Source organism: Macaca mulatta, chromosome 3, assembly GCF_049350105.2.
Source record: "Macaca mulatta isolate MMU2019108-1 chromosome 3, T2T-MMU8v2.0, whole genome shotgun sequence".
Lineage (NCBI taxonomy): Eukaryota > Metazoa > Chordata > Mammalia > Primates > Cercopithecidae > Macaca > Macaca mulatta.
This window is the reverse complement of record NC_133408.1, coordinates 133,458,035-133,530,123: the sequence shown is the minus strand read 5'-3', so window position 1 is coordinate 133,530,123 and position 72,089 is coordinate 133,458,035.

The window sequence follows — 72,089 nt, the reverse complement described above, 5'->3', positions numbered from 1 at the left end:
ACTGCTAAAGATAGGACATGAATAACAGAAGTGTCAGACATTGCCCATTAATTTCAAAATTCACTAAATTTAAGAAAAAGGACTGCCGGAAACAATTGATTCAGAATGACACAAAACAATGAGAATCATACATTCATGAGTTATTATAGGTTCTTATAGAAGAGCAGTATTAAAAGTACAGATAAAAAATGCTTTTTATTATCCCTCATCAAAAAAAGAAAACCAAAAAGCAAACAAATTGTAGAAAAGACACTTAGGATATCTAACTGGAGTAAGTGTTGGTGATTTGAAGGTTGACCAGAGTTTTATAAATGAAGTATCAAAAATGTAATTAAGTTTTACAAAGATAGGACAACGTCTAAAGTTCATACTTTTGAAATAAATGATCATGACAAATTTCTCCTTTACTAGTTATACTTGTATTTGTATATATTTCATATTTTAAGGGTAAGATTTTTTAGACATTTTAGAGAACACAAAATAGAATAGAGAAAGGTAAAAATATAATTTTGGGATTAAAATATTTTTTTTCTCTCTATGAAGAACAGCATTCTTTTAATATATTTATTTAGTTCTTCATTTCTAGAATAACTTCTGGTTCATTCAAGAAAATAAACTCTGTTTTGCATAGCTGTATATGGTATCACTTTTTAGTGATTTTTGCTAAATATGCCCCCAAATTTTTAATAGAGCAATATGGTGATAAGTGTTTATTTGTACTTCTTATTTTATTTTCTTAACCTATTATTTAAATGATTAATTATTCACATTTTCCTGTGATTGTTCTTAATTTATACAAGTAGTTTTTCATATCATGTAACAATTTTCCTTTTAAGAAATGTCTCTTAAATACTTAACAACTTACTTAAGGAAAAATAAACACCTTTATATTTTGTAGGAAGGAGGTACAGTGGTTCCAATGTAAACAATGGCAATAGTGAATCATGAAACATTAACTTGTCATCACCAAGAACTGGTAGTCACTTTAAATCACCCCATGCAATGATGATGTTCACAAATTTGCTTGACTACCTTGATCGATATTAAGTATTTAACTAGACCTAAAATCTACAAGTACAGGGGGTTATGAGGAAAACATTTCATTTGAAGATATATTGATTACATGGCACTGGATTTCACTGAATAATGGGAATAGTGATTATAGGCTTGCCTGTGGAGCCCCGTTGTCATTAGCATGGGTGTGTGAAGGAAACTATTTCCTACTGTTACTCTCACATCAGCCTACTCCTGGGCTTTAGAGGGATTTTGAGATCAAATTTTCAAGACTGCTGTTTCCATTGTTAATCTCTTATTGTCTACACTGCATAGAAAACATATCATTATAATCGTGCTATGTAGTTTAAACTTTATAATAACTCTACAGAGTATATTATACTGGAACCACTGGTTTACAGAGAAGAAACAAAAGTTCAAGGAGATTAGGTAGCTTGTCCAGTGTCACAGAGTTAGTAATAATGACAGAAAAATAAGAAACAGAAAACAAGAAAGGAATTAACTGATTTGTAGCTAGAACATCTTATACAGAGTGGTCTAAATATTCTAAATATTTTGACCAAGGAGGTGAATTTTTTCAGATTATTTTGACAAATAAAGGACTATCGCTGGAGCTGTGATATTGTCAATCCCATTCCAACTCTATGACTAATAATGGAAAAGAGATGTTTCTAAAGAAATCTGGAGGCTATAAGAGAAATGGATGATCCATGAAAGAGTTGTGTTCACTCACGGTAGCTAGTAAACGATAATGATTACATTTCAACTTAAATCTATCTGTCTGAGTCATAATATATATGTGTCTACTATGTAGACTAGATATACCAAGTGAATGAGAAAGTATGTACAGCCTCTGGACTAAGTATTTTAGAATTTCTTAAAGAAATTTAAGAAATTCACGTAACCAGTCACAAGTATACCGTTACTGTCATAAACATACAAAAGCAGTTAGATAATAAAGAAATCATAACAAAATTATTCAGATTTTATTATCCATTTGGAAACATCCCTTCACTGTATACAATATTAAATATATCTAGAGATGACAAAATAATTTGCAATGTATATTAGGAAAAAATGAATAAAAAACTAGAAATTCTGAATTCCACAAGTCCTGACACCATATGTAACTTCATTAAAGGATGCATAATTTAGGCTGTGTCATCTTTCTTCTATATGAAAATGTTAATATAAAATATAAAATATCACTTCAAATTTAATAGAGCAGATGCAAGCTTTCTTACTATTTTCTACCTATGCACAGCAATCAAAGTGCCAAAATTGGAATAGAGATAATAGGGGGTGTTAAATGAACATCAATCATATGTCAGTGGTTTTGAATGCCTTATAACCAGGCAGTCATGTATTTCATTAGCTATTCTGGCATTCACTGCTTTATCTAAGGGAGGTTTTGGAACTCAAGAAGCAGGCAGAATCAACCTAAAAAAAAGTTTAGGGGAAAGAATTTATAATAGATTTCATTACATATTCAAAGGAAGCCATGTCTAGAGAAGAATAAATATACATTCAATTATTAAGTAGCACTTAAAATCAGAGACAATGATTATTATTTAGAGAGAAATGTCTCATAATTGATTTACTTGAGAGAAAAGGATATGAAAGTAATGTAGACTTTTTTTTTGTTTTACTGTATGTTCCACATATTATTGGTTATCAAGGTGGGTGAATAAAATATAATGTGATTATTGCATTTTCATCATTGCTCAAGAAAAAAAATAAAAAAGAGAATAGCCAACACCGAACAGAAAGGTAAATAAAATAGGTTGTACTCATGTTATAAAATACTGTGTAGCCCTTTTAAATTCTAAATTAAAGCTATACCAATTGGGAGAGTAGAGCTGCATGAAAAAGCAAGATATAGTAGAGTATGTATTATATGATCCTACTATGTTAAGCAAACAAAATGATGAAAATCACCCCCAAAACTCTGAAAAAAGTATTGTATGTGTTTGTGTACCAGTGTGTGTACATAAAATAGTATCATAATGAAACATACCCATAAATGCATAAAGCTGTTTAAGATGAATTACTTTCTAGTGCTAAAGCAAGATAAGCTAATATAAATAAAACAAGAGATGGAGGCTAAGAAAAATGCTCACAAAATCAGAAAAGAAAAATAAATACTGCTGATATCAGAAATGAATGAAGGGAAAAAAATGTAGTCCTGTAGAAAAATAACACTATAATATTAAGTGAAAAAGCAAGATAAAACTCTGAATATACTAAATTAGTTGCTTTATTAAAATATATTTAAATGAACATGCATACAGAAATGTTGTTTTAGAAAATAGCATTTAATGTATAACATGCATATAATACATTGGTAAAATAGTGATGATCTTTTGGTAACAATAATATATTGATGTGTGAATATTTATTTTCTGACATGCAAAGTATTTGCTTGTATAAATATGCATTTATAATGTAAACTTAAAATTTTCACAGGTTTTAAAAATCAGGTTAAAATACACAAGATAAATTTAAAGCTGCTCAAGAAAGACAATATACTAAGTCATGAAAATAAAGAGGACTTTTGTATCAGAGAATCTTAAATTTACATCTCACACCTGGCTGCGTGAATGTGGGCAAGAATTTTCACTTCCTTAAGCTGTAGTATCTACTTCTATATGGTATATTTTTTTAAAAAAAATCACTTAAATTGCCACAAAGATTAAACTAGATCACTTATGTGAAAGTATTTGCATTTATATTTATAAAATATAATAATAATTCTAAACAGCAAAAAGGAAGCAAAAGCAATTCCAAGACCCAGATGAAAGACAATGAAAATACGGAGAAATGTAAGTACTAAAACAAGATTCAATAGCAAAATAGAAATATTTTGTTTTAAAAACTTCCATTTTAAAAATCAGTAGATGAATTAAATAATGGAATTTGTATTATTGAGACCTGAGTTTGTGGCCCAAATGATCAAATGAAAGAAACGTTTGGTACACACAATAAAAATACGAAGAGTTGCACATGTAAGTCAGTGTCCTGTAGGACTGACACAGAAAAGGTGACAAACAATTCCTACAAGGAGCAAATGAAGGACAGGAAAGGATTTAAAAATGTAAAAATAATATCTCCATGAACTAAGAACTTGGATTTGAATAATGGAAGAGTCCCAACATTTTAGACAAAATAGGACAAAAAACACATCTAGATATATGATACATGTCGAATATTCCAAATCTGAAAATTTGAAATTCTAAATGCTTCCAAATGCAACACTTTTTGGGCACCTATATGACACTCAAAGGAAATGCTCATAGGAACATCCAATTTGAAGTTTTGAATTTGGGATGCTCAACTGGTATAATGTGATAATTCCAAAATCTAAAATCTGAAATACTTCTGCTGGTCTCAAGCATTTCAGATCAGTGGTATTCAACCTGTGTAATGATTCCTAAATTTCTGTATAAAAATAAATATTGCAAGTTTTTATTCCAATTTTTTTCTTCCAAAAGGAAAAGAATGAAACTGAACTCATACTTCCCATTTATAATATTAGACGTTAAAGACAATGGAATAATATGTTCAGACAACTACTAAGAGAAAAAAACGACTGAGAATTCTACACTTAGTCATGGGATTACTTCCTTGTCATGAAAAGAATATGTGGAAGCTAAAAAATTTTGACCTTATAGAAGTAGAGAATAGAGTAGTGGTTACTTCAGACTGGGGAAGGCAGAGGGGAATGAGGGACAGGGAGAAGTTGGTAAAAGGACACAAAATTACAGGTAGATAGGAGGAATAAATTCTACTCTTCTATAGCACTGTAGTGTCTATAAATAACAATAATTATTGTATATTTAAAAATAACTAGAAGGGAGGATTTTGAATTTCCCTAACACAAATAAATAATAAATGTTTATGGTGATGGTTATGCTAATTACCCTGATTTGATTGTTGCACACTGTGTGTATGAAAATATCGTTCTGTATATCATAAATATGCCCAATTATTATGTGTTAATTTTTAAAAGGAATGTATTGATTCACAGCATGTAAACCACTAGAGAAAGATGCATGAGTCTTAGCAAACATTTAGATATATTACTTAAACAAAAAATGAACAGAGACTTTAGACTTCAGAAGATAACAAGGACAGATAACAGTGGTTAGTAATACACAGCTTAATCTAAATCAGTGACTAATGACTTAGCTGAATTGGGATTCTTGAGATAAATGGGGCATATTGTGTAGGGAATTATTATATTAGAGCCAAAGTGAAGTACTAAATTGTCTCAGATAAACTTAGTAGCTGGATAAAATAAAGTCAGGTAAGTGTGGTAGAAGTATTTTAAATATTATGCTTATAGCAAATGAAAAGAAACAGTAGGTGAATTGTGTACATTGACTAGGTGAAATAATCAGTGCTTTGTTTTCAAATAATAGTAAGGAAAATGTTTTTGGTTATCAGTGTTAGAAAAAGATACATAATTAACTGTAGGTAGAGGATCTAACATAACTTACAATTTAATAAGAGAAATAAGTAATGACTGATAACCTCATCAATTAATAAGGATATAGGGGTCAAAAGGATGGAACAAATAGAAAGCTTACAAAATAGTGACTAAAAATGGATAATATAAAATCATATACATCTGTTTTTATAGTATAGTTCAATGGACTGAGAGAGATGCCAACCTTAAATAATGAGAGTCAGAATATATGATTCATTATAGAGTTTATTTGAGCCCAATGCTGGGAATAACCATCTGGGAAATACAGACTTTAGAGAAATGGGGTAAGTGCTCCAAAGTTAAAAATTAAGGTGTTACTTATATGAGAAAAAAATGAACAGATTTACAACATTTTCTATATGCCGGTTTATACATTACAAATGTTTTATTAGTTTTTTTTTTTCAAAGCTTGTTTTTTTTTTCTCTTTACAGCTGTTTATATTTCTTTACTAATTTAAAAGTGTATTTAACATTCTATTGTAAGATGATATGATAGTTATGAAGTCTTCCTGTGAGAAAGATAAGAGAGAAATTAATCTATAATGAAGATCAACAAGAAAGAGTAAAGGGGTCTTCACTGTGTTCTTTAGTCATTTGCAATATTTTACAAAACAATATAAGTAAGGAAGAAGACTAATGTATAATCAGAGAAACAAAGGTTCCTTCTGCCTAGGTTACAGTGGTTTGTCCTGTGACTCAGGTTTCATAATCACATTCCTTAAAGACTTTAAATACTTAAAGTTCCAACAGCTTGGATTTTGAATTATTTATATTCACAAGAAAAAATGGTGGTCAGAGAGAGAGAGGGAGAGAAAAAGAATTTCAATTTGCATTAAAAGGACTATTAAGAAATGTATTTCTTCATAAGAACCATAAATAGGAAAGTGATGAGGAAAGGTTAAAAGTAAATTAATATATGGAAGGCGAAACAATACCCAGCAAAGAGCAACAACTGGGTGAAGTGATCATGTTATTATCTAACAGCATGATCTTAAAATTAGAGGCATTATGAGGGGAAAAATATATCATTAGAAAATTAATTTATGAAGATGTTATGGCAGTCAGAGCTGTAACTACACCAAATAACAAAGAGTTAAAAGTATTTAGTTTGAAAAGGCAAAAGAAACTAAGTAAAATCAGAATAAAAATTTGATTTTGAAATAACTTTTTTGAATTATATAGGCCTATTACACGAAAATATGGAAAAACTGAGTGATTAAATAAAAATGAACCTGTTATACACATTCTAAAAATAGAGAATAAAAACATACTTTATGGAATGTCCTTGAAATATTTCCAAAAACTAATTTATCAGTTGGTCACACACAAACACAAAGAACCTGGCTAAATTTAAAGTGCACGGGCTTTGCAAGCTATAACTTGTGTTCACAAGCCAAAAGTATTGGGAGCAAAAGAAAATACTTTTTAAAAGTTCTTAACTTCATAAAAATTAAACAACATGAACCTAATAGTGCTTGAATTAAAGATAATGACAAACCTGTCATAAACTTTAACAACTTACTAAAAAACAAAGACTAAAACATAGAAAAGAGGGGACAAGATGGCTAACTAGAAGCAGCTGCTGTTGGTGGCTTCCACTGAGAAGAATGAAAATGGTGAATGGATCCTGCACCTTCAGCTGAAGTATCCAGGTTTTCTTATTGAGAATTACTAGGCAGTTGGCACAACCTACAGAGAGTGAGGAAAAGAAGGATAGAACAATGGCCCACCTGAATGTCGCACAGGGCAAGGGGAGCATCCACCCCCAGCTAAGGGAAGCAGTGAGTAATAGTGCTACCTTACCCAGGAAACCTCACTGTTTTCACAGTTCTGTACAACCCATGGATCAGGACATACCCTTATAAGCCCATGTTTGGGGTCCAAGCATAGAGCTATAGAGACAGTCAGCAGCCACTTGTGTTGCAGCCAGTGGCAGCAGGCTGGAGACTGCCTAAATGGATTGAGTTATTGGGGGAGTGGTGGCTGTGATCACTGTGGCTCCAGTCTGCCATTTGCCCCTGCCAGTGCCAGGAGACCAGAGAGTTTGGACTGGGAAGATTTTCCTATGGCGCAACGCAGTGGCTGTGGCAGATCTTGGCCAGACTGCTTCTTTAGGTGGGACCAGGATCCATTTCCCCCCACTAAGCAAAGCCACCCTGCAGGAATTTTAGCAACTCCATTCATGGTTTTATGGACAGAACTCTGATCTCTCTGGGACAGAGCCCCTGAGGGAAGGGCTGCTGTGATCTCCATGGCTCAGTAGACTTAGTCTTTCCTGCTTGCTGGCTCTGAAGAGGCCAGCCAGTCCAGGCAAGGGGGATTCCTCCCAACACAGTGCACCCACACCTCCAAAAGGCAGTCAGTTCTTCATTAAGTGGGTCCCTGATTCTATCACTCTTGACTATGTGGGATTCCCCTATAGGAGTCATCAGCCACCTTATACAAGAGCATTCCCACCAGCAGCAGGTCAATATCCCTCTGGGATGGAGCTCCTAGAGTAAGGAACAAGCAGCCATCTTTGCTGTTTTTCAGCCTCTGCTGGTAATACCAAGTGTGGGAGGGACACAGGCAAATACGGTCTGGAGTGGACCCCCAGCAAACCGCAGCAGCCCTATGGAAGAGGGGCCTGCTAAAAGAAAAACAAACAAACCAAAAGCAAAGCAACAGTAACATCAACAAAAAAGATCCCACAAAAATCCCATCCAAAGGTCAGCATACTCAAAAATTGAAGGTAGATAAGCTCACAAAGAGGAGAAGGAAACAATGCAAGAAAACACTGAAAGCTCAAAAAGCCAGAGAGCCTCTTGTACTCCTAATGATTGTAACACATCTCCAGCAAGAGCACAGAATTGGGTTGAGAGTGAGATGGATAAACCGACAGAAAGAGGCTTCAGAAGTTGGGTAATAATGAATTTCACTGAGCTAAAGGACTACCTTCTAACCCAATGCAAAGAAACTAAGAAACATAATAAAACATTACAAGAGCAGTTAACCAGAATAACCAGTTTAGAGAATATAAATAATCCAAAGGAGCCAAAACACACAACAGGATAACTTAGCAATGCAACCACAAGTATCAATAGCCAAATAGACCAAGTGGAGAAAAGAATCTCAGAGATTGAAGACTATCTTGCTGAAATAAGATATGCAGGCAAGCTTAGAGAAAAAATAATAAAAAGGAATGAACAAAACCTCCAATATCTATGGGATTTTGTCAAAACACCGAACCTATGATTGATTGGGGTACCTGAAAGAGACAAGGAGAACAGAACCAAGTTGAAAAACATACTTCAGGATATTATCTAGGATAATTTCTCCAACTTAACAAGACAGGCCAATATTCAAATTTAGGAATCCAGAGAACACCAGTAAAATACTCCATGAGAAGATAATCCCTAACACACATAATCATCAGGTTCTCCAAGGTCGAAACGCAAGAAAAAACGCAAGGGCAACTGGAAAGAAAGGTCAAGTCACCTACAAAGTAAAACCCATCAGACTAACATCAGCCCACTTAGTGGAAACACTACAAGCCAGAAGATATTGGGGGTCAATATTCAATATTATTAAAGAAAATAATTTCCAACCCAGAATTTCAGATCTGGTGAAACTATGTGAGAAACATTAGCGAAGGGGAAATAAAATCCTTATCAGACAAGCAAATGCTGTGGGAATTTATCACCACAAAGCCTGCCTTGCAAGAGCTCCTGAAAGAAGCACTAAATATAGAAAGGAAAAACCATTACTAGCCAGTACAAAAACACACTGAAGTATACAGACCAATAACACTATGAAGCAACTACATTAACAAGTCTGCAAAATAACCAGTTAACATCATGATGACAGGATCAAATTAACATATAACAATATTAACCTTAAATGTAAAATTACATAACCTTAAATGTAAATGGGCTAATTAAATTAATGACCCAAATAAAAGACACAGAGGGGCAAGCTGGATAGAGTCAAATTCATTGGTGTGCTGTATTCAAAAACCCATTTTGTGTACACACATAGGCTCAAAAAAGAAAAGATGAAGTAAAGTTTACCAAGCAAATGGAAAGCAGAAGAAAAGCAGAGGTTGAAATCCTAATTTCTGACAAAACATAATTTAAACCAATAAAGATCAAAAAAGACAAAGAAGGGCACTACATCAGGATAAAAGGTTTAATTCATCAAGAAGAGCTAACTATCCTAGATATATATGCATCCAATACCAGAAAACCCAGATTCATTAAACAAGTTCTTAGAGTCCTACAAAGAGACTTGGACTCTCACACAATAATAGTGAAAGACTTTGTCACTCCACTGTCAATATTAGACAAATCATCAAGGCAGATAATCAGCAAAGATATTCAGAACTTGAATTCAGCTCTGGATCAAGTGGACGTGACAGATAGCTACAAAACTCTCCACCCAAAAACAACAACAAAATATACATTTTTATTGCCACCACATGGCACTTACTTTAAAATTGATCACATAATTGGAAGTAAAACACGCCTCAGCAAATTCGAAAGAACTGAAATCATAACAGTCTCTCAGACTACAGTGTAATCAAATTAGAACTCAAGATTTAAAAATTCACTCAAAACTACACAACTACATAGACATTGAACATCCTGCTCCTGAATGACTCCTGGGTAAATAATAAAATTCAGACAGAAATCAAGAAGTTATTTGAAACTAGTGAGAACAAACAGACAAAGTGTCAGAACCTCTGGGATGCAGCTAAAGCAGTGTTAAGAGGGAAATGTATAGCACTAAATGCCCACATCAAACAAGTAGAAAGACCTTAAATCTACACTCTAACATCACAACTTAAAGAACTAGAGAACTAAGAGCAAACAAACCTCCAGGCTAACAGAAGACAAGAAATAACCAAGATGAGAGTGGAACTGAAGGAGATGGAGACACAAAAACACTTCAGAAAATCAATGAATTCATTTTTTTTGAAAAAATTAATAAAATAGATAGACCACTAGCTAGACTATTAAAGAAGAAAAGAAAGAAGAATCAAATAGATACAATAAAACGTAATAAAGGCTCTATTACAAGTAACCCCACAAAAATACAAACAACCGTTAGAGAATAATATAAACACCTCTATGCAAATAGAGTAGAACATCTAGAAGAAATGGATAAATTCCTGGACAGGTACACTCTTTCAAGATTGAACCAGGAAGCACCTGAATCCCTGACTAGACAAATAACAAGTACTGAAATTGTGGTAGTAATAAATGGCCTACCGACTGAAAAAAAAAAAAAAAGAAAAAAAAAAAAAGGACCAGATAAATTTAGAGCTGAATTCCACTGAATGTACAAAGAGCTTGGACCATTTCGTCTGAAATTATTCCAAACAATTTAAAAGGGGGGACTCCTCCCTAACTCATTCTATGAGGTCAGCATTATCCTAATACCAAAACTTGGCAGAGATACAGAAAAAAAAAAAAAAAAAAAAAAAAAAAAAAAAATTCAGGCCAATATCCCTGATTAACATAAATGCAAAAATCCTCAGTAAAATACTGGCAAGCCAAATCCAGCAGCACATCAGAAAGCTTATACATCACCATCAAATAATCTTAATCCCTAAGATGCAAGGGTGGTTCAACATATTCAAATCAATAAGTGTAATTCATCACATAAACAAAACTAAACACAAAAACCACAAATGATTATCTCAATAGACACAGAAAAGGCTTTAGAAAAAATTCAACATTCGTTCATGTTAAAAACTCTCAATAAAGTAGGTACTAAAGGAACATACCTCAAAATAATTAGAGCCATTTATGAAAAATTCACAGTCAATATCATACTGAATGGGTAAAAGCTGGAATCATTCCCCATAAAAACTGGCACAAGACAAGAATGCCCTCCCACCACTCCTATTCAACATAGTATTTGAAGTTCTGGCCAGGGCAATCAGCCAAGAGAAAGAAATAAAGGGTATTCAAATAGGAAAAGAGGAAGTCAAATTTTCCAGCTTTGCAGATGACATGATCCTATTTCTAGAAAACTCCACCATCTCTGTGCGATAGCTTCCTAAGCTGATAAGCAACTTCAGCAAAATCTCAGGATACAAAATCAGTGTTCAAAAATCACAAGCATTCCTATGAACCAACAACAGACAAGCACAGAGCCAAATCATGAGTGAACTATTATTCACAATTGCTAAAAAAATATAAAATAAGATATCTAGGAATAGAGCTAACAGGGGAAGTGAAGGAACTCTTCACAGAGAACTATAAACCACTGCTCAAGGAAAAGAGACATGACACAAACAAATGGAAAAACATTCCATGGCTCATGGATAGGAAGAATCAATATCATAAAAATGGCCATACTGCTCAAAGTATTTTATAAATTTAATGCTATAGTCATTAAACTACCATTGATATTCTTCAAATAACTAGAAAAGGAAAATTATTTTTAGTTTCATAATGAAGCAAAAAAGAGCCTATATTCCCAAAAGAATATTAAGCAAAAAAAAAACAAAGCTGAAAGCATCACACTACCTAATTTCTAACTATACCACAATGCTACAGTAACCAAACAGCATGGTAGAAAAATAGGCACATAGAAAAATGGGACAGAATAGAGAACTCAGAAGTAGGACTTCACATCTACAGCCATCTGATCCTCGACAAATCTGACAAAAACAAACAATGGGGAAAGATTCCCTGTTTAATAAATGGTGCTGGGAGAACTGGTTAGCTATATGCGGAAAATTGAAACTTGACCAATTTTTTACACATTATATGAAAAATAACGCAAGATAAATTAAAGACTCAAATATGAAGCATAAAACTGTAAAAACTGTAGAAGAAAATCTGGGCAATACCATTCAGGACATAGGCATAGGCAAAGATTTCATCATTAAGACATCAAAAGCAATTTCAACAAAAGCAAAAGTTAACAGATGAGATCTAATTAAACTAAGAAGCTTCAGCACAGCAAATGAAACTACCTTCAGAGGGAACAGACAACCTCCAGAATAGGAGAAAACTTTTGCAATCTATCCATAAGACACATGTTTAATACCCAGAATCTACAAGGAACCTTAACAAATTTACATGAAAAAAAACAACTCCATTAAAAAGTGGGCAAAGGACACGAACAGACATTTCTCAAAAGAAGACATCTATGCAGATAACAAAGATATGAAAAAAAGCTCAACATCTCTGGTCATTAGAGAAATACAAATCAAAACCCCAGTGTGATACCATATCACACCAGTCAGAATGACGATTATTAAAAAACATGAAACAACAGGTGCTGGAGAGAGGTTGTGGAGAAATAGGAATGTTTTTACACTGTGGTGAGAATGTAAATTAGTTCAACCATTGTGAAAGACAGTGTGGTGATTCCTCAAAGACCTAGAACCAGAAATACCATTTGACCAAGCAATCCCATTACTGGGTATATACCCAAAGGAATATAAATGATTCTATTATAAAGATATGTGCACACATATATTAATTACAGTACTATTCACAATAGCAAAGACATGGTATCAACCCAAATGCCCATCAGTGATAGACTATATTAAGAAAATGTGGCACATATATACCATGGAATATTACACAGCCATAAAAAGGAATGAGATCATGTCCTTTTCAGAGACATGGATGGAGTTGGAAGCCACTATACACAGCAAACTAACACAGCAACAGAAAACCAAACAATGCATGTTCTCACTTATAAATGAGAGGTGAACAATGAGGACACATAGACACATGGAGGAGAACAACACCTACTGGAGATTGTTGGGGGTGTGGGAAAAAGGAGGGAGGGCATCGGGAAAAATAGGTAATGTATTTTGGGCATAATACCTAGGATAGGTGCAGCAAATCACCATGGTAACCATTTACCTACGTAACAAACCTGCACATTCTGCACGTGTCCTGGAACTTAAAATAAAATAAAAAGAAATAGTAAAATTAAAAGAAATAGTAAAAGTCTTAGAATATCAACATAAGCAAAAAAAGAGAAATATGAAATGGAAGTATTTTTATAATAGAAAATATAGGACAAAATGTGATCATTACACACAAAAGAGGATAGATAAATGATAGATATAATAATAATTCTAATACAATAATTAGATAATCTTAAGATACTAGAATATTTTAAGTATTCAGAATAAACCTAATGTTTTAATAAGGTTAGTAATTAGATAAACATTGCTGAAATTTTCAAATGAGAAATGAGGAGAATAAAAAAATAGTTGTGAGGAAAGAATAACCATAGATACTGAAACTTTTTTAAAAACCATATGAGATTATTATAGGAAATTATATGAATTCAGAAGATGGATTATTAAGCTACTGAAGGAGGTACCAGAGAAAGATAAAACCAACATAAAGAAATAATAAAAATACCCCAGGATTATGGAGGAAATAGTCTCTGGAGAAATAGAGATTATAAAGACAAAAAAAAAATCACAACTTTGGGAAATAAAATACATACTTAAAGAAATACAAAATACACTAAAAGGTTTCAGCAATAGACTAGAACAAGTAGAAGAAAAAACTTTAGAGCTCAAAGACACAGCTTTGGAATTAACACAATCTGACAAAGACAAAGAAAAAAGAATTTAAAATGTGAGCAAAGCCTCCAAGAAATTTGGTATTATGTAAAATGACCACACATAAAAATAATTGCTGTTCCTGAGGAAGAAGACAAATCTGAAAGTTTGAAAATCTTATTTGAGGGAATCATTGAGGAAAACTTCCCTGGTCTTGCTAAAGATCTAGACATTCAAATAAAAGAAGCCCAAAGAACACCTGGGAAATTCATTGCAAAGAGATCATCAAGTTATCTAAATTAAGACAAAGAGAAGAATTTTAAGAGCAGTGAGGCAAAAACATCAGGTAAACCATAAGGGATACCCTACCAGATTAACAGCAGATTTCTCAGCAGAACCCCTACAACCCAGAAGGGATTGGGGTCTTATCTTTAGCCTTTTTAAACAAAACAATTATCATCCAGGAATTTTGTATTCAGTGAAACTAAACTTCATAGATGAAGGAGAGATAAAATATTTTTCAGACAAACAAATGCTTAGTAAATTCCCCACTACCAAGGCTGCACTACAAGAAATGCTAAAAGGAGCTCTAAATCTTGAAACAAACCCCAAAATACACCTCCTAAAAGCATAAGTCTCACAGAGCCTATAAAAAAGTAACACATACACAAAAAAAGAAGGTATTCAGGCAACAACTAGCATGATGAATAGAATAGTACCTCACATTTCTATACTGACGTTAAATGGAAATGGTCTAAATGCTCCACTTAAAAGATACAAAATAGGAGAATGGATAAAAATCCACAAAGTAAGTATCTGATGTCTTCAAGAGAATCACCTGAACTTAAAGTAAAAAGGTAGAAAAAATATATTCTATGCAAATGAACACCAAAAGTGAGCAGAAATAGCTATTCTTATATCAGACAAAACAGACTTTAAAGCAACAACAGTTAAAAAAGACAAAAAGAGACATTATACAATGATTAAAGGATTAGTCCAACAGGAAAATATCACAATCCAAAATATATATGTACCTCACACAGGAGCTCCCAAATGTAGAAAACAATTACTATTGACCTAAGAAAAGAGATAGATGGCAAATCAATAATAGTGGGGGACTTCAATACTCCACTGACAGCACTAGACAGGTCATCAAGATAGAAAGTCAACAAAGAAATAAAGTACTTAAACTATACCCTAGAACAAATGGACTTAACAGATGTTTACAGAACATTCTACCCCACAACTGCAGAATAGACATTCTATTCATCAGCACATGGAACATTCTCCAAGAGAGACAATATGCTAGGCCACAAAACAAGTCTTAATAAATTTAAGAAAATCAAAATTATATCAAGTACTCTCTCAGACCACTGTGGATCAAAATTGGAAATCCACTCCAAAAGGAACCCTGAAAACCATGCAATTATGTAGAGATTAAATAATCTGCTCCGGAATGATCATTGGGTGAACAATAAAATCAAGATGGAAATTTAAAATTTTTTTGAACTGAATGATAATAGTGATATAACCAATAAAATCCTCTGGGATACAGCAAAAGCAGTGCTAAGAGTAAAGTTAACAGCATTAAATGCCTAAAACAAAAAGTCTGAAAGAGCACAAATGGACAATCTAAGATCACACTTCAAGGACCTAGGGAAACAAAAACAAACGAAACCTGAATACAACAGAAGAAAAGAAATAACGAATATCAGAGCAGAATTAAATGACAAAGCAAACAAAAACATAAAGTGGGAAAAGGACACCCTATTTAACAAATGGTTCTAGGATAATTGGCAAGCCACATTTGAAAGAATAAAACTGAATCCTCATCTCTCACCTTATATAAAAATCAACTCAAGATGGATTAAAGACTTACATCTAAGAAATGAAACCATAAAAGTTCTAGAAAATAACATTGAAAAAAAGCCATTCCAGACATTGGCTTAGGCAAAGACTTTATGACCGAGAACCCAAAATGAAATGCAACAAAAACAAAGGTAAATAGAAGAGACTTAATTAAACTAAAAAGATTCTTCACAACAAAAGAAACAATCAGCATATTAAACAGACAACTCACCAAGTGGGAAAAAAGTCTTTGCAAATAATGCATCTGACAAATGACTAATATCTAGAATCTATAAGGAACTAAAACAAATCAGAAAGAAAAAATAATAATCCCATCAAAAAATGAGCCCAGGGCATGAATAGACTATTCTCAAAAGAATATATACAAATGGCCAACAAACTTATGAAAAAAATGCTCAATATCACTAATGATCAAGGAAAGCAAATCAAAACCACAATGAAATACAACCTTATTCCTGCAAGAATGGCCATGATCAAAAAATAAGAATATAATAGATGTTGGTGTGGAGGTGGTGAAAAGGGAACACTTTTACACTGTTGATAGGAATGTAAACTAGTACAACCACTATGGAAAACAGTGTGGATATTCCTTAAACAATTAAAAGTAGATCTACAATTTGATCCAGCAATCACACTGTTAAATATCTACCCAGAAGAAAATAAGTCATACGAAAAAGATACTTGAGCAGGTATGTTTATAGCAGCACAATTTGCAATTGTGAAAATATGGAACCAGTCCAAATGCCCATCAATCAACAAGTAGATTAAGAAAACATTGTATAACTTGGAATATATAATACTACTCAGTCATAAAAAGGAATGAAATAATGGCATAATGGCATTCACAGCAACCTGTATGGAATTGGAGAATATTTTTCTAAGTGACGTAACTCAGAAATGGAAAACCAAACATTGTACGTTCTCATTCATAAGTGAGAGTTAAGCTATGAGGATGGAAAGGCATAGTAATTATACAGTGGACTTTGGGGATCCAGTGGAAAAGGTGGGAGGGGATTGGGGGATAAAAGACTACACACTGGGTACAGTGTACACTGCTTGGGTGAAGTGTGCACCAAAATCTCAGAAATCACAACTAAAGAAGTTATTCATGTAATCAAAAACCACCTGTTTCTCAAAAACCTATTGAAATAAAAATAAATTTTACAAAAAGACCAAAAAATGAGTAAATTATGAATCATTGTAATTTACAGCCATTGGCTTTCAAAGTGTGAGGTCTCTGGAGGAGGAAAAAGCAAAGCTAAGTGGCCCTGTGGTAAAATGATTAAAAATACACGTTCTTTATTTTTAGGCATAAATTATAGATGATAATCTTAAGCAGTTGGGCCCCTAAAAGATGATTGGGTCATGAGGGTTTTGCTCTCATTAGTGGATTAATCCATTTATGGATTAATAACTTAATGAAATATCACGGGAGTGGGTTACTTAACATGAGACTGGGATTATAAAAGCCAGTTGTCCGTATGCATGTCTCACATTGTGATGCCTTTTGTCACATTATAACACAGCATGAGGCCCTCACCAATAGCTGGTCAGATATGGCCACTCAATCTTGAACTTTGCAGACTCCAGAACTATAAGAAATAAAACATTTTTCTTATAAATTACCCAGTCTCAGGTATTCTGTTATAGCAACAGAAAACGGACTAAGAAGGATATATATGTACACACACACACACACACACACATATATATATAAAATAAATATTTATGCTATGATTTGTACTAGTACTGTATAGGAGACTGGGATATATACTAGGATAAATTTTATATTTATCGTTCATATTATATATATATGCATGTACTAGGATATATGTAGAACACATAGTATCCTAATTATATACTATATAGTATATACTATGTATACTATATATAGGTCATACCATATATATACTACATATGATATACTACATATTAGACATATGTCTTAGTGTATGCATATACATAATAAACATACATATATTCATACAATTAAAATTTTAGTATTTGTGTGTGTGTATCATGCTATCATGTAATTGTAATATGCTAAAACTTTAAGCAAGAAATAGTCTAGTTGTTTCATCATTAAAAACTTTATGAGGCAATGCTAATCTTAAATAATGCTATATGTCCTCTTAGTCTTTTTTTTTTTTTTTTTTTTTGAGACGGAGTCTCGCTCTATCGCCCTGGCTGGAGTGCAGTGGCTGGATCTCAGCTCACTGCAAGCTCTGCCTCCCGAGTTCACGCCATTCTCCTGCCTCAGCCTCCTGAGTAGCTGGGACTACAGGCGCCCGCCACCTCTCCCCGCTAGTTTTTTGTATTTTTTTTTAGTAGAGACGGGGTTTCACCGTGTTAGCCAGGATGGTCTCGATCTCCTGACCTCGTGATCCGCCCGTCTCAGCCTCCCAAAGTGCTGGAATTACAGGCTTCCGTTTGTCGTCTTAGTCTTAATGGTGAGGAAATGATGACACATGTCAACTGTGCATGTGGTGTATTACATCCTAGGTATAATGTAACAGGAACAATTCTATTGTTAAGGATTCTTTATTATGAAGGCATTAACTCTTACATGGTATGGTAAAATTATATGAAAAGCTGTTTATGTGAGTATGTCTTTCTTTGGCTATAATCTATTAAAAAGTCAGAAGGGGCTGGGCACAGTGTTCATGCCTGTAATTCTAGCACTTTGGGAGGTCGAGGTGGGTGGATCACGAGGTCAGGAGATCGAGATCATCCTGACCAATATGGTGAAACCTCATCTCTGCTAAAAATACAAAAATTAGCCGGGCGTGGTGGCCTGTGCCTGTAATCCCAGCTATGTGGGTGGCTGAGGCAGGAGAATCACTTGAACCAGGGAGTCAGAGGTTGTAGTGAGCCGAGATTGTGCCACTGCACTCCAGCCTGGCAACAGAGCCAGCCTCCGTCTCAAAAAAAAAAAAGTCAGAAGGAACATCGTGCTCTGCTGCCAATCATTGCCGACTAAGTACTTGTGAAAATATTTGATAAATGGGGAGAGAAACAATGTTACTAAAACAGAAGATTCCTATTTTATTTGGATTATTTATTGCTTTGTTTAAACTAGTTTTCAAAGGCAATATTTTTGAACTTAGACACCTACTACTGGGCTGTTTAATTCATAGACAAAGTGTCTGTAACATCTAAACTATCATACGACTAGTTATGTTTATAACTGCAGTTGATCCTTGAACAACATGAGTTAGAATTGCACAGGTCCACTTATGTTCAGGGGATCGATCATACAGTATTCAAGGAATGCAAAATGAGCATATATGAAAGCTCTACTTTTCATATGCATCAGTTCCACGGGACCCACTGAAGGGCCTGAATATGTGAGGATTTTCACATATGTGCAGTTGGGGGACTGGTCCCGGAAGGAATCTCTTGCATATAGCTAGAGACAACTATAAACTGTATGACTCAAATTTCCTGAATACTAATGTATTCATTGATGTGACAACCTCAACTATTCAGAATGCTTCTAGGAATGTGGAAATCGGTATTGAAATCAGGAAGTCTATGTGCTAAAAAACATCTCAGACATCATCTCCAAACCAAGTTTAATTTTGAACAAGATTCTTGCAAGTTTGGCAAGATGGCTTTTCAGCTCACAAAAGCTCACATGTAGTAAATAATAGAGACAGACTGGGAAGAACTTGGGAACTGCTGGTGGCAGATGTAGAGATCAAGAACATGTTCTTGAGTAGATGAGTGGAGACGTATGATGACAATGAGACAGTTCTGCTCTTTAGAATCTCACCTAGACAAGCACAGCTTGCCTGACTGTGACTGAAAACAAAATCGAAAAAATCAAATTATACAGAAAAGATCATTCGGTGGGAAGGCAAAAAGATTAATATTTTAAAACATATTTCAAAGAGTTTACTTGTCCTTGAAATCTTTGTTCCATTGCTGTTCATTATTAATAATTGATTTTTTTAAGTATATCCAACTTCATCAAGAGAAGACTAACTTATATTCATCCACTATTTTAAGCATATGTAAAGGACATAGTATGCTTGGGAAATCTCTAAATGTCATTTGAAAATATAAAGATAAGCTCTTAAAAATTAAGCATAACTCAGCTGGATTGTTATCTCATGTGGAAGCTTATTCTGTATGTCAGTTAGGATCTTCATGAAAACTTAAAGTTAGTTTGGCAAATTCAAAGCTATAGAAAATAGGTAATAGACGTTCTTATGAATGTAATACTGTATGTCTAGTGATTTCAGAAATAGCATCATGCAAGACAAATAAGCAAGCTATGTTGTGTCTTGTAATTATGAGATACAGTTCTTAAGATTTAGCAAGTAGACTTAAATACCTCACATAAAGTAGCTCTGCCAGCATCTCTGAATATATGAAAAATAGTTAACATTTACCTAGTTGATCATTGCACATCACTAGCTACTCTTGGCACTTTAAGCTGTTATGGTAGCAAAGAAAAGCAGATAATAGGTAAAAACCATGCTTTCATTAATACATTTAGGATTTTAGGCTAATTAAAATTAATATTTAAGATATTTCTGCAAAAGAGCAAGAGCACATAGACACAGCTTTGAAATAGTTGTGTTTTGAAAAAAGTTTTATAAAACGTTAAAATATGACCATAGAAATCATGGAGCACATTCAAGCAACTATTCCTTCATTTGCTAATAAGGTGATTTTCCATAGCAAATATTAAAATAAAATAATTTAGTTACATTCAGATTAGTTCTGTGTAGTTTTATGTCTGTGTCCATTGCTCACTGGTCTAATTTAAGACTACAAATCACATACACACAAAAAAATCTCAATGTAGATGCTCCTGTCTGTCTTTCAAAATGCTTCTATGCATATAGTCTCATTTTTTCCCCACAACTCTAGCAAAGGTGTTATTTACATTATAAGCATTTCTCATCAAAAAGGGAAAGGGAACAGATACTTGCATGACAAGAGGAATACTGATGAGAATTTTATCATTTATTTAGTACTTATTATGCTTTTCATACACTAATTTAATTCACATTATCACTTTATAAAATAAGCATGCCATTAGAATAATCATTTAGCAGATTAGATTTTTAATAAATGATTTTGCCTAAAGTCACGCAGCTACTAAATGAGGAAGCCACGATTTGAAGACAGGTTTTCTGTCTGATGCATCAACTGCTCTAAGCTTTCGATTTAAATATATTATCACATGTGACCACAGTTTATTACCCTTGCTTTACAAATGAGTACATTGATATTCAAAGCATGTCAATGAATTGTTCTCTGATTTAAAACCCAGCCTTCTGATTTTGAAAGTTGTGCTCTATGGTAAATGCATGGATAATTAAAATATGTTTTGTTTTTTTTTTTTTTTTTTGAGACAGGGTCTTATTCTGTCACACAGGCTGGAATGAAGTGGCACAATCATGGCTCACTGCAGCCTTGACTTCTCTGGCACAGGCGAGTATTCCACCTCACCCTCTGGAGTAGCTGGGACTACCATACCCAGTTAGGTTTTATATTTTTTGTAGAGACATGGTTTTGTCATGTTGCCCAGTCTGGGCTTGAATTCCTGGGCTCAAGCTATCTGCCCATCTCGGCCTTTCAAAGTCCTGAAATTATAGGCGTGAGTCACCATGCTCAGCCCAAAATGTATTTGAGGTAGGTTTGCTTTTTTTGCAGCTCACAGCAATAAGTTTTCTTTACATGTATCATCAAGAACACGTGCCAATTGTATGATTTTTATAAAATAATCGTTATATCAATTTTTTTTTTACTGGAGCATGCTACACCTTAGGAGGAGTTGGAGATAGGTTGGAACTATAGGAGTTGGAGACAGTTGGGGAGAGATAGGTTAATTTTTGTACAAATATTATGCAAATATTGCAACAATAATTTTTACATAAAATCAAAATTTTCTACTTATTATCTACAGATGTCATATGAGCACATATTAGTGAAATAATAAATTGGTCATGCAATTTGTACACAGTTATTATAATATTTTGATGAATATCCTTTTTTCTGCCTTTATGTTCTTCATTATAACAATAAAGAAAACCAATTTAGGAATTACACTATTATGTTACTAGGGGATGCAATCTTTTCTCCAAACTGAAACTAGCTCTAATGTTAGTTGTGCTACTATATTTTGATATTTTAATGAGGGTCAGGGCCCGTTTGAGTTTCAAGTGAGTTGCAAATGACATGACAATCATTCTTTGAACCAAAGGCTGCTTATTTATTTATCTTTGTTTATTTATTTGTTTTTATTTTTGCAAGAAATGTATGTTTTATATACATCAACTTGATTTCAGCATAATTTCAAATTATTACAAAATTTCTAGTATGGCTAGTTCTTTCTTTCTGTCTCAGTATGTAAGAAAAAATGAATATCAAAACAGTTGTTCAAAATTTCTCTTGTGTCTTTCGAAAAAAATTATCTTACTCTTTCATATGTTTGGTTTCAAATACATAATTTTTATAAATTATAAAATTTTGAAAGAGCAGAAGTTACATGTCCGTAGCTCAATGAAAATAATAGCAATATCTGCTCAAGATCTGCTGAGCCTTGCCTGTAGTTTTATCTGTAGTTTTCTAGTGATGCATATTCTGCATTATTTCACATAGCTTAAAATAACAATTAGGACAAATAACTAATGCATGCGGGGCTTGAAACCTAGATGACAGGTTGATAGGTTCAGCAAACCACCATGACACATATACCTGTGCAACAAACCTGCACGTTCTGCACATGTATCCCAGAACTTAAAGTAAAATTTTAAAAAGTTAAAAATTAAAAAAAAATACCAATTAGATCTAAAAAGACACATAGCTTTACTACAGGTATATGTCAGTGATATTGCAGGTTTGGTTCCAGATCATCACAATAAAGTGAGTCACGTCAATTTTCTGTTTTCCCAGTCCATAAAAAAGTCGTATGGACACTATACTGTAGTCTGTTAAGTGTGTAATATTTTTTATGTCTAAAAAATGTACTTTAATTAAAGCTTAATTTAAAAACAGCTTACTGCTAAAAAATACTGGCACTATCATCTAAGCCTTCAGTGAGTCATAATCATTTTGCAGGTGGAGAGTCTTGCCTCCATGTTGAAGGCTGCTAACTTATCAGGGTGGTGGTTGCTGAAGGGTGGGATGGCTATGGCAATTTCTGGAAATAGAAGAAAAATGAAATTTGCCGCATTGATTGACTCTTCCTTTCACAAAAGATTGCTGTGTGGCGTGCAATGCTTTTTGATAACATTTTACCCCCAGTAAATATTTCTTTCAAAATTGGAGTCAGTCCACTCAAACGCTATAGCTGCTTGACCAACTAAGTTGATGTAATATTCTAAATCCTCTGTTGTCATTTTAACAATATTCACAGTATCTTCACCAGGAGTAGATTACATCTCAAGAAACTGCTTCCTTTGTTTATATAGGAACAACTCCTCAACCACTCAAGTTTTACGATGAGATTGCAGCACTTCCGTCACATCTTCAGGCTCTACTTCTAATTTTAGTTCTCTTGCTACTTCTGCTCTAATGGCAGAAAATGAAGTAGTGTGATAGACCAGTAGGGAGTTCATTGTGAGGTTCATGTTCTTTTCTCATATTTTTCTTTAATTTAACCTACTTTGCTCCTTGAATCATAGAAGAGCATTTAAATCATTATTTCTTCCTTCAGTAAGAGTGATTTTACAGCTAGATTTGAACAACTCCATGTTTACCTCTGAGGGGTACCTGGAAGCCAGGTTGTGACTGAATGGGCTAAATAATGATTTAAAATGTGCAATTTAATATTTCAAGCTTCTCTGGCAGCACCTAGGGCTAGCTTGTTTATTTATGTCCTATTATTGGTACAAAAGTTTAATTCACCTATCCTGGCTGTGTGACCAGTAGGTCATATAAAACCATGATAGAAACATTTGCATGAGCGCCCCTGAAATTAAGATTCTTGTGGTAGGCCAAATAATGCCTCCTCTAAACATATCCATGCCATAATTATTGGAACCTGTTAATGTCATTTTATATGAAAAAAACAAACAAACAAACAAAAAAAACAAAGAAAAACAACTTGCAGATGTGATTATGTTAAAGATCTTGAGATGGGGACATTATCCTGCATTATTCAGATAAGCCCCAAAGGGAGTCACATGTATCCCTATAAGAGTGAGGATGAGAAAGATCTGATGCACACGAAAGAAGAAAAAGCAATGTCCTCAGGAAGGCGGAGAGTGGTGTGAGGCAGTCACAGGTCAAGGAATGCCAGCAGCCACCAGGAGTCACCAGGAGCTGCAAAAGGAAAGAAACAGGTTCTCTGCTAGAGCCTTCAGAGAGAGCATATCTTTGCTAGAAGTGTGATTTTGGGCTCAGTGATGCTGAGTTTGGAATTTTAGCCTCCAGAACTATGACAGAGCGCATTTCTGTTGTTTCAAGCCCTCAGGGCAGTGGTAATTTGTTACAGAAGCCACATAAAACTAATACAATTCCTCACACACATCTTGGTGGTTCATGATCTGGAAACAAATGTTAATTCTGTATGACTACGAAATGATCTAGGAGAGCTGAGCCGGGCAGTATGTTGGGCGCTGTTCCTGGCCTGTGCTGTCTTTCTATTTCATGCTAAACCTTTGCCCTTGTTAGAGACTTCCTGAGTATGCTCTGTGGAAGCTTGAGAATGTTTTTAATAATCTGGACTGTGTAACTTTTGCAGTTAATGTTATGAAGACTTTTGCAATAATTCCTGATTTGTAATTTTAAAAATGAGTAAGGCTTTATTTGAGAGATAGAAAAATGAGAAAAGTGAGAAATCATTGTTGCCAGAATAGCTTCCGTGGGGTGAAGTCACAAAAACACTGCAAGCATTGATGAGACAAAATTGTATCAATGCCACTTGCAGTTGGTAGATCCAGGTTTAGAAGAAGTGCTAAATCTAAAACAATAAAAATTCTAATAAAGAGGAAGTCTTAGCTGCTTTTGTCTCTTTTAGCAGAAATAAAAGTCAATGAGAAACAATTCAAAAATGGTAGAACCATAAACTTATGGCTGGTGATTGAGTTTGTAAATCAAAGGGGTATATTTATTCCGAGAAGGAAGTCAGGCAGATACCTGTTTTGATCAAAAAGATTCATGTCAGGCTAATAATGAATGAAACGGTTGTACAGGTTGTAGGGGGAAAAGTTAATAGTTAATAGATTCATGATTCTGAACCCCTATTGAAATAAATTTTGCACATGGAAATATCTGCCACACCACAGCCATGTTGACCGGAGCCCTCAGGAAAAGCCAAGACACCTACCCAGCACAACTGCTGGGGTTTTGGGCTAGAAAGTAATCTGACACTCTTTGTAAGGCAGTTATTGGCCTCTGATTGGGCATTTGTTGGATGTTATTCTAAGGAAAATTATAAAATTAGTTTGAGATCTGAAATGTCCATTGTTTATGGTTTTCTGTAAAATCTGCATTCCAACAGGGAAGAATATGTGCAGGAGAGATTCCTTATTGAACAAAATAATATGTCCAGAATATAGATCAGGGGAGCCACTGGAAGTGCCCATCATCCACATGAGCAGGTGACCACTATGCCTTCAGCCCTATATTGGCTTTCCTGAGGAGTTTTCTAACCCCATTGCTGAAAGAGTTTCACTCTGTAATCAGTTATAATCAGATGATGCCAAGCATGCATCAAAGTTTAAGGATAGCTGCTCAAGAGTGAAGAGCAAGCACTCAACCTGGAAACTAGCTGCATTGCAGTGCATTAATTCCTGCAATTTAACAGATGAAGAAAAAGATAAACCTGATGAATGGGCATAATTAAATGGGTAATGCTTATGACATTAAATAAACTAGACAATAACAATATTAATGTGGTATTATGACTTTTTATTGATTCTTGGGCATTAGCCAATGGAAATAGACCTTTGGTTGACTGGAAGACAAAAGGAGTTCCAGATGGTATACTATCTTATAGAAGTCTTTATGGACTTGGAAGGGGAAAATCCAAGTGAGGCTAGACTAGGGCAGACCTTACTCTAGGATGTGGTCCTTATTCCTAAGACGGAACTTTTCTGTTTTAGGTGGATACTGGGATCTTAAAGAAGTGTTAATAGAGCCTTTCTATACTGCTTGGGCTGAAACTTTACATCCCCTAAAACTCTTTGACCTCTACTATCTTGGTCCTACTCTCAATATAATATTAGGCATATTCTCTAAGAATCATGTAGATTTTCCCTATGGATGTGAAGCTCATCTCTCAATCTTAAACAAGTACTATTGCTTTAAAAACACTATTTCAGTATTTTTGATGGCCTTCCTAGTTCTTCTGTGTAGAAGCTGGCACTAGATATATAACCTGCCCTAGAGCAGAAGTCTCTTTAAGCTGAATTTAGCTTTTCAAATGATATTCTCTGTAGTTCTGGTGTGAAAATTTTTTAAACTTGCTATTCCTTCCACTTGCTTGACTTATTGTTACTTCTTTTTCTCACATATCTCACAAGTATTTTCTTGAAAACTCTCCTAATTTTAAACGTATAACTACTGTTTTCACTTCTAAGATACACTATATCCTCATAGTTTCTTATTGTTAACAACTATATATTTGCAAATCTATAAACTTAATATATCCCTAGTTTGAAATCAGGAAGAGAAACACACTGTATTTATAGCCTAGAACTAACGTGGTGATTAGCATGTCATCAAAATTAACATAGAATTAGCATATTAGAATTTTGTTCTCCACAAACCAGAAAGGTTTAAACCTGCAAAAACAAGGATATAATATTTAAACCTGCAAAAACAAAGATATAATACTTATCTAAATTTTACACTAAGAAAGTTACCTTCATGTCACCTTTGATAGCGTTTCAAGTACCTACTTAGAGCTAAATGTACCAATCCTGGGTTACAGCTCCAAGAAAAAAAATCCGTCAGAGGTAGCCACTGGGCTGAACATCCAGCAATTCAGGAATAACTTGTATGGACTACTGGACAATGACCACACTAGCCTTTCTTACCCGCTAGTGATGCCTTGGCAAAGCCCAATATTCTGAAATATAACAGAACGATGAGAACTTTTTTAGAAATTAAACAATTATTTAGAACAATATTTATTTCACAATAGCAAATATATTTCTAAGATTTGAATAAAAATTCCTATCCATTAGAATAAGTATGAGTTCTTGTAAAATTCTTCCCTTTTAATCAGTCAATAGCAAAATATATGCAAATTATCGCTTGCTTTACAAAAAAAAGGAAAAAAAGACATATATCTTCACTAGTTCTGATGCATATCTGACCATTTGCAAAAGTTTCTTTTGGTAATTCAATTAGAGCATTTGACGTTTCAGTAATGCTTTCAGTCACGTAGTTATGTTTATATCCTCAAGAGGGCACTTTGATATAAGCTAAATCATTTCCCAGAGCCAGTTACAGTTCTCTATGGGCAGAATACTGATTTTACTGAATTTCTACCTTTCAATATAGTATTTTTCAAACGTAGTCTTTGAACTTTTTATAGTAAAAACTAAATATAGGTGTGTGCTTCTTTAATTGTGTAAAATGTAAGATTTTTGTCTACTTAGGCAAATGTCGTTTTTTTTTTTTTTTCTTTCATCAGTTTCCCTATTATGATAGATGTTGTCAGATCATCAAGAATCTTAAGGGTATTTTTATTCTGTGACTGGTAAGTAAAATTAAGAGTGACACTTGGTTGATTCTATGGGATTAATTTCTACAGTGTTATCTAGTTTTCACATGTTTGTGTTCTAATCAAATGTGTATATTTAGTAATATCTCAATCCATTTACAAATTATCTTTGAAGGAAGATTCTCTTTACATAACAATTCGGAATTATGAAGGTGTTAGGATAAGTTCCAGGATACTTAATGTTTAGGAGAAAGATAGCAACTAGCCAGTCTTAGGTTTAGGTATCTCTAAGGGAGACCAGGGTTGGAAACAGAATAACAAAAACATCATTTTCTGATATAGTGTTTCCAATACTGAAGCCATATTCAGCAGTCAAAGAAAGATACTCTTGCAAGAGAAGAATGTGCCCTTCCATGGTAAGGATAGTCTGAGAGTAAAATTTCTCTTTCTGTTGGAGATGAGAGAGGTGCATAATTCTGAAGTGAATATTTATGCCTCTTTTTTTTAAACTTGATTTTCTAGATAATATAGCCTACTTATTACATATTATATTTAAATTTTTGTAGTATTAATTACTATACATTTATTTGTTTGGAATATTGAAAGATAAATAATGAAATATTGAAAGATAAAACAGAACTAGAGTTTTAAGGTATTTAATACATTTTAATATTTAAGTTTGCCAAGGTTTAAATATTGATCATCATTTCAATACTTTAATAATTTTGTATTTTTTTTCACTCTGTGTTCTGATCACTACCTTTAGTATCAGGGTTTTTTTTTTTTTTTTTTTTTTTTAAACTCACACCTAGGTTCACATTCTGTGTAGATTTAATTAAGTTATAAAATAAGTAATCAGCCTATACAAGTTGGAAGAAAACAAAAATATGAAAAACACATATAAAATGTTGAAGATTACATTTGCAATGAATTGTCTCGCCAATTTCAGGAATGTGTAACTGGAGAAGTTGCTTTATAGGGAAATACCCTCTATTTGCTAAAAGTTATTTTCATAGGCCACTTAGCTAACATCATACTGTATTTATTTAATATAAATGTATTATAGCTACTACCAAATGTCTGCATACCATGTCAGGTTACTTAATTTTCTATCCTAATGTCCTTTATAATGGGTGCATTCAAGCTTGAAATAGTCTACTCAAAATTTCAACTATAGGTGTCAAATACAATTGTAAAAATTAAACTTCAATTTTGTTTGGGTCTCTTGGCAGCTAGAAAAAATAAGAGAAAGGAAACAAAAGGAAAAGAAAAGCAAAGAAAAAAAATCAATGCTGTTTTCTAGGCACGGTGGCTCACACCTGTAATCATAGCACTTTGGGAGGCCGAGGCAGGCAGATCACCTAAGCCCAGGAGTTCAAGATAACCCGGGGCAACATGGCAAGACCCAGCCTGTACCCAAATAAATAAATAAATAAATAAATATAGCTGAGTGTGGTGGCACGCGCCGGTAGTCCCAGCTACGAGGGAGGCTGAGGTTGGGAGGATCATTGAGGCCAGGGCACAAAGGTTGCAGTGAGTCGAGATGGTGCCACTGTACTTCAGCCTGGGCAACAGAGTGAGACTCAATCTCAAAAAACAAAACAACGACAACAACAAAAACAAAACAAAACAAAAATCATGCTGTAAGTTGTATGCAGCCCCTGTTAATCAAATCATACTTAGGTTCAGCACATAAATTAGTGTATACTCGAGAATTATTGTTGGATTTCTTTTCCGGGACCCAGAAGGTATCACAGGACACTAAAGAAGCCATATTAAGGTGCAGTATCTGGATTGATACATTTCGTTTCAGGAAGGAGTAATTGTATAGAATTGGAACAAAGATCCAAGTCTACTAGCTATCATGATCATTTCTTGGCACAAGAAAAGTTCCATTTTAAATATACTGAAAATACTGGAAATAAGACATATCCATAAGTGAACCATTCATTAATATGTGTCATGCTCCATGTATCCTCCTTTGCAATCTGGCCACAAAAACACTCAAAAGGATAAGTCCAAGATGGGACCAGCAGACTCCTCTGGAGAAGCATGAGAAAGAAAAAATCCTGACACTCATGTACAGGGAACATGAAAATCTGAAGTAAATAAAATATGTTGGTGATAATAAACATTACAACTGATTACATTTCACCTAGTAGTTTTGTTCAACAAGTGTAGGACTTCTAAATTAATTAAATTGAACAATGAAAACTGACATTATGATCCCTGACCTAGCTCCATCTGAGATTACCCATTCTTGATACCTTTGAGGGACTGAATTATTTCAAGCAAGTGAATCTCCAGGAAATATTCATTTCTCACAGGCATTAATTAGACCTTGAAACTCATGGCACTGAAGATTTTAGTAATTGAACTTACTCACACCAGCTGGGTTGCCCAACTTGGCCTCTATTACAAATACTTCGCTTCTACCTTAAGGCTACTGTGAGTATTACTAGGTACCATTAGTTCAGATGTTTAATTTTTACAAAGCGAATAAAATTGAAATTTTTAAAAATGCATACATATGATGTTATAAAATAGATCTCTATAGGACAGTGTCCCAAGTGCAGAAAAAAAAAAAATCTTGTTTTTCTTTTTTTGAAGTTTAACTGAACTCTTGAATCCCTAGTTAATTGGGTGCCAACATATCAAACAATAGAAATGACTGATAAGCATTCAGTGAGCTGTCTTTTCTTGAGAACTTATGTTGGATAAATGATAAGTGAACTTTAAAGCATTAGGTTTTCTGTCTCCTCTTAACCTTTATATCCCTTACACCCACTTCAAAGAAGGCTTCAAGTACAAAGAAAAGATACAAAGAAAGATTAGAAAATGAGAGTTGGAGTGTGACTGTTTTTCTGGTAGAATGTTTCAACGGTTTAAAACCGGTCAAACAAATCCATAATGTAGACCTTGTTATCTTGATTCCCAGAGCTAAAGATAAACAAGTAAATACACCATTTTTCCATAGTATATAAATGCACTTTAGGAAATGTAATGTAGGCTATAAATACATACATATATGCACACATAATACATACCACATATAAAATATAAAATAACAATTTTATTATATGACAAGAATTTTTTTCTGATGATTACAAATAATGTCAGAAACATGCTCATTATAGTTTTGAGAATATGTTTTCTGGAACATATTTTGCATATTATCATTGTGGACTCATGGTATTGTGATGTGATTTAAAATAAGAAGCCACGAAGAACCACTGCTAGGGCTTTCTGTGGAATAGAAAGTTTAAAATAATGCCTGAAGAACCTATAGTGTCGTCAGCACAGAAAAAATTACAAGAATTTCCTCTAGAGATTGAAAATGAGTTGCTTTGTGATATTTAAGTGAATAATAATATATAATGAAGGAGTGCTGCTATTTCACTGAGTCATCTATCACAAAACAATGTCTACAATTGTGTAAATGAAGAGAACTGGAAAATATCAGGACGAAAATAAGTGTATCCTCAGTGCTGGAACACACCTTAGTGTTTCCAGAGGAAAAATACGTCAAGTAAAAAGTAGAGGCATGTGCTGAAGTATGTACACATGCTACAAAAGCAGGAATTAAATATCAACTTTTCAGGAAAACTGACAAAGGGAAAAAGACGCCATCTGGTCGGCATTGGTATCACCGGAACGGGGGAGCATTTATCAGATTGGTGCAACAATAAATTTCTTAAGACCATCGAATTCCCTTTTTTTACTTCAAATTCATTAGTATCTGGAAGCATTGTTTTTCACATTTACTGAAATTCTTTTTGAGAAATTAAAGTTTTTGTAGGAAAATACATTTTGATAAGAACTTGAGCCATAGATTAGAACATAACAAAGTCCGGCCGGGCACAGTTGCTCACACCTGTAATCCCAGCACTTTGGGAGGCCGAGGCGGGCGGATGACAAGGTCAGAAGATCGAGACCATCCTGGCCAACATGGTGAAACCCCGTCTCTACCAAAAATACAAAAATTAGCCATGCGTGGTGGTGGGCTCCTGTCGTCCCAGCTACTCCAGAGGCTGAGGCAGGAGAATGCCGTGAACCCGGGAGGCGGAGCTTGCAGTGAGCCGAGATCGCGCCACTGCACTCCAGCCTGGGCAACAGAGCGAGACTCCGTCTCAAAAAAATAAATGAATGAATGAATGAATAAATAAATAAATAAATAAATAAAACCCAGATGAAGGCCAAAATAAGGAATCGAGAGACAATATAATATTATAAGACAGGAGGACGTTGTCTCTCGATTCCCCAATTAACTGGGGCTTAGTTAGTTGAGAAATCCACACATCTTCCTCACGACCTTCAACATCATTCACTCCTACACATGAGCACGAGACCGCCCCCCCCGCACCCCGCTTCCCGTCTCGCACACGCACACAGACCACATTTTCAATAACGATATCAAGGCCTCTAAATGTTGGAAGAGTTTGTGGAAATGGTGAAGAAGTAGTACTTACTAGAATAGCATAAGTGGAATAAAGGCAATAATACTCACATGTTAAAGAGAGAAGAAAAACCTGTGGAAGTCAGTGAATTAATATGAAAGGAAAAAAAAAAGAAAGATTATTTTGACAGTTACAAACTTTGAGTTGTAACTCAAAGTTTTTTTGAGGTGGTCCAGCCAGGGTTAACGAGGTTAATAAGAGGCAGAAAGTAATCTAGCTGATAACATGGGTTTTGTAAATCAATAAATATTCATATTTAATGAACATAATAGGTCCTATATTCTTGATTTGACAAGCATCATTACTGAAACAATCCCTAGACACATTGACAAAATTTCTGAATCTGCAAATTTTAAGAACCAGTCTTAGGCCCTAGTGAACCAAAGACTTTGCTCCATGCAATGTTTGATTATTATTTCTTCCCCGTCGTCTTCTTCTTCTCCTCCTCTTCCTCCTTCTCCTCCTCCTCCTCCTCCTCAAAATAAATAAGAAACTATTAATAAGATCCTTTTTACAGGAGTCTAGATGTAAGTTGCTGAGATCCTAAATAAGTTGTTTTCTTCAAGGAACTAATTTTCTATGAATGTGATTCTGAGCTCCACTTGTTTTCATTTTCTCTATCCATGTTTTTATATAATTTTGCATGGGAAATGCTTTTGCTCCCTGTGGTGGGACTTCTGAAAATGAAAGCCAAGTAATACCATCAAAAGAATAATCAAAATATCAGTGGGAGATGATTCTATATTAGAGCTAAAGGAAAAAAATGAAACATTACTTTGGTTGGAATAAACGAAAAATGACTGGTGGTAATATATGCAAAGGGGTGCCTATTCGTGTTTGAGATGGAGGAGGCAACAGGAGTGTATATATCGGATGATTTAAAATCAACCAAGTGAAGAGAAACCATGGAAAGATGCCACTGAATATGTACATTTGTAGGCTATATGGGTGAAGTCATATTTCCAACCCAGGAAAAGAAATAATTCCTATGAGCCAGTAAATGTTAAAGAAAAAAATTAGAGGCACAGTGAAAGAGTTAGAATTGAAACTTGCCTCAAAGCTTTAAGCTGGCTTTAAATATGCTTCTTTAAAACACAAATCATGACATAAAATCATACTTTGTAAATGTACACTTGATGACAAATATAAATGTTACTGAAGATAAACATGGAATTAAAAACAAAAGAAGAATGGTGGAAGACATAACAGAAAGTACAAAGGAAGTATTAATGACTCTGAGAATAAATGCAAGAGGAGAAAAGATGCCTTTTTAGGAACTGAGGTTAAATAGGTTCACATTTTTATCATCTGCTAGCATTCAAATGTAACTTTTTTCCTCTAAAGTATAATAATAGTTTTCATTAAAAACTGAGTGTAGCACATAGCTAATAAGTCTTTTATTCCCCCCAAAAGGCCATCTTTAAGTTGGTTTATCCCTAACATTTTTCATACTATAGTTTTTAAGTTTTGTGCTCTTTAATGCAATATCGGGTTGGAAAATGCTGGGGCCGTTATCACTGCTAAAATAATCAGAGGTCTGAGAGGAGAGAAGCCTGCGACTCAGTCTGTATCTATCCACAAAATGCACAATAAGTTCACTGTCTGATCTGCCAACATTCAATGCATGGTCTTTGATTGAGCGAGAGAATCAGAAATCCAAATTTAGGCAATTATCCTGGCAAACATAGCTTGACGTGGTCATTAGGTTTTATGCTGTTTTAAAGCAAATCTGTTACCAGAAACTCAATTTACTCCTGACAGAATACCATTAGGCAACCAAAGCATAAGGACTGTCAAAGGTTTTCCAAGTAAAGCAGGCTGCTGACATAAGGCACTTTGCTCTCAAAACTATATATATACACAACAATTTTTAAAAACCAATTTTCTTTACTTCCTTATTTGTTCTTATAAATATCTCATTCTTTCTAACACTGATATTTAAAAAAAAGTGTTTTTTTCTGTGTTCACATCTCTACTGCATGGATAGTGGTACCCTAATTTAAATAATGGTGGAACAGCTGGCCCAGCATGTTGGCACTAAAAAAAAAAGAGGGAGGGTAACAAAAATGCATGCCCAGTGAGAAATAAGGTTACAAGCAATGAGCTGTGACTAAGAAGAACTTCAGAGCTTGAAGATTCTTCAAATTCCTTCACCCCTTCCTCAACCAAATTCTGACAGGTGAAACTTCTTCAAACCTGAATTTGAAAGACATGTCACAACATGACAAATAAATTTCAGCCTGATGAATATGAGTATATTATAATATAATGATGTACCTTTTGACTCTTAAGCAGCTAAAGAGCTGAGATACTGACTTTAAAAAAAAAAATCTAAAGTTGACTTTTTTCTGATTAGCATTTCAAACCTTGTAAGATCACAGAATAGTTTTCCTAATTTAGTCCAAGAAATGGTAAATAAGAGTTCTTCAGAGGAAGGTGGTGGAACTGAAGGAATATAAAGCTTTATGGGAAAAAAAAGCACATGACAAAGGGCATCGTATAGTAAGGAAATAATGACAAATCATGTGCTGAAGGCATATAATACATAACTTTTTTCACAGGAAGAGTTTCAGATTAACTTTGGTTCATGTTTTAAAGAATATTTGATAGATTTAGTTATATGGATAGATAAATTAATGCATTTATTTACTAAACAAATGTTCAGTTAGTGCATACTATATTCCAGGTACAACCCAGGTTCTGGAAATAGAGCAGTGAAAAAGAAAGATACATTGTATGATACTAAGGAACTAACATTCTTATGTGGATATTTCACAATAAACAAGTTCAGTTACTCCAGGCAGTGCTACATTTGACAAAAGAAATTGAAGCTAGCTCCTATGATAGCAAACAAGTGGAATGGATGTGAGCAACATCAGATAGGAGTTAAAAAAGACCTGTCTAAGGAGATGACATCTGAGTTCACCAGGTGCTGAGAGACACTTCAGGCAGAGGAACAGCATCTGAAAAAAAAATGAGCTTAAAAAGAAAAAGAAAGACCAGTCTGGATAAACCTTGCTGACAAAGAGTGACAAAGAATGGAGTTGATAAGAGATGGCAGAGAGATAAGCAGAAGCCAGGTCATGGAGAAGCTCTCAGGCTAGTAAGAAGACTGGCTTTAATCTTCTGCATAGTGAAAAGTCACTGGAAGAAATGCAGCAGGGATGTAGTTGACCTGATTTCATATTTTAAAGAGATCAATCCCTGTGGGTTTTAGGGAGACAAAAGTTGCCAATTAAAGGACTCGTGGCAGCAGTGTAGGAAAGAGATAATGATGCCTTGGACTATGTGTCCCATGAAGACAGACAGAGGTGGATAGGTTTGAAATGTGTTTTGCAAGTAGTGTTAATAAGAATTTCTCAATAATTGAATGTAGGAATTGAGGAAATTTTTTAAAATCAAGAATGACTCTTGGCTTTTTATTTAAGCCATTAGATAAATGTGGTGCATTTCCTGAGTTGCAAGGGACCCACTTGTCATTTTGTAGGATTTAAATGTATTCTGTCAGCAAAGGGGTATCAACAGAAGTGGTTAAGTAAGGAAGTATCAATCAGATCTAATTCTTATGAATGTAACATTGGTAACACTGTACAGAACAAACTACATTTAGGGGAAGACTAGTGTCAAGGATAACATATAGCTTTCTGTTAAAATTTTCCTGGGAGACATGAAAGTATCTTTCCGATGTTGCCTGATTTTACATTTCCTAAATAAAGACGTATTAGTAATTTAGCGATATGTAATGCTTTGGAAACAATTAGCTTTAATTCCCCCAAAATACAAGTGATTCACTTAATTCTGAGCCCTTTAAGTGACCTACTTCCTCATTCTAGTAGGTTCTTTAGTTTTCTAGGCTAGAAAATATGAAGAAATAATACATAACGTGGGTATTCGTAAGAATAAAGTTTTATAGGGTACATGACACTAGAATCCGTTACAAGTCATTATAGAACAGGGCAATATTGACAGGACTTTTTTTTCACAACACTTTTTAAAAATTCTGTTTCTTTAGGATCATTAGGAGAAAAATATTCCTAAAATAATCTGGTTGCTTGTTTTACGTATCAGCAAGGAGAATGATTGGCACAGGGTCTTTTCTCACTTTGGGGATAATAACTCAAGAAATAAAATTAGCTGCTTGCAATCCATTAAAGGAAAAAACTGAATAGACCTCATTTTTAAAAAGATGTTTACTGTCTGAATGGAAAATCAAGAAACATTATGGGAAAAAAATATTTCCAAATCACATATCCAACGATAGACTTATATATAGAATATACAAAGAACTCTTAAAACTCAAGAGTAAATACACCATTTATTAAATAGGGAATCCTTTCCCCATTTCTTGTTTCTCTCAGGTTTGTCAAAGATCAGATGGCTGTAGATGTGTGGTATTATTTCTGAGGACTCTGTTCTGTTCCATTGGTCTATATCTCTGTTTTGGTACCAGTACCATGCTGTTTTGGTTACTGTAGCCTTGTAGTATAGTTTGAAGTCAGGTAGCGTGATGCCTCCAGCTTTGTTCTTTTGGCTTAGGATTGTCTTGGAGATGTGGGCTCTTTTTTGGTTCCATATGAACTTTAAAGCAGTTTTTTCCAGTTCTGTGAAGAAACTCATTGGTAGCTTGATGGGGATGGCATTGAATCTATAAATAATCTTGGGCAGTATGGCCATTTTCACGATATTGATTTTTCCTATCCATGAGCATGGTATGTTCTTCCATTTGTTTGTGTCCTCTTTTATTTCACTGAGCAGTGGTTTGTAGTTCTCCTTGAAGAGGTCCTTTACATCCCTTGTCAGTTGGATTCCTAGGTATTTTATTCTCTTTGAAGCAATTGTGAATGGAAGTTCATTCATGATTTGGCTCTCTGTTTGTCTGTTACTGGTGTATAAGAATGCTTGTGATTTTTGCACATTAATTTTGTATCCTGACTTTGCTGAAGTTGCTTATCAGCTTAAGGAGATTTTGGGCTGAGACAATGGAGTTTTCTAAATATACAATCATGTCATCAGCAAACAGGGACAATTTGACTTCTTCTTTTCCTAACTGAATACCCTTGATTTCTTTGTCTTGCCTGATTGCCCTAGCCAGAACTTCCAACACTATGTTGAATAGGAGTGGTGAGAGAGGGCATCCCTGTCTTGTGCCAGTTTTCAGAGGGAATTTTTCCAGTTTTTGCCCATTCAGTATGATATTGGCTGTGGGTTTGTCATAAATAGCTCTTATTATTTTGAGGTACGTTCCATCAATACCGAATTTATTGAGCGTTTTTAGCATGAAGGGCTGTTGAATTTTGTCAAAAGCCTTTTCTGCATCTAGTGAGATAATCATGTGGTTCTTGTCTTTGGTTCTGTTTATATGCTGGATTATGTTTATTGATTTGCGAATGTTGAACCAACCTTGCATCCCAGGGATGAAGCCCACTTGATCATGGTGGATAAGCTTTTTGATGTGCTGCTGAATCCGGTTTGCCAGTATTTTATGGTGCTGGGAAAATTGGCTAGCCATAAGTAGAAAGCTGAAACTGGATCCTTTCCTTACTCCTTATACGAAAATTAATTCAAGATGGATTAGAGACTTAAATGTTAGACCTAATACCATAAAAATCCTAGAAGAAAACCTAGGTAGTACCATTCAGGACATAGGCATGGGCAAAGACTTCATGTCTAAAACATCAAAAGCAACGGCAGCAAAAGCCAAAATTGACAAATGGGATCTCATTAAACTAAAGAACTTCTGCACAGCAAAAGAAACTACCATCAGAGTGAACAGGCAACCTACAGAATGGGAGAAAATTTTTGCAATCTACTCATCTGACAAAGGGCTAATATCCAGAACCTACAAAGAACTCAAACAAATTTACAAGAAAAAAACAAACAACCCCATCAAAAAGTGGGCAAAGGATATGAACAGACATTTCTCAAAAGAAGACATTCACACAGCCAACAGACACATGAAAAATATGCTCATCATCACTGGCCATCAGAGAAATGCAAATCAAAACCACAATGAGATACCATCTCACACTAGTTAGAATAGCGATTATTAAAAAGTCAGGAAACAACAGGTGCTGGAGAGGATGTGGAGACATAGGAACACTTTTACACTGTTGGTGGGATTGTAAACTAGTTCAACCATTATGGAAAACAGTATGGCGATTCCTCAAAGATCTAGAACTAGATGTACCATATGACCCAGCCATCCCATTACTGGGTATATACCCAAAGGATTATAAATCATGCTGCTCTAAAGACACATGCACACGTATGTTTATTGCGGCACTACTCACAATAGCAAAGACTTGGAATCAACCCAAATGTCCATCAGTGACAGACTGGATTAAGAAAATGTGGCACATATACACCATGGAATACTATGCAGCCATCAAAAAGGATGAGTTTGTGTCCTTTGTAGGGACATGGATGCAGCTGGAAACCATCATTCTTAGCAAACTATCACAAGAACAGAAAACCAAACACCGCATGTTCTCACTCATAGGTGGGAATTGAACAATGAGATCACCTGGACTCGGGAAGGGGAACATCACACACCGGGGCCTATCATGGGGAGGAGGGAGGGGGGAGGGATTGCATTGGGAGTTATACCTGATGTAAATGACGAGTTGATGGGTGCTGACGAGTTGATGGGTGCAGCACGGCAACATGGCACAAGTATACATATGTAACAAACCTGCACGTTATGCACATGTACCCTAGAACTTAAAGTATAATAATAATAAATTTAAAAAAAGAGTAAATACACAAATTATCAAATCAAACAATGGGAAGTATAGAAAAAGACATTTCGCTAATGGCAAGTAATTGCATGAAAACGTGTTCAACATCCTTACCTATTAATAAAACGCAAATTCAAGCCACAATGTAATATCACTACATATCTGTCAGAACAGCTAACATAAAACATGGAAATAAGATCAAGTCCTTAACAAGATAAAGAAAAACTGCATCACTGTTACATTACTGGTGGTATGTAAAAGGGTACAGTTTATCTGGAAAACGGTTTGGCAATTTCTTTAAAAAAAATGAAATTGAAAATGCTGTAAAAACCAGCATAATCACACTCCTGGGCATTTATTACAGAGAAATGAAAACGGGCTCACAAAAATCTGTACATTAATGTTCAAAGCAAATTTATGTGTAATAGCTCAAAAGTGGAAACAACCAAAATAGCCTTAAATAGGTGAAAGTTAAACAAAATGTGATGCATACATACTATACTACTCAACAAGAAAAAATCACAATATATTATTATTAACTATGATCATCATGTTGTGTACTAGATATCTTGAACTTAATCCTCCTGCATAACTAAAATTTTCTACCACAAAAATGATAATCATGTGAGGTACTGCACATGTTAATTAGCTAAATTTAGTCTTTTTGCGATATATATATATATACACTTCCAAACACCATGTTGCATGTGATAAATATATACAACTTTATGTCAATTAAAAATATCAAAAATACATTTAAAAAAATTCAAGAAGTTATTGATACAAGCAACAACTTGAATGAATCTCAAGGGAATTATGCTGAGTGAAAAAAGCCTGTCTCAAAATGTTGTATTCCTGTAATTACATTTATATAACATTCTGAAAATAGCAATAATATAGAGATGGAAAACAGATTAGTGGAATAGGGCAGAGAAGGATGTGGCTGTGGCTATAAGAGTTTGATGTGGTATATGTATACATACGATTATACAATTATATAAAAATAATGTTACAATTGTGAGGAAACCTTTGTGACTATGATGGTGGTCACACAAAATCTATAAATGAAATAAAATTTTATACAACTAGATACAAACACACAGACAAAATAAGACAGGTAAATTTGGCAAAATCTGATTATAGTCAGTGGATCAATGTTCGTTTTATGGTGCTGATATTATATTACAGTTATGCAAAATGTTGCAATTGAGAGAAACTTCCTGAGTGGTATACAGTTCTTCTCCATATCATTTCTCACAATTTCATGTACATCTAAAATCATTTCAAATATATATATTTTTTTAATTTGCTGCTGGCATCCTGAAGAGAAGGTAAAACAGACTGAATAGCTACAGTGTAAATTATGGCTTTTCATGTAAGAAAAGCCATGAAAAGCTAGCTTCTGATTTTGCAGATCACGTCATTTTAATTACTCTTCTTTATTCTCTTAGACTGGGGCAGCTTGAGCTGCCAGCAAAAGTGAAGTTAATTCCCTGTGATGTTTATTTGCCTTTAGCAACAGATATTTTACCTTTGCCTTAAATTATAGCCATGGGCGAGTTCTGTAAGTGCTCTCATATTGTGGATGATGGATCATCTGTAACAAAATTACCTGGTATGTTTAGGAAGCAATGCAGAGCTCTACACTGTACCTCTGAGCTACCCAGAATCTGGGGGCATAGCAAAGATCTCCAGAAAATTATTTAAGGTTTCTTTCAAGTGATTTCAGCATTTTAGCGTTAAAAGTAACATCCTGTTTAAAGAAAGGAAATGTAGCATGCGTAATGGTGGAGTCTTGGCTTTGAAGGCAGGCAAGCAGGCCTGTGTTGGACTTTCTCACCCATCACTTCCTAACAATTGGAATTTTATCAATTTGCTAACTTTTCTTAATCTCAAATTCATTTATTAAATACTAATAATATCGCAGAATTTGGTGAGGACTTAAGTTAAAAATTTAAGTTGCTTAGAAAGTTTCCTGAAAAGTACGTATTCAATAACACCCATATCTATCATCTATCTATCTATCTATCTATCTATCTATCTATCTATCTATCTATCTATCTCTCCATATATCTATTTATCATATCTAAGTTTCTTTGTCTATAATTTTGATATTTAAATGCTTATGTAAATCTTCCATTTTAAATTATAAATATTTTAAGACAAGGACTTAGATTTTTTTTTTTTTTAATTGCACCAGAGTCCTAGATGACCTGGTTAATCTAAAGCGTTCTTAATTGACTTCTTCTTTGATAATATAGATACATCTGAAAAAGATGGGTATCTTAGGTAGTTTGTCCAATGTTGGTACGAGTAATTAATGTACTTCACGAATTATTTCTATCTTATACCTCATATGTAAATTGCAAGTTCTGGTTTGTAACCAAGGTTTGATATTGACTTAGCTTTCTAGGACACTGAACCTGTATTTTTCCATTTATTTTATTTTTAAATTGACTCCCAAAGCAATGTAATTATGAATTCAAATATTGGCAACAAGTGATTTATTATATTCCAGTGTCTAGTTTATGTACTGTTAAATCTATTATGGAGCTTTCAAATGAAATGAAAATGGATTCATTGTTAAAATAAAGTAAATCTTTTTGTTGTTTGTGTTATCCCATTTTTGAGCTTACAGAAAGTAAAAGATATCAGCTCAGTCAAATGTGAATATATCCTTGCTGGGACTAAAGGGCTCACCGGCTCTGTGCACCGTAGCATAGATATTTGTTGAAAACAAATTTTTTTTTTAAATTTTTTTCTTTCATTCCATTAACAGTTTAAGAGCAATTAAATTTATAGATTCACTGCAGTGAATTAGTCTCTAAATGATGTATGCAATGAAATATCCTTGCCAACTTCAGATAATGAACTGAGTTTTGCTATGCTCAATTACTTCTTCGAATGTCTATGTGTTCAATTCTATTTAAATTTATTTTTTAACTATAAGTATATAATTTTAATTTATTCAAAAGAATAGTACAATCATGATTTAGATATAATAAAGGATTATTGGGAACAACTTTGGAGATTCCATTGTAACATGTTGCTACATTCCGCATGTTAATGTGTAGAAATACAGTGTTTTCTTCATTTATGGAGCCTACAAACACCTCCAAAAGCTCTCAGGCCAATTCTTTGCTGGGGAAAGTAAATATGTTTGAATAATTCTGAGACACGTTATCAATACCTGAAAATTCTTGCATTGGACCCACAGAGATCTCAATTGTCCATGTTTAAGATCAATTTTAAGATAATTGAGTTTGATATCTACAGGTTTCAAAATTCATTTTACAAGCATAAAATAGTTTAAACTATAGAGATTTGTAGGAGAGAAATACATTTCAAAATTTAGCTTAAAGTGCGAATAATATACCTCTCCCTCATTATATTAAAAATGCTAAATTTTTTCCAAAAATGATATGATTTCTAATGAATATATATATCTTCAAATATTTCAGAAGTATAAATACATATTCAATGTAATAAAAAACTATAGGTAAATATCTAATTAAGAGATTCTGTTATTGATACAAGTGAGATTCTCAACCATTTCCTATTCTTAGATATATTTCAATTTTGCTTCCCTATTTACAGAGACTCAACATAGAGTAAAAACTGAGTTAGTAACCACAAGGCATAACTCGGGGAACAATCTTTTAGAACAAATTAATAATTCACAATTTCTACCTCATTTCAGTTAAATTTCAGAGGAAAGTTATTATAATTAGCACTCTAACTTCAGACCTTGATGATTATACAATATTTTGTGTTAAATTATAAAATTATGACTTTTTTTCATTTTCTTTTTTGTTAGAGAAACTCTTAACTACAATTGTAATACACTACTTAGTTTGAACACTGGAGGCCCAATTCCAACTTTTTTATATAAAACTCACCCCTTCTTTATCCACATAGACAAATTATTCAGTGAGACATGAAAGAAATATTCTGATATATATCTATGTCTTAGGTTAGCTTTCCCATAGTAAAGATGGGAGGAGGAGCTTTAGGAAAGACAGTGTTCTTGGGAAAACTGTTGCAAGGGAGTGAAGGAAGAAGAACTGGGCAGAAGTTACACTCCATTGCATTTGAAAAAGAGGTCACAGTTCATCTTAGGAGAAGCACTGAAGCAGGGGTGGCCCTTAAAACTTGTCCCAGGTTGAGGCAAGGAGAAAAAGTCTTTCTACACTCACATTGACCAGTTATTGGATGCAGTTTGCCCCTGGATAGAGTGTGAAACCTAGGGTGAAGCAGCTCTCTTTGGCTAAGTGCAATTTTCTGCTATGGTCTGAGATCTGGGCTATTGGCAACCCAAACCCCTAGAGTTTGAGTGCCTCACTCCTGAAGGGCAGATCTGGGTTTTGTACCACAGTCCATCCAGTGTGCTGTTCATGTTCACTTGTTTCATATGGTAAATTCATAGGATCTGGGAAAAACAGCTCTTTCGGAATTCTCATTAATCTCTTTTCCTGAGAAACATCTGAGGAAGATTAATGGGATGAGTTTCAGGCCTATACTATAGCTGTTCTCAGGATCACAGTGAATATTCATCACCTCCTTCTTCTGTAGATCATTCTAGGCTCCTTCCACTCTTGGTTAGCACATCTGCTTATGTGCTAGGTAGCTTAATGTGTGGAGTAATCGAGACTCTCATCCCTGAGGAGGTCAGATCCTGGTCACCATATCCTATGGTATTTATCTTTTTATCATCAAAATTGGGTGAAAACTTACCAAGAGATATCCAAATAGATGATCTGGGTAAAAAACTCATTCTTCTGTGTTCCAATTTTATCACCTCAGTCCTACCTCTTCCTAATGTTGAGTTCATTATCCCTTTCACAATGGTGACTCCTTTCTTTCTTGTTAGTCTTACTACCTGAGGAACCCAGTGTAACTCTAGCTTAAAGTTTAATGGGGCTTTTACTATACTCTTTGACATGGCTCTGTGTCCCCCACTCAAATCTCGTCTCGAATGGTAATCCCCTTGTGTCACAGGAGGGACCTGGTGGGAGGTGATTAGCTCATGGAGATGCTTTCTCCTATGTTGTTCTCATGACAGTGAGTGAGTTCTCACAAAATATGGTAGTATAAAGATAGCAGTTTCCCTTGTTCTCTCTATTTCTCCTGAGGCCTTGTGAAGAAGGTGCTTGCTTCTTCTTCACCCCTCACCATGATTGTAAGTTTCCTGAGGCCTCTCCAGCCATGTGGATATGTGAACCAACTAAACTTCTTTGATTTGTAATTTACCCAGTCTCAGATATTATCTTTATAGCAGTGTGAAAATGGACTAGTACACTCTTCAATAGAGTTGTGTTTACTCTGGGAGCCAGAGTAAACCCATAAAGTCCAGAGTAACAAATTATTCAAGTAGGTCAGTGGGTAAGATAGTAACTAGGGCCATTTCTATATTCACTGGTTCCTGGACCCATATATTCTAATATTCTACCCATATATATTTACATGTGTGTATATTGTGTGTATATTCACACACACATCACACATGTACATAAGTCAGTTAATATATGATTCTGTATCCTCAGTGGGAACAGTATTAGAATATATTATGTATACATATATATGTATACACTACATATATACACATACATACACACACATATATTACGTGTGTGTGCATATATATACACATATATATGTATGCATATATACATATACACACACACACATGGGAGTAGGTTTGCCATTCCTTCCCCCATCCCACAGGGTACATTTAGCAATGTCTGGGAATGTTTTTGGTTTTCACATTTGGGTTAGGGTGACCCTGAAAACTAGCGAGAAGATTTTGTGATCTAGTAATTCTAATAAATATACTCTAAAACACTGTAAAACCCACTCACACACAAAAAATTATCTAGTCCAAAATTTCCATAGTACAGAGGTCAGAAAGCTTATGTTAGCTCATCAGGCTACAGGTTTCTGGCCGTTGTGATACGACTACCAGATCCAATGGTCATGTGCCAGCTGTAATTTTTCTTCTGCCATGAAGTGTTTCTTTGGTCTTGTTGGACATCATACCATATAATGATTTCCCCTTCAGACTGAGACCCTCTAGCTCAGGGGGCTCGGGTTGCCAATACATCACAGGTGAGACACAACATTTTATAAGAGCTTAGATTATGGTTCTGCCATAACAGTATTAATAGGAAAAGCTAACCCATATCTGGAACATCTATCATGTTTATCCCAGTTAATGATAATTACAGTTGGCCATTGAACAACACAGGTTTGAACTGTGTAAGTCCATTTATACACTAATTTTCTTTGCCCTCTGCCACCTACCACCACTGAGATAGCAAGATCCACCCTTTCTCTTGCAGCTTCTCTTCGTCCTACTCATTGTGAATATAAGAATAAAGACCTTTATGATTATCCACTTCCACTTAATGAAAAGTAAATACATTTTCTCTTCCCTATAATTTTCTTAATAACATTTTCTTTTCTCTAGGTTATTTTATTATAAGAATACAGTATATAATACATATAACATACACAATATATGTTAATCAATGTTCATGTAATTAGTAAGGCTTCCAGTCAACAGTAAGCTATTAGTGGTTACATTTTTGGGGAATCAAAAGATGTATATGGATTTTTAATGAAGTAGGAAGTTCAATACTCTTAACCCCCACATTCTTCATAGGTCAACTGCACTGCTTTTTCAGGGTATAAACTATCTGATGTAATGAACTAACCATTAAATGACTAGTTGGCCTCATCTAAAAATGATGTCCAGTGAGGAAATCAGTATTGATTTATGTTACTGCAAGTTTTGACATTTGACAATAACAGCAGCTAAATTCATCTTGGAAAACAGAAGGCTAAGCTCTTTCAATATACATAGCCTCCACCCTTGGCAATCATGGCAATTTTATTCATACTCTGACAGTTGATGAAAGGGGCAGATTGAAATCAATTGGATGGGTTATTGTATCTGCATGGCTCTTTAATTCTTCTGCCATGTTAAATAGTTATTGGTGTGTTAACATGTGAATCAAAGGTCATCTACTTTGTGCCCACTCATGTATGAACAACTGAATAACTCTTCTTCACACCGCTTTATCCTTCACCATCTTGTCATTCCCCTTCCAAGATAATATGCAGCTATCCAAGCCATTTATCATTCCCTGCTATTTCATGTATATACTTAGCGTGAGGTGCTTCTATTTAGCAAAACATAATGGCTAGGTACAACATCTAAAGCTCAGCATAGTGGGTGGATTTCGCTTCAGCCCCACTTTTCAGAGCCACCCCTAAGTGAGTGTGTAATGAAATAGCAATACAGTTTTTATTTGCACCAGTACACCAAGGCACTTCATCCATGACAGCACTTAGACATTCTCCTCATCCATAATAATGTGTAAGAGACTGTCCCCCCAATATGGATATAAGTTTGAGTTGAAAGAAATATCTATAATTTCATTTTGTCTCAAATGGTGATATAAAAACTAAGCAATCTATCGTCCACCATTAATGAGAGAATAAAATAAGATTATAAATATGTAACATTCATTGGAATATAGAAAAATATGATATTGTTAATACTTTTATCATATAACAAAGCAGAAATAATATTATGATAAACACAGATTCAGTAAATAAGCTGGAGGCGGTGATGCGTGCCTATAGTCCCAGCTACTTGGGAGGCTGAGGAAGATTGTTTGAGGCCGAGAGTTTGAGGCTGCAGTGCACTATGATTGCATCTGTGAATAGCCACTGCACTGTAGTCTGGAAAACACAGTGAGATTTCATTTTTTTTAACAATAGTAAACAAATAGGCCAGACACGGTGGCTGATATCTGTAATCCCAGCAATTTGGGAAGCTGAGACAGGGAGATTGCTTGAGCTCAGGAGTTCTAGATCAGCCTGGGCAACATAGTGAAACCTCATCTCTACAAAAAATACAAAAATTAGCCAGGCATGGTGGCCTGTGCCTGTAGTCCTTGCTACTTGGGAGACTGATATGGGAGAATCACTTGAATCCAGGAGGAAGAGGTTGCAGCGAGCTGTGATTGTACCACTGCAATCACAGAGAAGGAAGGAAGGAAGGAAGGAAGGAAGGAAGGAAGGAAGGAAGGAAGGAAGGAAGGAAGGAAGGAAGGAAGGAAGAAGGAAGGAAGGAAGGAAGGAAGGAAGGAAGGAGAAAGAAAGAAAGAAAGAAAGAAAGAAAGAAAGAAAGAAAGAAAGAAAGAAAGAAAGAAAGAAAGAAAGAAAAGAAAAGAAAAGCAAGCAATGAAAGAAAAAGAAAGAAAGAAAAGCAAGAAAGGCAGACTAGATTATCTACCTGAGATTTGGGATCTTTAGTTAAAAATGGAAAAACAAAAAGTAACCATTACTCTTAGGGGTCTACTTATACTATCTGAAAGGATTCAAGGGTCAATTTCTCTAAATCTAAGGAGTGTTTGTCTATATGTAAAGAGTGTAAAGTAAAATACTGCTTCCTTCATCAACAAAGTCTTGACAAGAGACTGCTATGTTCTGAATGTTTGTGTACCCTCAAAATTTACATGTTGAAATACCAACCCCCAAAGGGATGGCGTTAGGAGATGGGGTCTTTGGGAGATAATTAGGTCATTAATATCATTATAAAAAGACACCAAAGAAATCGCTTTTCCCTTCCAAAATGTAAGGACACAGAAAGCAAGCACCACCTATGAACCAGAAAGCAGGCCCGCACCAGACACTAAATCGATGAGTGCCTTGATCCTGAACTTCTGAATCTTCAGAATTGTGAGAAATAAATTTCAGATGTTTATAAAATGCCCAATTTATCATATTTTGTTGTAGCAGCTCAAACTTACTAAGAGACAAATAAAAAAAATCAATAAAAAATCAATAAAATCACATAGTTGCAAGGATAATGCTCTCAAGACAAAACTGGATTATTTTACAATTTTTCTTTGGTTCTTCACTGCTAGGAAAAGATGTTTTAGGTTCTTAAAGCAGATGTCTTCTAAATAATCCTAAGTGTTGGCACTACATGCAAGAACTCCAGTCACTCAAGTGGTCTGAGTGGATTCATAAGACTTCATAACCAGGCTTTCTGCCAACCAACAGCTGGCAGAAATGACAGGCATAGAATTCAGACTATGAATAGGTATGAAGATTATGAAGATTCAGGAGGACGGTAAAACCCAAACCAGGGAAACTAAAAGTCACAATAAAACAATACAGGAGCTGAAGGAGACAATAGCTGTAATAACAAAGAACCAAAAACAAATTTGACATAGCTGAATTACACAATAAAAATGTTCACAATGCAATCACAAGTATTAGTAGACTAAGTCAAACTAAAGAAAGAATCTCAGATCTTGAAGACTGGCTCTCTGAAATAAGACAGTCACACAAAAATAAGACAAAAAGAATAAAAAAAAAACTCCAAGAAATATGGGATTATGTAAAGAGGCCAAATCTATAAATCATTAGCCTTCTTGAAACGGAGGAGGAGAAAAAAAAAAAAAAAACTTGGGAAGCATATTTCAGGATCTCATCCCTGAAAACTTCCTTAACCTTGCTAGAGAGGCCAAGAGTCAAATTCACAAAATACAGAGAACTCCCACAAGATTCTACACAAGATCATCCCCAAGACATACAGTCATTAGATTTTTTCAATGTCAAATGAAAGAAAGTATTTTTTTCTTGAGACAGAGTCTCGCTCTGTCCCCCAGGCTGGAGTGCAGTGGCCTGATAGCGGCTCACTGCAAGCTCCGCCTCCTCGGTTCACACCATTCTCCTGCCTCAGCCTCCCCAGTAGCTGGGACTACAGGCACCAGCCACCACGCCCGGCTAATTTTCTTTCTTTCTTTTTTTTTTTTTTTTTGTATTTTTTTTGTATTTTCAGTAGAGACAGGGTTTCACTATGCTAGCCAGGATGGTCTCAATTTCCCAATCTTGTGATCCACCGGCTTCGGCCTCCCAAAGTGCTGGGATTACAGGGGTGAGCCACTGCGCCCAGCTGAAAGAAAGAATCTTAAAAGCAGCTAGCAAAAAAAAGGCAGATCACCTACAAAGGGAACCCCATCAAGCTAACAGCAGACCTATCAGCTGAAACCCTACATGCTTGAAGAGATTCAGGACCTATATTCAACATTCTTAAAGAAAAATATCTTTAATAACAAATTTCATATCCAGCCAAACTAAGCTTCATAAGCAAAGGAGAAATAAGATCTTTTTTGGATATGCAAATGTTGAGGCAGTTTGTTGCCACCAGACCTGCCTTATACGAGGGAGTGCTAAATATACAAATGACAGAATGCTACCAGCTAACACAAAAAGACACTTAAACACACAGACCAGTGACACTATAAAGCAACCACATAAACAAGCCAACATAATAACTGGCTAACAACAACATGACAGGATTAAATACACACATATCAGCACTAATCTTTAATAAAGACAAACTAAATGCCCCCCTTAAAAGGCACAGAGGGACAAGCTGGATAACAACGCAAGGCCTAATGGTATGCCATCTTCAAGAGACCATCTCACGCGTAATGATACCCATAGGCTCAAAATAAAGGGTAGGGGGAAAATCTACCAAGAAAATTGAAAAAAGTAATAAAAGTATTTTCAGACAAAGGAAGACTTCAAACCAGCACACGTAAAAAAAGACAAAGAAGAGCATTGTGTAATGGAAAAGATTCAGTACAACTAAAAGACCTAACTACCCTAAATATATAGACACTCAACACAGTAAAACCCAGATTCATAGAGCAAGTTTTTAGAGCCCCACAAAGAGACATAGAATCCCAGACAATAATAGTAGGAGACTTCAACTCTCTACTGACAGTATTAGGCAGGTCATCAAGACAGAGAATTAAAGAAGATATTCAGGACCTGAATTCAACATTGAAACAAATGAATCTGATAGACCTCTGTGGAGATCTCTATCCCAAAACAACAGAATATACTCATTGCCACATGACACATACTCTAAAATCAACCACATAATTGGACATAGAACAATCCTCAGTAAATGCAAAAGAACCAAAATTATACCAAACATACTCTTGGACAACAGCAAAATAAAAAGAGAAGTCAGGAGTAAGAAAATTGCTCAGAACCATGCAATTACATGGAAATTAAACAACATGCTCATGAATGACTTTGGGGTAAATAATAAAAGTAAGGCAGAAATCAAGAAGTTATTTTAAACTAATGAGAACAAAGATACAATATACCAGAGTCTCTGGGACACAGATAAGGCAGTGTTAATAAGGAAATGTATAGCACTAAATGACCACATCAAAAATTTAGAAATATCTGTAAGTATTAGAGAAGAAGAAATCAACCACAAAGCTAGCAGATAACAAAATAATTAAACTCAGAACTGAACTGAAAGAAATCAAGACACAAAAACACATTCAAAAGATCAACAAATCTAGGAGTTGCTTTTTTTGGAAAAAAAAAAAAAACGATTAAGATAGATAGACAACTAGCTAGACTAACAAAGAAAAGAAAAAAGATCCAAATAAACACAATTAGAAATGATGAAGGGAATGTTATCACTGATCTTACAGAAGTAAAAACCATCATAAAATACGATGAATACCTCTGTGCACACAAACTAGAAAACCTAGAAGAGATAGATTAACCAAGACTGAACCAAGAAGAAATTGATTCCCTAAAAAGACCAATAATGAGCTCTGAAATTGAATCAGTAATAAATAGCCTACCAAAACACCCAGCTTCTGGTGGATTCACAGCCAAATTCTATCAGATGTACAAAAAAAAAAAAAAAAAAAAAAAAAAAAAAAAAAAAAAAAAAAAAAAAAAGCTGATACCATTACTACTGAAACTACTCCAACAAATTGAGCCACAGGGTCCTCTCCCCAACTCATTCCATGAGGCGAGCATCATACTCATATCAAAACCTGGCAGAGACTGAACAAAAAATAAAACGAGGTTAATACCCTTGATGAACATAGATGCAAAAATTCTCAACAAAATACTGATGAGCCAAATCCAGCAGCACGTCCAAAACTAATCCACCACGATCAAGTAGGCTTCATCCCCAGGATGCAGGGTTGGTTCAACATATGCAAAAGAATAAATGTGATTTCATTATATAAGCAGAAGGCAAGCCCACATGATTATCTCAATAAATGTAGAAAAGTCTTTTGATGAAATTCAATAGCATTTCATTTTAAATACTCTCAATAAAATAGGTATTGAAAAACATACCTCAAAATAATAAAGCAATCTATGACACACACTCAGCTAATATCATGCTGAATGGGGAAAAGCTGGAAACATTCCTTTTAAAAACTGGCACAAGACAAGGATGCAGTCTCCCACAATTCCTTTTCAACTTAGTATTGGAAGTTCTAGCCTGAGCAATAAGGCAAGAGAAAGAAATAAAAGGCATCCTAATATAAAGAGATGAATTCAAATTATCTTTGTTTGCAGATGGTATAATTTTATATCTAGAAAACCTTATAGTCTGTGGAAAAGCTCCTTCAGCTGATAAACAACTTCAGCAAAGTTTAAGGATACAAAATAAATGCACAAAAATCACTAGGACTACTATACACCAACAACAGCCAAGCTGAGAGCCAAATTAGGAAGGCAATCCCATTCACAATTGCCCCCCAAAAATATATAAAATAAGCTAGATATACAGCTAACCAGGAAGGTGAAAAATCTCTACAATGAGAATTGTAAAACACAGCTCAAAGAAATCAAAGATACAAACAAATGGAAAAACGCCCCATGCTCAGGGATAAGAAGAATCAACATTATTTAAATGGCCACATTTCCCAAAGCAATTTACAGATTGAATGCTATTCCTATCAAACTACCAATGACATTCTTCTCAGAACTAGAAAACCCTATTTTAAATTTAATTTGAAACCGAAAAAGAGACTGAATAGCCAAGGCAATTCTAAGCAAAAAGTACAAAGCTGGAGGCATCACGCTACCTGACTTCAAAGTATACTACCATGCTACAGTAACAAAAACAGCATGGCACTCACACAAAAACAGACACGTAGACCAATAAAACAGAGTAGAGAGCACAGAAATAAGGCCACACACCTACAACCTTCTGATCTTTGACAAAGCTGACTAAGACAAGCAATGGGTAAAAGACTCCCTATTCAATAAATGCTGCGGGATAACTGGATAGCCATATGCAGAAGATTAGAACTGGACCCATTTGTTATACTATATACAAATATCAACTCAAAATGAATTAAAGACTTAAATGTAAAACCCAAAACTATTAAAAACTCTGAAAAACAACCTAGGCAACGCCATTCTGGACATAGAAACCAACAAAAATTTCATGACGAAGACAACAAAAGCAATCCCAACAAAAGTAAAAATTGACAAGTCGGATCTAATTAAGCTTAAGAGCTTCTGCACAGCAAAAGAAACTATCAACAGAGTAAACAGACAACCTATAGAATGGAAGAAAATATTTGCAATCTATACATGTGAAAAGGTCTAATAACCAGCATCTATAAGGAACTGAAGTAAATTTATAAGAAAAACACAAACAACCCCACTAAAAGTGGGAAAAAGATATAACAGACACTTTTCAAAAGAAGACATATATATGGCCAAGAAGCATATAAGAAAAAGCTCAATGTCACTGATCATTACAGAAATGCACACAAAAGCCACAGTTAAGATAGTATCTCACACCAGTCAGAATGATTATTATTAAAAAGTCAAAAAATAACAGATCCTGTGAGGTTATGGAGAAAATGGAACACTTAAACACTGTTGGTGACAGTAAAATTAGTTCAGCCATTGTGGAACACAGTAAGGCATTTCTTCAAAGAGCTAAAAACTGAACTACCATTTGACCCCACAATCCCATTACTGGGTATAAACCCAGAGAAATGTAAATTATTCTATCATAAAGATACATGCACACAAATGTTGGTTGCAGCACTATTCACAATAGGAAAGAAATGGAATCAACTTAAATGCCCATCAACGACATATTGGATAAAGAAAATGTGGTACATATGCATGATGGAATACTATGCAGCCATTAAAAATAAGATCATGTGTTTTGCTGGAACATGGATGGAGCTGGAGGCTATTCTTAGAAAACTAACACAGGAACAGAAAACCAAACGCTGCATAGTTTTACTTACAAGTGGGAGCTAAATGATCAGAACTCATGAACACAAGGGAACAACAGACACTGGGATCTAATTGAGGGTGAAGGATAGGAGGAGGGGGAGGAGAAGAAAAGATGGCTATTGGGTACTAGGCTTAATACTTGGGCTAGTGAAATAATCTGTACAACAATTCCACCATGACATGAGTTTACCTAAGCAACAAACCTTCATATTTACCCCCAAACCTAAAATAAAATTTAAAAAATCCACTTTGCAGATATGCTAATTTACACACACACACATACACACACACATCCCCCACAACACTGAACACTCTTTACATTTTTTCCCTATTGACAGGCCTGTGACCAAACAAAAATTACAATGCATGTGGATTTATAGGAGTATAACAGCAATAAACACCTATTCTGTTTTGCATTAAGACCTCTGAAAAAAGGAATGAGGAGAAAGACAGATGTTGGATAGTTTTCTATATTGAATAATGTTACAATATGCGCACACCAACAGAACAACTAATCCTTTTATTTATAATTAATTTGCATGATGAATCATTTCTTTTATTATATTTACTTTAGAGTAGCATGCCTTAAAATTTTATTTTCTAGATGACTTACTGAGCAGTTGTATGAAATCAACTTGGAGATAATAATTAGTTAAAATAATATTCAAAATGACAAAACTGCACATGTATAGCCAAAATAATGATATTTTGTCTAAAACATTGAAAAGTGGAATTGATGAGTTCTTAGGTTTTTTGCACTTCTAGAATGTGAAGATTGATACATTTGGTTACAAATAATTCTTTCTGATCATGTTACTTTAGCTCAAGGAATCTGAATCCAATGTTTTATTTTAGATTGTAACAAGATACTTTTTAAAATTCTAAATCTTTTAAACTTATATTCTGTTTTCCACTAACAATTTAGATACTAGGTTGCATCAACTACCTTCTCTGTTAGCAAAAGTTAAAAAATCTGTCTGGGTGTGGTGGCTAATGCCTGTAATCCCAGGACTTTGGGATGCTGAGGCAGACAGATCATTTCAGGTCAAGAGGTAGAAATCATCCTGGCCAACGCAGCGAAGCCTCGTTTCTAGTAAAAATGCAAAAATTAGCTGGTCATGGTGATACACGCTTGTAATCCCAGCTACTTGGGAGACTGAGACATGGGAATCGCTTTAACTCAGGAAGCAGAGGTTGCAGTGAGCTGAGATCAGGCCACTGCACTCCAGCATGGGTGACAGAACAAGACTCTGTCTCAAAAACTATGTAAATAAATAAATAATACAAAAATAAAAATGTACATTTTGTTTTTTTCTTCTTCTATTGGATGATTATTGCCAAAGATAAATGTCACTTCAGTGGTTTAATGCAGTCTGATAGTCAACATAATTTCAGGCACTAGCAGTAAGACCATATATCTTCTGGCAAGAAGATTGTGTAAATAGCCCTTTTTCTGCAAGATACAGGTATTGCAGAAGATATATAGATATATAGATATAGATATATAGATATATATTTAAATCTGTATGTTTCATCCTACAGATTGAAATTAATATGAAGAAAATCTAAACAATAAAATACAAGAGGTTATCCTGAAACTTAAATTAATTTTCTTTTAATCCCTTTAAAATAAAATTAAAGGAATTGTTAATAATGGTTTCTTCAAGTTTCAACTCCTAAGACTACTAAGGAAGTGTTAGTCCTTTGAGTTATAAGTAAACCAATTTTAAAAAAACCCACCATTTTCATGGTTTTTTAAGAATACACTCTGTGGTATCTAATTATAGCCAACATTATATTTTATAAATACGCCATAGACAACATTTTCAGTAAGAGTAGTTGTTCTAAACATTTAGAAAACTAAACTGTTTCCAGATGTCTATTAATAGTTACCATAATAAAGAATGCATCACCCAGGCACATTTTCTTCTCTCCTGAACAAAAGAAAAGTGTTAGCTATACTCTGCCTGCTTTTTCTAGAATTACAAGGTACAATTCTCAATGGAAATGAACTAAACTTTAAGAGTGATACATAAGATATTGTTCTCCTGAGTCTAAGTTTCAGTTGGTGAAGACAGCCAATACAGATACATCTATTAGTTGCACAAAGGGAATAGACTCATGGGGTAACAAAAATTGTCAATTTACCAAAAAAAACACACACACACAAAAAAACAAAAAACAAAAAAAAAAGCAAACTCTTGAACTAAATAATATCCAGCATAAATTATATGCCTAAATACTTTTATTACGAGGACATTAATATAACTAAGTAACCAATGATTAAAGAATGGATTGAACAGAATCATTTTATGGTAGTTTACAGCATTACTATTCTATTATACAACTAATAAGTATTTTTAAATAAAGAGGTTTTAAACTGAATTCAGGACTGTTTAGAAGCAAAAGTAAAAACCAAAAGACAGAATTGTGATACTAAGGAAAGTAGATTCTTAAAAGAGCTTAAGACACAATATTACATTTCATTTGTCACAAAAATTATCACCAGCTTTTAAAGATACATAAAATATATTATACCAGGGAGAATAATAATCTATTTCATTGTGCTGATAATAAGTGTATTGGTAGAAATATAGAATAGAGAATGGAATTTATAACTTATTTCAAATGCATGCACTTCTCTATGAAGTTGCGTTATGTGTGACAAATTTCTGACTTTGTCCTCAAGATTGTGAAAATTCATTCTATAATGCTCCACTAATTTATGTCTCCACAAATGATATCTAAAGTCCTGAATAGTTTCCTAATACCCAGGAAAAAGAGATGCCCTAGTATCCTCTTACTTATAATCAACCATGTGGGAAGCTATCATTTCCTATTCCTCAAAATATAACTCAGTCCAGTAGATTTTTAATGGCCTGCAATCATACTTTAAAAGGAGTCTGTTTTCCTTACCAAATGAAGGAGGGATGAAGAATGCATATTTCTGAGAGAGCATATATACTAATCTGAAAGTAGGGTAAAGTAATGTTTCAGATTATTTCCTGGGAACAGATTTTGGTATGAGTAGAGAAAGACAAAAGGTAAAACACTAGACAGAAAAATATGTGATGGGGCCAAATAGAAGGAGGACAGTGAAACAGAAAGATTAATTACTTCAAATTAAAATATTTTAATTACTTTAAAGTTAATTACTTTAGAGTTTTAACAAAAGACAATCCTATGCTTCCTTTATATCATTTCTCAGAATTTGACAATATTGCTTGATTCAGAGAAATTCAGAATCATCCCTAGTTTCTTAATGACTATGGCATTCAGCTTACCACATAAGAAAAGTTATTTGCTATGTTACCCTTAAAAGTCGCTCTCTTAACAACCTAAGGCATAATTTACATATAACATATGCAAAAACATTCCATGTACAGTTGTTTGTTTTGACTAGAGTATTTGTACGCTTCTTTAAATCTTCGAATGCCCATTTCCAGTAAATAAACTCCAAAGTCAAACATGGTTTGATTTTTATAAACATAGTAGCTTAGATTTGACTGTTTTAGAACATAATATTAATGGATGAAAACATGTGTTCTCTTTTCTATCCTGACCCTGTAGGTCAGCCTACTATTTTAAGATTCATGTTATTGAAACTATTTTTATTTTGCTTTAATTTCAATTTATAATTTTCATAGTACATAACAATTGTACATATTCATGGAGTACATATGATATTTTTATATGAGCATACAATGTGTGGTGACCAAATCAGGGTAACTGGGATATTCATTACCTCATGTACTTACCATTTCTTTGTTTTAGGAACATCCTAATTCTACTCGTCTAGCTATTTTAAAATACACAATAAATTATTGTGAACTGTAGTAGCCATATTGTGATACCAAATACTTGATCTTATTCTTTCTATCTAACTATGTTTTGTACCCATTAGCCAACCCTTGCCACATTCCCTTCCCTGTCCCTGGTAACCATCATTCTACTCTACATCTCCATACAATCAATGCTTTTTGGCTCCCACATATGTATGAGTACAGACAATATTTGTCTTTCTGTGACTGGTTTATTTTACTTAACATAATGTCCTTCAGTTCCATCCATGTTGTTGCAAATAATCGGATTTCATTCTTTTATGTGGCTGAAAAATATACCATTGTTTATATATTACATTTTCTTTATATTCCTCCATCAATAAAATCTTGGATTGATTCTATATTTGGGCTATTGTGCATAATGCTGCAATAAATATGGGAATGCAGCTATCTCTTTTACATACTAATTTTAATGCATTTGGATACGTATCTAACAGTGGAATTTCTGGATCATATGGTAGTTCTATTTTTAGTTTTTTGAAGAACATCCATACTGTTCTTCATAGTGTTTGTACTAATTTACATTCCCACCAACAGCACCCAAGTGTACTCCTTGTGAAAGTTTATAGTTCATTGTTTATATTGCTGAGTAGTTTACAATTGTACTACTATACCACAATTTATGCACCCATTTACCTGCTAAAGGATATGTTCAATGTTGGAATTATATTGACCATTTTGTGTACATCTAGGTATTCTATTGCCAAGCTGTTTCACAAATGGTACCATTTTCTACTCTCAACCACAGTGCACGAGAGTTCTAACTGCTCTACAACCTCATCCATATGTGGTGTAGTAAGCCCTTTTTATTTTAGCCATTTTGGTTGGTGTGACATTTTAACTCAAAGTAATTTAATATCCACTTTCTTTATGACTATTAAGTCAGTCAACTTTTCATGGGCATAGTTGACATTTACTTACTTTTTTGTGGCTAGCGTCTATGTCATTTCTCCTTTTTTTAGTAGGTTATTTGTCTTTTTATTATTGAGTTGTAGGAGGTATTTATGTATTCTGAATATCAATATTTAGTCAAAAACATATGGGTAATATTTTCTTTCAGTGCGAGGCTTGTCTTCTCATTTGTGTAAAGGTATCTTTAGAGCAGGGGTCAGCAAACTACATCCTAATTTACTTTTATTTTATGTTTTGTTGTAGAGACAGGGTCTTGCAAGTTGCCCAGGCTAATCTTAAACTTCTGGGCTCAAGTGACTCTCCTTCCTTGGCCTTCCAAAACTCTGGAATTACAGATGTGAGTCTTTGTGCTCCACTCTATAATTCTAGATTTATGCTTAGGTATAAGTTACACATTGAGCTAATTTATAAGTATGGTAGAATTTGAATTATAAATCAATGCCTGTCTCAACCTCTGTGGGAATATCAAGTTGTTCCAGCACCATTTGGTAAAAAGGCTGTCCTTTTCTTACTGAATTACCTATACTTATGCTTAAACATGGCACCATCTATCCCACTGGTGTTTTTGTGAATCATCACACTAATAACATGTATTTTTATATCATTTTCTACATTGTTTTATCTCTACTAAGTCTTTTAAATGTCCATATTAATTTTGGTTTAAGTTTGTCATCTTCTTCAAAAGTTAATTTTGGTATATAATGTAAGGAAGGGGTCCAGTTTCAATCTTCTTCATATGGCTGGCCAGTTATCCCAGCACCATTTACTGAATGCGGGGTCTTTTACCCATTGCTTGTTTTAGTCAGTTTTGTCAAAGATCAGATAGTTGTAGGTGTGTGATCTTATTTCTACACTCTGCATTCTGTTCCATTGGTCTATATGTCTGTTTTTGTTACCGGTATCATGCTGTTTTGGCTACTGTAGCTCTGTAGTATAGTTTGAAGTCAGTTAACAGACACCTCCAGCTTTGTTCTTTTTACTTAGGATTGTCTTGGCTGTTCAGTCTCATTTTTGTTTCCTTATAAATTTTAAAATAGGCTTTTCTAGTTCTGTGAAGAATGTCATCAGTACATTGATAAGAATAGCATTGAATTTGTAAATTGTGTTGGGCAGTATGGCCATTTTAATGATATTGATTCTTCCTATCCATGAGCATGGAAAGTTTCTCCATTTTTTTGTGTCTTCTTTGAGTTCTCTGAGCAGTGTTTTATAATTCTCATTGTAGAGATCTTTCACTTCCCTGATTAGCTGTATTTCTAGCTATTTTATATTTTTTGTGGCAGTTGTGATTGTGATTGCCTTCCTGATTTGGCTCTTGGCTTGGCTGTTGTTCATGTATATGAATGCAAATAGAAAACAGAAAAAGCAGGGGTTGCAATACTAATTTCAGGCAAAATAGACTTCAAACCAATAAGGATCAAAAAAGAAAAAGAAGGGCATTACATAATGGTAAAGGGTTCAATTCAACAAGAAGATCTAACTATCCTGTTATTTAAATAACAAGAATGATAAGGAAGAACGTTAATTTATAATTTAAGAACCAGAAATGCCAAACATGCCACATGACTTAGTCTCCAGTACTTAACTTCTCCATTGACATAATAAATTGAGAGGGTCCTGAAATTTTCTTTTATTTTACAGGCACAATGAGAAATCTGGGTGTTGGCTCACAGGAGACAAATATTGTGTCTGTAAAGATGCCAGAGGCCAAGGAGACACATTCATTATCAACACAAGCCTCAAGTCAAAAGCCAAAAGTTAATTTGTTTATTAGCTCTAACAGTTTTCTGGTGGTCTTTAGGATTTTTCTGTATAAGATTATGTCATCTGAATAGAGAGACAATTTGACTTTCTCTTTTTCAATTAGATGCCTGTTATTTATTTGTTTTGTCTGATTGCTTTTACTAGGACTGGGGAGGAGCAAGATGGGGCAAGGATGAGGAGAGATTGATCATTTGGCATGAATTTACAGTTAGATAGGAGGAATAAGTTATGGTGTTCTATGGCATGGTAGGGTGACCATCGATAACAGTAAAATGCTGTATAACACAAAACTGCTAGATGACAGGATTTAAAATGTTCTCACAACAAAGAAAGGATAAATACATGAGGTGATGGATATGCCAAATACCTTGCTGAGATCGTTATACCATCTATTGATCATTATATCATACCATATAATTTTATATATGTATAGTTCATTATAATACATATTAACATACATTTATATTTATATACATCATATGCATTATATTATACATTTATACATTACGCAATATGTGCAGATATTATATATAATTATATATATAAAATGATACCCCATAAATATGTGCAAATTCAGTGTGTCAATAAAATAAGTGTGTATTGTCCAAAAAGTAAGTGATGAATTGAATTGAATTGCCCTTCACATTGAAATTGCCCAGTGATTCTCTTGAGCTGGGAAGACTAGGTATATCAGAATATCTTTAATCCACCAGCGAGCGGTTTTAGGTTTCTCTATTTAAACAGTGATCAAATTATGTGGATTATATGGATTTTTAAAATAACACTGAAAAAATATACTTACTGCATATTTTCTTATCTGTGTGATACTAGAAACATCTCTAAATTTAGGAACAGTAGATTGTTTCCACGTTACAACAATGTCACTTAACAGCTAAGTGACATTGAACAGAAGAAAACATGGTACTTCAGTTTTCTGAGTTGGTAAATTAAAATAAAATCTACAAACAACAATTTTAAGTGCTGAACTACTGAAAAACAACAGGGTTTTTTATACAGCAGTTTATCATTGTGCATGATAGGTGCCAGATACCAGTTTAGATTCTGTTTCTTAATTTTTCTATGTTTGCCTCAGCAAAGAGAGTAAACTTCACTAGGAGGAACAACAACAGCAAAAAACCTTCAGAAAGAATGAGTAGGTTTTAACCTATGGAAAGTTTGTGGCTTCCAAGGCATCCCCATCTAAATTAAGAGTATTTGATAAGGGTGAAGTTTTTGCTGATGGTTGAGGAACTATTTTAGAGATTTTGGAGTCCACAGTATATATTGCAGAGTTAAAACAGAACTCTGCAAAAATTAAGCAAAAATTACTTTTGGCACATTTGATCTTAGTCAAAAAGTCATGGATAGTTAAAAATGTCAATCATTTATTTATCTGAAGTTGTCGAGACTGTTTTGCCAGCATAAGAAAAGATTCAAGGATTGAGGACAGTTGCTCTTTCTATACAATAATTTTGTTTATTATTGAGGCTGGACTACTCAATCTGCCATACATTTTGAATGTGTACCGTTGAGTGCAACAGCAGGAGAAAGAAAATCCCAAGTATATGTGTGTGTGTGTGTGTGTGTGTGTGTGTGTGTGTGTGTGTGTGTGTGCATGCACGTACGGGAAGGAGCTCACATGAATGGGAGTGTTTATGCATATACGAGTTGTGCATGTCTGTGCATGGTTGTTAATATGTGTGAATAAGTTAGAGAGAGTGCTGTTTTTGAGAGTGTTATTGTTTTTAACTGTGATGATAGTAAAGAAAACCATATGTGAATTCAATGAATACAAGCTATTTTGAATGGAAAAATATATACATATTAAACGGTTACAATGCTCATTGAACTAAATTAAGCATTAGTTTTAAGGCCCAAATAATTTTGAATGTGTATGCCATTTAGGAAATAAATCATTGATAACTTCAAAAGAGGGAATTTGTAATTAAACTTGTAAACATACTGTCATTTCATTTGTAACACATTTCTTTTTATGATGCACAATAGAAATACAGTTTCTATTGTGTTAGACTAAAACTACTTTCTTAGACATTATTGAAAGTATAATTGATAAAAAATAAGGGGTATTCATATCCATAATGTGTTGCTTGATAGTCTAAATTGACTAATTCAATAATAGTTCTAAGGTTTTTTTTTTTTTTTTGTATATTTTGTTTTTGTTTTTGGTTTTTTTTGGGGCAGAGTTTCATTCTTGTTGCCCATGCAGGAGTGCAATGGTGCGATCTCGGCTCACTGCAACATCCGCCTCCTGGGCTCAAGTGATTCTCCTGCCTCAGCCTCCTGAGTAGCTAGGATTACAGGTGCCCACCACTGCGCCTGGCTAATTTTTTGTATTTTTGTAGAGACAGGGCTTTGCCATACTGGCCAGGCTGGTCTCAAACTCCTGACCTCAGGTCATCTGCCCGCCTTGACCTCCCAAAGTACTGGGATTACAGATGTGAGTCACCGTGCCCTGTTAAATGTTTTTTAAAAAATATACCTTAGTAAGTTGATTTCTGCAGATAGTTATGTTATGTCGATAAATCTAATGCAGGAAAAAATGTGCACATATTATTATAATTTGCATAAACTATACTACACATACAATAGAAATGAATTGTTTACATAATGCTCTAATTTAATTTTGGAATTTAGTGTTGGGAGTGAATCCTAGAGTTGAACTATTCCTAGCACCTCATTTTATATGAGGGAATTGAAAGTGTCTTATTAGTCTGTTAAATGAGTTGCTCTTTGTGGGACTCAAATCTGTCATTATAGTCTCAAGACCTATGACACCTTTTAATTGAAATCATCTCGGCTTTTGGAAAGTTTAGTCATTTGTAAAATTGAGTTGTTAAACATTCTGACCAATTTTTCTTATAAAGAAAATTTTAAGGGCAAAATGTGCCATTGGTTTTTGAGTTTTAAATAACTCTGGAAAATTCTACTGTGTGGCGTGAATTTTGATGTGTGGGGGAGATGTAAGGCTCTATATGTAGATGTGGAGAATATGCTTGGCTATAAGTTGATGTAAGTGGAGGACTATAAATTTTACTAGTTTGGGGACAGGTTTAAAAAATATTGCTGTCTATTCAGGGAGTTAGGAAATACATTACTCAAAGCCTGATTATGTAGAACCATTACCACTATATTGATGATTCTCAAGTCAACACTTTCCTTGAAAACTTACTTGAGCTCCAGGCCTATTTATAAAACCATCTATTGACTACCTCCACATAGACATCCCAAATTTATCACACAAAACCTCCTCCTCTTCTCACCAAATCTATTTCCAGTCCGGGTCTTTATAATAATACCATGATCTATCCAGTCAAACACACAAGAAACTTGAGGATAATTTAAGATTCATCTTTTGTCTCTCTCTCATTCCCAACCTGATCAAACCCTGTGTATTTTATGTACTAAATATGTATTAGTTTTTCTCTTTGGATGTTAGGTTCATAGTAATATTTTTCTACTGGATTACTCTGAAAGTCTTTTAACATTATTTTTGGCCTAATTTTAAATGTGTTCTCAGAAAAATTAATTTTTTTAATGTAAATAGTTAATACTTATATTATTTTATCTAAGATTCTTAGGTGGCTTTTTATCATTTAAAAAAGAAACCTAAACTTCTCAAAATAAAATCCAAGGCCTTTCATGATTTGTCTCTTTCTTTAGGAATCAGGCGCGATTCCAGCCACCATTTCTGCCATTGTTCCAGCAAAGCTGATGTACTTACGGAAGTCTGAGCCCTCCACATTCTGAATGCTCTATTCTTTGCATCATCTGCTTTTCTGCTTTGCCCATGCTTCATCACGTTGTGCACCTTTTAAGACTCACAGTAAATTCATCTCTTCTAGTAAATGCTACCTAATGTGCTCTTCTCCCATATGTCTACATTAGACGATCCACTGTAATGCTGCCTTCCTCTGCTTACATAGCATTTAATAAAACAATTGTGTTTTTGTATGATTATCTTTCAGATTGACTAAATGGCCATATCATAAATGAATAAAAAATAGGAATAATCTTAGTTTTACTATAATATTAAGTAATTGAAATATTATTGGTCATGCATAGTGGCAAACACCTGTAATCCCAGCATTTTGGGAGTCTGAGGCAAAAAATATCAGTTGAAGCTAGGGGTCAGAGATCAGACTGGACAACAAAGCAAGACCTCATCTCTACAAAAAAATAGAAATATTATTATATGAACTGAATATAGTATTGTACTGTATTTGAGATAATACTATCTTCCTTTAATATGTAAGTTTTTAAATGTAAAACCTAGTGAAGATCCAATCAGTACATTAATAAAAATCAGAACATTACATATAAGAAGAAAAACATACATGTTGCTCAGAAGTGTTTATCCAGGAACTAAATGAAGAGAAGGACTCGAGGTTTCACAATGTATTTAAAGTTCACAGGCACTCATCCTTTTGATCGTCTCTCTACTTTAAACATCTTAGCTTATGAGCCAGAACATTGATTTTTACAATAAGGATATCAACTCCCATTTACAGTGTTTCTGACCTTGGCTGGGCACAACCATCACAATTTCAAGCATTCCTACATTTGCTTTACTCATTATATTGCAAATCCAGGTCATTGTAATTCTTGCCCTAGGTAGGTAAATTGACCCAAATTATTAGTTACTCATTTCTTTAAATAGTTTTGTTTGTCATACTGATCTTGTTCAGTCTGTAACACTTTTGTACTTTAAAATTTAATACAGTTAGAGAAATTTGGAAAACTGTTTAGAACACAAACATGGCTAGTAATACTTCCTTCTAAATTATGTCTATTGATAAATATAATAAAGCATACATTTTGAGGATTGAGATTTGTAGCTTCAGAACCTAGAGAAATCACACATAGAAAACTAATTTTTAATTAGAACTTAAAAATATGACTTCTTTAAAAATATGATGCCACAATTTAATAATACACTGAAAAATTCATCAATTAGCTTAAAAACTGATACGCTTAAGAGTGGCTGAAGAAAAATTTACGTGCAAAATAAGCTTTTCAGTGGGCAAGGATATCTAAATGTCAGATCACTTAAACAGAGGCATAATATCAATTAATAGTTTTCTATGCTGATCATGAATAAGTGACAGTTCAATTTGAACAGTAGCAATAATTTTATGAGACTTCCATTTCATTTTCAAAGTAACTCATTACAACATTATCTTTGTAATATACAACAGATACTGGGCTGCCTCTTTTAGATACATTTATTCAGGTCAAATAAAATTGATCTTTTTTAAAAAAAGCTTTTTAATAAACCTTTGAAAATCTGATTCTCCCCCGCCTTTTTTTTTTAACATAGCACAAACCACAGATATCACTGGAAAAGTGATTAATGTTACAGTCTCATCAAGTGTACTGAAACATTGTTGAAAAATAAAGATTCATCGGTTTCTAGAAGTCTTTTATATGTTTAGAGTCTTGCAGAACTTCCTAATTTTCAACCAGTTACCCCTGACATTCTTTCTAAGGCTAGGAATTAAATGTCCTGTTATTTCTCTGCTTATATGAGTCATCATTAGAGTTTTTAAATGGGAGAAAGAGATTCAGTTTTGGAAAAAGAAAGTGAAGCAGGGCCACTCTTTTAGGAGGTCATAGTGGCTAGAGCAGTGCAGACCTCTCCACAAGCTTCCACTTCAAAACTGTGGTGCTTTCTCCACCCTGTTCTGTACTTCAGGCTGAAAAGTCTTTCATGGCTCCTTTTACAATCTTCCCATTCCTTCCTTCCAGATGATCACTCCCACTGTTTCTCAGCCCTTCCCACATATGGATAAACTCTAATCCTTATATTAAACTGCTTTATTTGTCTAATTCCTCTAGTTGCTCTCTTTCCTTCACTGGACCTAGACTGATATATCACCAAAAGATAATTCATTCGTTATCTCACTGGTATATTCTTCATCTGTGAAAGAATGAACAGTTTAGAAGGACACACATGGTTCTTTGAGGGAGAACAGGATCACCCACATGTAAACTGGGTCAGTCAAGTCAAACCTTATGGAAAAACAGAAAACAGAGATAACGTGCAGGGCACTTTTATTCTCAAAACAACTGGAATTTCAGCAAAAAATTCATACCAAAAGTTACTCCAAAATCTTAAACTTGAGCTACAAGTGTGGCCATTAGAATGTATGACTTTTTTGAAGATAGCTAAGTGACTGTTACGGTTTACTCACTAGTGTTAGTGAGGACTGGGACTAGAAAAAGCAGTATTCTCTGAGCTTAAAGTGTTTAAACTCTATTAACTATAGGTTAGACAGTCAAAATGGTATTTTTTTCTTTATGAGTTTGTAGCTTGATTGTAGCACACACACATACACATATGTATAATACATATATTTATATGTAACTTGTCAATTTAAATATTTGATTTTGTAGAAATCTAACTACTTTTGGGAAACTAGTTGAACCCCTTTGTGTTTTCTGTGAAGCAAGAGCTCTCCCCTGTTGCATATAGTTTTTCTATATTATGAGTTTCCTTTGGGTAAAACTTTAGAGAGAGTGTAAGAATATAATTATGTCAATGTAATATATACCTTATTTCCTGGGGGTCTTGAAGATCATCCTTGGGTGTGATGATTCCTTAGGAGAACTTTGAGAACATAGCCAATAGTTATGCTCACAGCTATGATTTATTGAAGTAAAAGAATACCAAGGACAATAATAAAGGGAAAAGTCTCATAGATGAAGTCTAGGGGAAACCAGAATCCAGCTTCCAAAGAATCTTTTCCAGGGGATTCACACCAGATACACTTAGCCCAGTAACAAGTGGTGAGCACAGATGTGAAATGTTGCCAAGTAGGAAAGTTCATTAGGCACTTAGTACCAGAGCTTTCACTGGAGGCTGATCACATAGATAGTCTTGCCTGGTAAGCACACAGATCCCATCTCCTAGAATAAAATCAGGTGTTCCACATAAACAATATTGTTTGCTCAAACAGTTTAGACACAGTGAATCACTCTTTTTTTTTTGAGACGGAGTCTCGCGCTGTCGCCCACGCTGTGGTGCAGTGGTGCGATCTTGGCTCACTGCAAGCTCCGCCTCCTGGGTTCACTCTATTCTCGTGCCTCAGCCTCATGAGTAGCTGGGACTACAGGCGCCTGCCACCACGCCCCGCTAATTTTTTTGTATTTTTTTTTTTAGTAGAGACGGGGTTTCACTGTGTTAGCCAGGATGGTCTCGATCTCCCGACGTCGTGATCCGCCCGCCTCGGCCTCCCAAAGTTCTGGGGAACCACTCTTATAAATTAGTATTGGGAACCTTATCAAAATCTAAGTTCTCATATGCCAACCAAAGGCCAACCTTGTAAGCAGGCCTTTCAAAGGAGAGCAGTCAGATCTCTGTGTTAACTCTTTTCTACACACCCTATATTTACAATTTGATTGAAAATATACCTGAACAAGTACCAAAGCTGTGGTCATTGATGTCAGGGCTTAAAGATCAGGTAATCCCTTTTAGTTTAAAAATGTTTGAGAGAATAGAGTGAGGCTTCTCTCATGAGATTTAATAAGACAGCTACTCTATGTAAAACACTGATGGCATATGGTTTGACAGATTTGTCTCAGCTTGAAAGACATTGGTTTCATAGCTGATTTCCCAATTTTATACACTGACCAAGACAGCATCTCTTGAATTAGAGTACTGGATTCTGTCATTTCATGATTTTGTTTCCTTTTTGGCTTGTTTGTTTTTATGAAAATAGGAGAGCTTTGTATATCAATGTTATAACTCCGTTCAAAGATATTCTGAAACAAAACTCATAATCATACCCTGTTCTCCACACCTGTTTAACAGTTAGGTATTTCCTTCTCTGGAAACTTACAGCAACTATAATGTATATTTGTGACAATGCATCACATCTTAATGTAAAATTTATTATTGTGTATCCATCTCTCCCCAAAAGATGAGCTTCTAAAAAATCATTACTGTATCTAGAACTAATATACTAACCACTACTAACTGCTAACAAATATTTATTTTCCAATGAGTAAATTCTCATATATATGTTTGTACTGAAGTAATGGCTGATAGAATAAATAACAGACATTAAAAAAATGATAAAGCCGGTCTTGCAAACCTAAAAGAAAAATAAGACATGATAATATAGCATATTTCTTTCTGCATGATTTATTTTAAAAGCTTTTAGGAAAGTCATTTTCTTATTTGAAAATGAATATGATCTTTAGATATTCCAGGGTCTTTAGAAGAAGTTGGTGCTAGATTACAAACATGCTTGAAACATTTAAACTGTAAAACTGCAGGAAAAAAACAAAACAATAAGTTCTATAACCCAACTACAAGAAAGAATATAGTGTAAATGACTTCTAAGACTATTATGGCTATATAAATTGGAAGAGATGGAGAGTAGTTCTCGTCTTCTCAAATTAGAGACTCTTCTCTTTCCACCAAGAGCCAAGAAATCTTATATAAGCCCTCCTACAACAGCAGGCATTTAGATTCATAAGTTCCTTGGTATTTACTGGCAGCTGTAGCTAGCAGAACTGGGGGGGAGTTCTACCTCCTGGAGTTCTAGAATTTGCAAAGATCTGTGCATAACAAATAGGAACAGAAATAACTAGAGCTATGGAATGCACTTGAAAAAAGTTCTTAAAATCGGAACTTGAATCAATTTCAACCTTAGTGACTGAAATTTCTCTGTGTTTACAATGCCGATCTTCATCCAAGGACTTGACCATTTGATAAGATATTTGATTGGATGCATTGAAGTAAAGGATGGGAAAAATTTTGATAACGGGACAACAAAACCTATTTTCTAAGCATCCCTTGACTAAAGTTTTTTCTCAATACCCAATATGGAATCGTTAAAATGCATGTCACAACCCCATTATAATTATGAATATGTTCACTTAAAGATTACTAGTTATTAACTCTTTAATTTTATTCAGCAATACACACTTAAGTACCTCTTTGTTTTCCTTACAAAAAATCCAGGTATCAGCAATGTGTCTTATTTCACCATATAACGGTTACTTTTTTCCTGGGATAATGGAATAGATAAAATCTATTTTTATATTTGCTCTAGATTCAGCCATTTGATAGCTGTTCCTCCTCCTGTTCACTAGAACCAGCAACACTGCTTATATTATGGCCTTTCCTCTGGGAATTTCAGGATGCTGGTACCCCTGATATTATGCTGCCTCATCTGAATGGGTCTTAGAGAGGTAGAAATGTGGGTTAGTCCACACCTTCATCTTGACCAGCTTCCTTTTTATTTTGAATTCATACACATGTAATCTAAAATGCCTACAAACTAGTAGAACCAAAGGCCTTACTTTAACAGAAATATCATTCTGCCAGACTTCTCTCTTATCTTTAGTCTCACTCCAGTCTGAGAGCTACTTTTAAACGTTTGTTTTTTTGAGATAGCTACATCGAAATCTCTGAAAACAATATCTTATAGCACTATTTTTATGTAATCCAATTCAGATTTTATGTACTAAATTTCTTCTATGCTGAATGAGGATTTAGCTCACTTAAACATTAATTCCCTTCCTCCGTAACTCCTAACATTATACTTACATCATTTAAAAAAATTTATTATTTCATGAGCTTTACGTATTTAAATATTTTCTGCATGTGTGTGTGTGTGTGTGTGTATATATATATATACATATTATTATTATTTTTTTTGAGACTCTGTCTTGCTCTGTCATCCAGGTTGGAGTGCAGTGGCACAATCTCAGCTCACTGCAAGCTCTGCTTCCTGGGTTCACGCCATTCTCCTGCCACAGCCTCCTGAGTAACTGGGACTACAGGCGTCCACTACCATGTCCGGCTAATTTTTTGCATTTTTAGTAGAGACGAGGTTTCACCATGTTAGCCAGGATGGTGTCAATCTCCTGACCTCATGATCTGCACACCTTGGCCTCCCAAAGTGCTGAGATTACAGGCCTGAGTCACCACGCCCGGCCTTCAATGTATTTTTTATCCCTTGTGCAAACTACAAATATCTTTTGCCACTTTCTCTAGAAAAGCAAGATAATGGAGTTCTTTTACTATAGTTTTGCTTTTTTTCTTTTCTTTTTTCAAATCAATTTTATTTATTTATTTTTAAATTGACCAATAAATGTATGTGTATTTAGTATCTATAGAATGATGTTTTGAAATATATATGATTAACTCTAGCTAATTAGCAAATGCTTAAAGTCACGTAATTATCAATTTTGTGGTAAGAATATTTAACATCCAATTTGTTAGTATTCTTCAATAATACAATTTATAGTTTTCCTTTAATTATTTATTAAATTCTATCATATATACTTTTACTTTAAAATCCTTGAATTCAAAAATATTTCCATTCTCCTTAGAAACCATAGGAAATCTTCTAGCTTTTATGGCTGGGCTGACTCTAAAATTTTGAAATTAATGAAAACTGTGTACCTATATATGTCTTTGCAAAAATCAGCGATAGCTAAACTAAATGAGGTACTATGATAGATAAAGATGGCCATACATTGTTTTTCAAATTATTTCCATTGACAATGGGATTGAGGATCCCATTGCTTGAATCTGACTGGTTAATATGCCTGTTTTGACAAACAGAATATGGCAGAAGTAATGCTATGTCAGTTTTTAGTCCTAGAATTTAAGAGATTGGCAGTTTCCATTTCTGTATCTTGGAAGGTGGTCTAGGATCCTTCAACAGCTAGTACACAAGTTTTATTTCCCTGAGGCCACCATGATAAAGAGAGTATGTGTAAGGACTTTAAACAGTTACAGTGAGATACATATTTTTGTCTATTTCTTCCAAAGCAATAGACATATGCGTGACTCAGTCTTGTATCTCTCATAGCAGCCTATCCACCATCTGAGTATCACCTAGTGACTTCAGTTGATGAAACCTGGAATAGAATAATTATTCAGTTAAACAAAGCTCACAGTCTAGATCTACAAAATTGTGATATATAATAAAGTGGTGGTTGTTTTAAGTTATTAAAATTTGGGATTGTTTTATTCTGCAAAAATAACTAAGAGAATATTACATTTTCTTATTTGCATTGATTTTTTATTTTCCTTATTTTTTATTGAATTACCTTTATAATTTGTATAATATGCACATGTTATATCATTAACTATTTTCATATATTGTGAAATCTATTCATATTAGTCCTATTATATCCACATATTCACCATTTTACTTCTACAAACTGAAATGATTGATTTTTAGGTCGGGTACAAAGATACTGTTCTGGGAACTCCCTTTATTGCTCGGTTTAAATGAAGTCAAATTTTCCTGAATCCCCATTTCTACCACTTTCTTGTTTTACTCACTTGTTTTGATAGTTTGGGTTCCTGAAGAATTTGCTAAGCCAGAATGCTTCAGAGGCAAATGTTCTTATTTCTTGTTTATTTAACATATTTTTGGTTCTGTCCCATGGCTGAATGGATATCGAATTGGGAATTCAAAATATATTTTCCTCTGATCTTTGAAATATATATATATTTTTTCTCTTCTAAAATACTGTTTTAGATGTGAAAGTCAATGTTAGTCATATTCTAATTCCTCTCTAGATGATCTCTTTTGTGACTGAGGTATTTATTTTTATTTCTTGTACTGGGTAATTTCAATATAAATCAATAAATAATTACATACAAACATATGTAACTGTATCCTGAATCTACTGGAAAGCATTTTCTGTTATTTTTGCATAATAAATAACTTCCCTGTTATTTTCTGTATTTATAAATCTTATTGATCATATATAGTATTAAATATGTATTATATATACACATACATACATGTGTGTAGTCTCTTTCTTTTTCTTTTTTTTTTTTTTGTGAGATGGTGTCTTGCACTGTTGCCCAGGCTGTGTGCAGTGGTGCAATCTTGGCTCACTGCAACCTCCACCTCCTGGGTTCAAGCAATTCTCCTGTCTCAGCCTCTCAAGTAGGTGGGATTACAGGTGCCTGCGACCACATCCAGCTAATTTTTTGTATTTTCAGTAGAGATGGGGTTTCACTATTTTGGTCATGCTGATCTCAAACCCCTGACATTGTGGTCTGCCCACCTCAGCCTCCCAAAGTGCTGGGATTACAGGCGTGAGCCACTGCGCCCGGCCTCTTTCTATCTTCTAAAAATTTTCTAATGTAAGGTTTTTTAAAAAATTTATGACTCTGAATTGTTTTGTCTTCTCTGAGTATATATGCATATTTAAATTCCCAATGTTTTGTCTATTGACTTTTTATTATTATACACTTCTCATTTTATAAATTCAACATGTTAAAATTATCTCTGGATATATTAACCTTTCTTATTTAAAATACATAATATTTTTATGAAATCTATTATCTATTTACTAATAAAATAAATACATTTATTTTTGTAAAACTATTTATCTTGTTTATATGGAGACATTTTAACAATTTGTTTATTATGGACTTTTTCTCATATTTTGCAATCTTTGCCTTTCATCTTTGAATATGAACAAAGCTATTCCTAAACCCTGTGTACATGTATACATGTATAAGACTTCAAACTGCCCAAGTTTCTTAGAGTGAATAAAAGAAAGCCGACAGTGTTTCTAATGTCACTAAATATCAGCATTAACTTGCAGAGTATCTTCCCCAGTTTGCTTTAATCATTTGTTCAATATATCTGGAAAAAATTCTTTGTTAGTTATTCTAGAGAATAAACACCTGATTGACAAAATGTCTGGAATCCTGGAAG